Source organism: Pinus tabuliformis, chromosome 4_1, assembly GCF_031772625.1.
Source record: "Pinus tabuliformis cultivar Carrire ecotype Pingquan chromosome 4_1, CPIR1, whole genome shotgun sequence".
NCBI lineage: Eukaryota > Viridiplantae > Streptophyta > Pinopsida > Pinales > Pinaceae > Pinus > Pinus tabuliformis.
This window is the reverse complement of record NC_142303.1, coordinates 641,005,728-641,077,816: the sequence shown is the minus strand read 5'-3', so window position 1 is coordinate 641,077,816 and position 72,089 is coordinate 641,005,728. Positions and strand designations below refer to the sequence as shown.

Sequence of the window (72,089 nt, the reverse complement as noted above, 5' to 3'; positions counted from 1 at the left end):
TCCATCCCTATTAGTAGACCATAGGAGCCTAAATGGAATATATTAAGGTCCACATGGATTGGTTGTCCTAAAACTATTATAGGACAACATTCTATTTTCACATATACTCTCCTCTTCTTCCCTTTGCCTAGTTGGACTAACCAATGTTTCTTCAATTTGTTGCTTTGCAGCTGGCATTTCTCTACCAATTTAAGACTTACATAGCTTAAGCTAGCACCTAGATCAAACAAAATAGAAATAGGTTGATTAGCAATCCTACTCTCACATTCGATCATGGCAGACTGGTATTTTGCTTGATGATCATCCAGAGAAACGTTAATTTGGGGCATGCTTCTTGCTATGTCTCCAATTGTGGTGGCCTCTTGCATATTAGAAAGTTGTTCTGTTCTAGCACTGTATGGGTAATTTTTATAATGATGGGATTCTCCAGATCCCCAACACTATAGGGGCTATTTTGGTTGTTGCTCATTTACAGGTTTACTAAATCCCTCTAGATGTTTATTCTTAGAGTAAGTTGTAATGTCCCTCTAGTTGTCTATTCTTAGAGTAAGTTGTAACTTTTGGCTGGTTCTGTGGGAATTTGCTAAATGTTCTTTGTTGACTATTCTTGCCATTATCATTCTTTATTGGTCTTCTTGAGAGTAAATTCCTTCATTATTTGTTTAATACCCCTTTGGACCCTTCGTTCTTCTGCCTCATTTTCTGATAATAGATGCGGGCTTTTCAACCTCCCTCATTTATGTCACAAATGGCGAGCCCTTCGCTGGGAGGTGTAGATACTAGATCACAAATCCTGCCTATAGTGGTGAATTTTTAAAGCAATTTGAACCCTTCTTTAGACCAATCAAGGCACCTTTCTTTACACATTGGAGCCATGGACAACAATAAGTCTAGTTTCAACAGAGCTTCAAGCCCAAATGCATAGCTTTTCCAAAATCCACAATTTTATACACAACATATCAATCTTCATTGTGGGTATTGTGGGTACTCCATTAGTTCCTACACCACCACAATTCACCATTGGAAAAGAAGGGGCTAGGAAAAAATGGAAATAGTGGAACAAGAAGAGAGCCCTCCTCGGGCATGCCCTAGATATGGGAAAAATCAAAACCAGTGGAACAGGAAGAGAGCCCTCACTGGACAAGCCATAACTACGAATGAGATTATGATGGGGAGACTCACAATGCCTAACTAAGCTAGTGATGACATCCCTACCCAGCTTTTTACTTAGAATTACATAGGTAGTTACTGTAATGGATTTGTAGCACAACAATTGCATTCTCCACCACCAATGATGATCGAAGGGTGGAAATTTTTTTAATCATCTAACATATCAGATAAATGGCCCAAAATAGTACAAAGTGGCACATATCATTTGTTATATGGCCATGTATACATATTTTCTATGTTCATCACATAGGGAAAGAAGTCTCGATAGCCAAATATTACAGGTATGAAACACTTTATAATTATTGTTCGATCTTAATTACTTTAAATAGTAGTTCCACAAATAAAAAAAATTCTAAGTTATCAAATAATCTTTTAGTCATTAAATTCTAGTTTTAATGCATATTTATAACATAATCCATATTCGGATAACTCTCCAATTAGCTCAATCCCTGAATTTTGTCCAAATAGTCTTCTTATTTCAACTAAAGGTGGATGAAGAACTATTGACTTTTTATTTTTCTTTTTTAATTGATGGCCTATATTGATTCTCAAGGGAATATACTCAACATATTCTTAGTCTTAATTCTTATCAACAACGATGTCTATTACAAATTATGTGAGGCTTCATTGTCTTTTAATTAATTCAAAAGATTAGATTCGTGACATGTGGCTCTTCGAGCACCAATTTCCGAGGGATTTGAGATTATATCAATTTTAATAAGTTCCTCATTATTATTTATAATATTCATTTTTATATAAGCAAATTTCATTTAGCAAAATGATCCATTTTACAATAAAATGTGTAATTCCTTTTTTTTCCCAAGTTAAAGTTGACCCATAACCTTTTTATACATGGTAAATAAGGTAAATGTGTGCATTGGTAAGGAATTCTTTATGTTGCAATACTTTTTTTTGTTATATTTATGAAGCCTTTGCCTATATCAACCACATTAATATTTTTAATGTGGTTGTACTAGTTATGTGATTGTCGGCAAAAATTTCCTTACAGTCTAACATCAATTCTAAATCTATATCTATTAGCTTATTATATAATATGTGTTTTTATTATAAAGTTTAAGTTACTCTATTGCAACAATATTATTTTTCTTTGAGTTAGACATACATGGTCTTGTATTATTAACAAACTTTATAGTAACTATTTGGTGATGTAGGAATTGATTTGGCTATGTGGGCTTGGCACAATCACTAACCTAAGTCTTAGGGAGGGTTTGCCATAAAGTTTCGGTTACTATTTTTTTTTTCTTTCTTTCAACTATAAACCCTATGGAAACTAAATAACAATTTTGGTTCAATAAATATTCCATAATGGTGGGCTATAATTAACTAGTGGACCTCGAACTAACCTACTTAATTAGATTTTTAATACGGTAAGTTAGAGTAAGTTTTCTTATAAAAATTCATAGAAACCTTCACTCTACAGGAGACAAAATCATTTCCTTATATACATGAATCATAAATAATTATGAATCTTTCACTCTTCAATAAAATAGAAAAATATATTCCATGTAGTCAAACTACAAGTTAAGTTACTTATCATTTTTATAGTAAATCATTGTTTGGTACAATTACTATTCCATTCACTTCCATTTATGTCACTAGTAATTTATTTGAAGAATGTACACTTCCTTTTATTAGTTACATAAATACTAAGACTTCTGGAGAGTTAGATATATTTATATGAATAAGGTTAGATAGTAGGGATTCCTTAAGGAGAAAGACCACCCCTCCTGATCAATGAGAGTGGAAATCATGTCCATCAGTTTTTCAAAACAATTGCTTGACAATGACCTAACAAGGTATATTCAAAGACATCAAGACTACACAAGTCCATCCAATGAACTCACATACTTACAAGTCTCACAAGTTTGTCTTAGGAATTTAACTACCTCCAAAAAGTACAAGAATACCATAACTAGCAATGTATTTCCTTCAACAATGTCCTCATGTTCACAAAATTACAACTTTATTCTCCTCACTTGGACCTCATGTAACCGACTACCAAGTCTAACTAGTACCAATTCCTTCAACGTACCACTAACTAATGGTTTCTTTCTAAATCAATGGACTTGTAATTCCATTCCTATTTAAATAGAGTTGGCATATAACTTTTTTTTAAAGTATCAATAACAAAAGTTGTATATATATATATATATATATATATATATTATATAATATATAATATATATATATATATAATCGAGAGAGAGAGAGCACACAAATAATTTATAAATTGCACAAGACAAGTAAAAAAAATATCTAGTTAAAATATTTTACTAGTGTGTTCAAAATTAGCATGGATCCATCTTAATTGATCATGTTGCAATACTTTTTTTCTTATATTAATGAAGTCTTTGGTTATATCAAACACATTAATATTTTTAATGTGGTTGTACTAGTTATGTAATTGTTGGCAAAGATTTCCTTACTGTCCAAAATAAATTCGATATTTATATGCATTAGCTTATGATATAGGATGTCCAAAATAAATTCGATATTTATATGCATTAGCTTATGATATAGGATGTGTTTTCAGTATAAAGTTTAAGTTACTCTATTTCAACAATATTATTTTTCTTTGAGTTAGTGTGGTAAAGGTTGTATATTTGTGCACACTTTTGTAAAAAAATCTTGTAGAAAATTGTCTCATGTTATTAAGAGAATTTGTCTTTCTACGAAAGTTCTAGCAATTGTTTGGTGATGTAGGAAGTGATCTGGATATGTTGACTCAGCCCATGAACTAACCCAAGTTTTAGGAAAAAATTTCCATAACTTTATGTTATTATTTTTTCTTTCTTTCTTTCAACTATAAACCGTAGGGATACTAAATAACAATTTTGATTCAATAAATATTCCATAATAGTTCTGGAATTTCCTCAAAAAGACCTTCTAAAGAATTCTTGTTCCTTAACACTTAGAAGTCAAGATTGTTTTGGGAAATAATCCTTTCCTTATATATTTATATATATATATATATATATATATATATATATATATATATATATATATATATATATATATAGAAATTACCAATCTATTCACTTCTATTTATGTAGCTCTTAATTTCTTTTGAAGAAATTACACTTCTTTTAGTAATTACCTAAATACTAAGAGTTAAAGGGAGTTAGACTTTTGAATAAAGTACACTTCTTTTAGTAATTATTGAAATACTAAGATTTCGAGAGAGTTAGATATATTTATTTAAATAAGGTTAGATAGTGAGGGGAATCCTAAGTTTCGGAGAGTTAGATATACTTAATTGGTTAGATAGTCATGGGATTCGTAAAGGAGAAATACCACTCCTCTCAACTAATGAGAATGATAATGATGTATACTTCTCCCTCGAGTCAGTTTGCCACTCTGAGAATAATTGATTGACAATTGCTTGATAGTGACCTAACAAGCTCTAAAGGCACAAAGACTACACAGGTCCATCCAAAGAACCCACAAGTCTATCTTAGGGATTCCATTGGCTCGAACTAGTGCAAGAATACCCTAACTGGCAACATCTTTCCCCTATAGCAAAAGTAATTTATAAATTGTACAAGACAAGTGAAAAATAATATCTGGTTAAAATATTTTATTAGTGTGTTCAAAAATAGTATATATCCATCTTAACTCTAGATCTACCAAAAGGTAAGAGGAATAAAATCCATTGAGGTATAGACCTTTGCTCAAGTATTGCATTCAATGATAGGCTCTCATCTTGAAATATTTGATCCCTCTCACGAATTGATAATTCCAAAGTTAAAATAGACCTGAGTTTAAAAAAATTATCTCTATCGTAAAATAACTATTATCTTACCATATAAGATTTTACATTTTCAAAAAAAAAAAAAAAGTATAAAATTTAAATAAAACAAATTTTTAGTAATTTACTATATTATATATTAATTGAAAAAAAATCAAACTTTTAAAATATTAAATTTTCTTAACATTTCACAAATTGTTATTATCAAAATATCAAAAGAATGAAATATATAAATAAATAAATAACCAATAAGTACATTTATTTATATTATTTTAATTTTAAATAATTCTTGCACTATAATAGAAAATAATGTTCTAATAATACAACTTTTGGTGGGCGATCACGATGGCTAGGGCAAACGCTTTCCTCAGCGCCGCCGACACAAAGCACATCACCGAGGACGCAGCAAACGCAGGGAGTATCAGCACGATACCACGCTCCAGATCAGCCGAATCGTTTTCATCGCCATGGATCTGGCTCCCCTCCACGGCGGATCGGCCCTTGGCGGCAGCTCAATCATCCTCCAGGTTACGGACGAGCCCCCTTTGCCTGCACAAGGGTTTCTCATACAGTGCGCAGTCTGCTTTTCATTCAACAGGGCAGGGCATGGACGCTGCAGACTACCATCGCCCAGATCTGCTAACCAAAACACATAATCAATTTGGTTTTGAGCTATCAAGTGAGCATAAAGGCAAGGAAGCAGCGATCTGGCCGTTAGTGACCGCGGGTGCACCAGATCTATTACGGATGCATCTGGATCCACTACGGCTGCATCTGGAAAAAGAAAGAAAGCTCATTAGCGAGGAGGGTAGGCATTCAAACCCTAGAACCACCATCGATCCGCCAGATCCGGAGCTCAAACAGATAAATCAGGGTTTGGTTAAGGCTGATCTGGCAGATCTGAAACAAATATTTATCAGATCGGTAGAAGGCAAACACTATTGTATACAAATCAAGGAAGGGATGGGTGTTCTGGAATTAAAAAAGAAGATCCAGATAAAACTGGGCACTCCGACAACATACCAAAATCTTTTATTTTCAGGACTCTGCATGCAGGACCAACACACTGTCCAGCACTATGGAATAGCTAAAGATTCAACCATCATCCTTAATCTGAGACTTCGAGGCGGATGCCACGGAACTAGCTCAAAGAATACAGGCTCTTTCCGCGATGCAGTCAAAGGAAAGGAACCACTACAACACAGACCAGCACCCACATCAGAGATTCCAGGGCCCTACATTGTGGAACAGAGGCCAGAATCACCTGTGCTTACTGTAGCAATGCCGAAGGTAACATATCTATACACAGATTTAATTCACAATGTTGTTATATGCAGATTTAATGGTTATTGGCCCAAAGCTGATGCACTGCATCAATGGGTTTTCACTTCATGGACATCCAAATGTGAAATATATCTATGCCCTAAAGGGTTCTTCATAGTCAGATTTAGCACAAAACTGGAAAGAGACAATATCATCAATCAGGGGCCTTGGTTTTGGGGCAATGCTGGTCTCTTTATCACCCCCTGGTTCCCGGACTTTGATGCCAATACCATGGTAGTTTCGATGATGCCAGTTTGGGTAAGGCTACATAACCTCCCACTGCATTTCTGGCATCGAAAAGCATTAACAGCCATTGGGAACTCCTTAGGAAAACATCTTAAAATAGATGAGGACAGAGTTAACCAAGGCATCTTGACATATGCCAGAATATGTGTAGAGGTGGATCTAAGTCAAGGACTTCCAGATCACATCACATTGAATTTTAATAATTCACTGTGGTTGCAACAACTTGATTATGAGAACACGGCATTCAGATGTTGCAGCTGCTTGCAGACAGGGCACCTTCAAAATGCATGTCCATTGTCTAGTAGGGAGCCTAAAGGCAACAAGAAACAACAGAGAAAACCAAAAGGTTGGCAGCACACCGAACCACTGGAGGAGGAAGCCCTGAACACGGAACCCACAGACGCACAGAGAAGACAGGAAAAAACGATGGAGGAGAACATCGAAGAGCCCAATTTGGAGTCAAATAGCTTGGTACGGCAGCAAGAATTACAGCTGGAAATAAGCAGAGCCAAACAAGCACATAGCTCTGAAGGATCAGACTCGGATAAAGAACAACCAGTGTACACAGAGGAAAACCAACTTGCCTTAACCGTCCCCACTCCCAACGCTGGAGTCTGGCATAAAGTAGAGAAGAAAAAAGGAAGGAAAATATAGGCTTGTAGACAAAACTTATTCTATTATTCTTTGTTGTATTCCTGTCTTTACAGGAACAGTTTTGCCCCTATGTGTTTTATTTCTGTTTGCTGCCTGTCATTACAGGAACAGCCATATGCATATGCCTTCAAGCATCTACAAAATATAATTTTATCAATCATGAATAAAATTACGATTTTTCTTACGGAAAAAAAAAATCTTGCACTATAATATATCTTATAATGTTAGTTGCACTAATTATTCAATAATATTTTAAAAATTAATATTTTTTCAATTTAATTATTTAATAAATTTATTTAGTTATTATTATTAATTAAATAATTAATTTATATCACTATCAAACCTAATTAAACATTAAGATTCACATGGTCTAAATCCCTATACTCTTTATGTTTTAATAGATAAGAATGCATTAATTTTCATGCTTATCAATTATACCAACTAAATTACAGTATCATATTATTTGTTAATGGGCTTACTTCTTACTTTTTGGTTAAATAATTCAATACTGAACCTATATTATAGTAAAAATTAGCATTTTTAAGATTTAAAGATAAAGACTTTAGTGTATTCCCACTCTATATTGCATTTTATATATATTTCATGATAACAAAAGATATAAATATTTCTATCCATTTTACTTTATTATAAAACAAATTTACTATTATCTCATTCCATTGTTTTAATCATTAATAAATTTTCCAACATTTAATAATTAAATTAAAGAAATAATATTAATGAAACACCCCATCAGGTTCAGATGAGCTTGGAATATTACATCGTGAGCAATGGTGAGTTCTGATTTGGTTCATCGAACACCCTCCATCTAAAAAATAGCGTAAGATGTTGGAGCTTCATTAAAGAGTAGGGATTGTGTAAGGAAATTTCAGCTTCATTGAAGAGTGGCGATTGTGTAATAGCAGACGATGTTGGAGCTTCCTCACTCTCCAACATTCTCTTCTGCAACTCTTTCATCTCGCTGTCCAATGGAAGAGCATCCTGGCGGCCATCTTCCTCATCCTCCGACAAGCCAACTAGCAACTCAAAATCTTATTCTGGAAAAGTTGGAATTTCTGGCAGCTCTTCCATCTTGCTAGGATTATGTTTGGGAAGCTCTTTCATCTCACTCTCTGCGTCAAAATAATTCTCAGTTTCCTTAAACAAGGAGAAATTATCTCTGAGGTAGTTTGATAGATAATAATTTCTAAGATAATTTCAGAGACAATTATTTCAGAGATAGTTTCAGAGATAATTTCACCATTTTGGGGAATCCGATAATGGTTTGATGTGGAAAGAGATGAAAGAGTTTCTAGAAGGGAATGTTAGCGATATGGAAGAGCTACCAGAAACTCCCTCCTTGTCCGAAGAACATCTTGAAGAACATCTTGAATTCGTTAGATGATGAACAAGAAGATGGCGGTGAGGAAGGTCTTTCATCGAAGAGAGAGATGAAAGAGCTGCTGAAAATTTTCTCTTTGTCCTAACAAGAGCATGATTTCATGGCTGGCCTGTTCGAGGAAGAGACAGAAGATGGCAGCTACTTCAAGAGCCATGAAGATCCAACACCGTATGCTGTTCCATAATCCCCACTCTTCAATGAAGCAGAAATTTCCTTCCTACATGGAAGAGCAACATTATGTCTTCCAACATTATGTTTTTATGGTGGTTGTTCGATGAACCAGATCGGAACTCACCATGACTCATAATGTAATATTCAGTCGTGGGTGTTCGATGAACCAGATCAGAACTCACCATGCCTCATGATGTAATATTCTTGGCTTAATTGAACCTGTTGCAATATTATTCCCGTTGGAATATTATTACTGGAACCTCTGTTGAAGGGGAAAATGTTATATTTGGTGGTAACCCAATGATACAGTAGGGATCTAATCTAGTGTTTTCATGCGGCAACAACATCCCGACACATATTCCTCGCTATGAGGAATTGAGCCAAACATTTGAATGAGCTCAGAAGGTGGAGGGAGAGGCAATTTAAGACAATAAAATTACAATGGTAACCTAAATTGGGAAGACTAATTATGTTACAATGCATTTGATTTCATGCAGTTTGGTTTTAGAATGTTTCTATGATTAGTGAGGGACTGACAACAAAACCGTTATTAACTAGAATCTAATAGGTTTTTAACCTACATAAAATTGATTTACTGTAAGTTTGTGATTTTGTTTATTTTTTCTATTTACTAATATTTATATCAATCACATTTATTAATATAATTGTGCTAATTTTTAAATAATATAAAGTTAATATAGCTTAAACAATACTCTATATAAATTAAGCAATTATACTTGTTTGTAGGTTGAATTTTCAGTACTAGTGACATTGAATTCTTAGACATGCAGAATAGTTAATGAAAGTATCAAATTGAAAAACTTACAATTCTAGAAAGTATAAAGCCAAGGTAAGTCTATTGCCGAGGGTAAAACAACCTCAGCTGTGGAAACAAGGAGAAGGTATCAATTTCTGTCACACACTTAAAACTAAATGAAACCTTTCAATTCCAATGGCCTTGAATATTTGACAAAATAAATAATATTTAAATTTAATTTATTGATCTTTTAGTTTGAAACTGAAAATATTTGAAATGATTTTCATATTTGTTAGATAGTGTAGAAGATGAAGAACGTTCTCTTGAAATCGAATCTTCTTTATTTATTTATTAAAAACAAATTTCACAATAATTTAATTCTATTCAATAATTTAGGAGAAAAGAATTAGATTTTATCATAATAATTTTATAATATATATTAGTATTTGGTTTTCATTCATTTAATCTTATTATTTTTTTTAAATTATTAATGAATGAAAACCAAATACTAATATATATATTATAGTGCAATGAAGAAAATAACAAAGTGAATGGAGCACGAATGAGAAAATGAAACCTTAAAATGTAGACAGTTGTAATCTGTGATAACCCCAGTTTATGTAAATATGAAAATCTACTGTGGTAAAAGACAGTAAAACAGTTCTTGTTATGTGTTAAAATAACAAAACTGGATAAACTATTTTATTAAAGTAATTTAAATATTTTCTTGAATTGTTGGCAGCCTCTAGGAGGTGAATTTTAAAGAAAGTGATCATTTATAATAACTGAGGGGAACTACCTTCCCAGGAATCAGGAAAAGTCCTGGCTAGGGAAAAACTTGGTGCTGTGTGGACAGGCAGAGGAGACCTTTTCCAAGAGAAGGAAAAAGGAAAAGACAAGAAAGAAAAAGACTGGTTAAGGACCAGATAACCAAGCACAGAGAGTGCAAAAATCTTGCTGAGGGCTTGAGGTCTGCAAGATGGATCGGGGGGAGACTTCCATTTGAGGAATGGGTCTCATGGCTGGGTGGACGAGCAGAATTAAGTTCAGGTGACTTGCTTTGTTTGAGAACCATTCCTAGCTCTGGCGAACCAGGTACGGATTCAAACTGTGAAGTCTCTGACTAGAAATAAATGCATAGTGAATTTACAGTAGATGAACAAGAAAAACATGTCTTGCATTCTCCTAGACACTGTCGTAATGTTAATATAAATGTACATATGTAGTCCTGGAGTTAAGGGACAGACTGTCAATTAGCAGACAGGGTCTGAGCTAGCATTACCGTAAACAGAGCTACACCTAGATATTCAGCCAAGACTGAATATCGGTACAGGGAAAGGTTAATCGAAATCTGGTTATGGAATAACAGATTGACATACCTTTATTAGCAAAACCAGAACGATGTTTAATAGCCGTAAGGTTAACAGTGATACAAAACAATATTGAGTATTTGAAAGAACATTTTTTAATACTGTGATGTGTCGACGGAAATGAGGGTTAGGACCCCTGACTTCGAATAGAGGAGCACTGACCGTAGTCAGGTGCGACTATTGACAGGTAAATATTAAATCCTACTGCTATCTGGGTAATAGCTGAGGACAGAAACAGAATAGACAAATATTCTAAATAAACAGAGCTATTGGTAAACTATGTGACAGAGAACGATAATCATCTTGTATCTCATAACCCACATTTTAAGTCACAAGTGGACATGATAGCAAAAACCCAGTTCTTAGATCGATAACAGGAAAAGTAATATACTTTTATATTAAACAAAACTTGTGCATGTAGCTTCAAATGAGAGTTACAGTTATTTTTATAAAGTTCTGTGCATGTAAAATCGAATACAGGTTACAGATATATAAACACAAACTGATGCCTGTAATCTCGAATAAGGGTTATATTTATATATACCATTCTGTGCACACAACCTTGAACGAGACATGCATTCTTTAAAATATAGGAAATGCTGAGCATATAGCTGCAAGAGAAACCTCAGACAATGCGGTATTTCCGTAATAGAAGGAAAATATAACACAGGTTACAGCCATTCAAGGCATGCCGAGCAGACTAATAAAACGATGGACTCATAGTGAGAACAGAGTATAAGATTGAAGCAAATATCGTAACCTGGGTTTAGATATTCAAATGCAAACAGGTAAATAAGCAAAATAGTAATATTAAGATAAACCCCATGTTCTGCATCGGAATTAAAGTAAATGTGAGACAAAATTATATTAGATGCAAGCGTAAATCGCCCAGAGGCTTAAATAGTCTCACAGTACCATGAATATGTGTAAATCGATTGAGTCTTAAACAGTTCTGTGATACCAAAAATCTAAATACATAGCATTGAATGGTAAAAACCAGAGAAGAAGATCAAATGTACATATGGGTTGAGGATAAACCTCGGAAGGTTTGCTGACAGATCTGAGCACTGAAGCCAGACCCGCAACCATTAAATACAAACAGAGATAACCCTCTAATTCGGGTATGCCGCTATGGTAGTTACAGTATAACAGCGGAAAAGAACTAACTATAAACATCTGAAAAGAACTCAGGTTCCGATGAACCATGACTTAAACAACGATTTACTGCTAAGACCAGACAGCAATAAGGATGCAACCGTGAAGATCCTCTACGGGAAATACCTCAGCGTTTGGGAAGAGGAAACCCGCGTTGGAGTGGCGGTCTGCATCCACCATAAACCATGACCATAGCTTAAGATCTGAACTTTGAAACTCTGTTATGCAGGCTAGTAGTAAATTCATAACTCACCTGTGGTTGAGAAGGTTGAATCGCTGGGAGAAGCCACCCCTATTCCATCCGAAGGGTTGCAGGGCGCGGCTGCAAACCATAGCAGCAGAGAAATTAATCAGTGCGGAATTGTTACAAATAAACCAAACGATTAACCAACACTATGAAATTGGCAAACCAGAACCAGTACCTGAGATGACCGGATGACAAGCAGTTCTTAGCTTCTGATGTGTTTACCGAGTGAAGGAATGCTGCGGATGACATTAACCCTGAGGTGAAGCGCTGGACCGGAGCCGAGAGGATTAGCATGCAAATGAACCCCGAGACTGTAGGTGGGTGATTATATATCATCTCAAACCCTTGAAAGCATATTAACCCTCCGATCTCTGGATGAGATCCCAGCCGTTGAAGTAAGGCGGGAACCCAAAGCATCAGAACCGAGATTCTTGTTTCCAAAGTGTCACATGGTCATAAGAGCCAGATCATGCCACATGCCCTCGCAAGGACGAATGCCTTAAAGATATGGGTGAGTTGGCATCTGTATAAGCTGTGGCCGGACCATCAAAGGCCGCGCCAAGTTAATACACGTTACGGTTGTAGACTTATAGCTAGGTTTGTGTGATGTGAGAGTAGGGCTTACACACAACCCCGGTCGAAACACATAACAATGTTGTATGGTTCATGTAATTCCAAGGTTCCGTTTAACAAACATATGATGTGATAATCGATTGTATAAAGTATGTGGTTGCTCGTTAAAAACATGGGAATACATATAAACACATGGAAACCATAATGTATTGCTGGCTTATTATGTTAGGTGTACATTAAAAAAAAATTTGATTATGTATAAGTGAACAGAGGTGTGACAAATTGGTATCAAAGCCCAGTTTCAACACTGTGGCCTCAGGCAAACATGTTTCACTGTGAAAGCCTACACCATGCATATGGAAGTAAGTTAATAATTCATCTAACTGCTGTTCTGTTTATGAAGGGATAAAGTACATAATTGCAACAGTTAACAGTTAAAGCAGTGAGGAGACAAAATACAAGGACCCGGCACTAATCCTCAGGAGAACCCGGAGTTGTGGGTGCAGTTGGGTGAGGCAACACGAAGCACCAATCTGGCAATACTGGAAATGGTTCAAGAATTGAAGAATGAGATGGCACGGTTACGAGAGGACAACGCGCGTTTAACAGTTGAACAAGAAAGGATTCTGAAGAGCTTGTCGGACAGACAGAATCCACCTCTATCTAATCCCAGTGCGGAGCAGCAGAGGATGACAGAGGAACAAAATTATCAGATGGAACCTGAAATTTCCGAGGGCAAAGAGGATCATTCAGACAATGTACCAGAGCAGCAAACTTCAAAACGTCAGAGGATGGAACTGCAGGGAGAATTCCGGAAGATTAAACCTCCACATTTCGATGGCGAACAGGAGGAAGCTGCTGAAGCCTGGTTAATAAATATGAATAAATATTTTCAGTTGTATGAGTATGACCATAACTTGAAAGCAAGACTAGCAATCTTCCAGTTACAAGGTAAGGCAACCTTGTGGTGGGAGGAAATCAAGATTGTCAAGGGGGTCAGCGAACGGACCATTACATGGGAGAAGTTCCAGAAATACTTCAAGGAAAGGTACCTGACTGAGCGCTTCTATGATGAGAAGGCAAGGGAATTTCATGATTTAAGATTAGGACAGCAGACCATGGACGAGTTCATTAATCGTTTCACCTCTCTGCTACGTTATGTACCTTACATCAAGGAGGAGAAAGCTAAGGTCCAAAGGTTTGTGAGCAGCTTACCTGCGTATATAAGGGAGAGGATTGAGTTTGACAATCCTAGAACCATGGATGAGGCTATTCGTAAAGCAAGGATCTGCTATCAGCAGAGTAAGCAGAAGGGGGATACTTCGAACAAAAGATGGAATGAAAAAAGGAGCAGTCGGGTGGTTGGAAGCGGCAAGGGAGGTCGCAGCAATGGAAGTAAGGGAGCTGGTAAAGGATTAAACAGCAGATCTGTAACAAGAAGTGCGCCCCGAACTAGACCAGGAAGTGAAAACAGAGTTAGTGAGCAGCCTGCTAGACCAGAAGGTGAGGGGATGACCAGACCCCCAGTTCAATGCTGGGGTTGTGGAGGGCCTCACTATGTTAAAAACTGCCCACAGCGAAAGGGGACAGACCAGATATCCCATATTCATGAAGCATCAACTGTTGGGGACGTGGCACGCAGTGTACCCAGAATCAATGCAGCGCTGGAGGACCGTCAAGCGGAGTACCAGCCATCTATGGTTGAATTTGAAGGTAAAATTTCAAACCTCTCTATAGCTGTTCTTATTGACCCAGGGGCTACTTTAAGTTATGTTAGCCCAAAAATAGTAGAACAGTGTAAACTGCAAGCTGAAAAGTTCAGGAATCTGTGGCTGGTCCAATTAGCTACAGGAGCCAAGAGGCGAGACTTGGCCAAGGTAAATAATTGCTCATTAACTATAGCGGGACAGCCAATCGTAGCAGATCTAAATGTACTACCGTTGGGTTCATATGACATCCTGATTGGGATGGATTGGCTGGAGAGGCACTGGTCCTTAGTGAATTGCAAGACAAAAACTATTTACTATAAGGATGACTGTGGGGAGCAGCAGGAGTTGCAAGGAATCAAACATCCTGTACAGATTCGACCCATTACAGCAACTCAGTTAGCTAAATGCATCAGAAAGAAATGTCAAATCTATGCTATTCAGGTGGGTTACGCTAATCAGAAGGATAAAACTGCCACGTTGGGTAACATTCCGGTGGTGCAGGAATTTGCAGATGTTTTTCCCGAGGAGGTACCGGGATTACCACCTAAAAGAGATGTGGATTTCACCATTGAACTGATTCCGGGGGCAGCACCTGTATCACGGGCACCATACCGTATGAGTGTACCAGAACTAACAGAATTAAAAATGCAACTGCAGGAGCTGTTAGATAAAAATTACATCCGTCCCAGTGTATCACCCTGGGGAGCCCCAGTGCTGTTTGTCAAAAAGAAAGATGGCACCTTTCGGATGTGCATTGATTATCGTCAGCTGAATAAGCTCACGATCAAAAATAAATACCCTTTGCCTAGGATCGACGAACTTTTTGATCAGGTGAAGGGAGCGACGGTATTCTCTAAAATCGATCTGCGATCTGGTTATCATCAGATCAGAATTAAAGAGGAGGATATCGCTAAGACCGCTTTCAGAACGCGGTATGGGCATTATGAATTCGTGGTGCTACCTTTTGGTCTGACCAATGCACCTGCTACCTTCATGTGTTTGATGAACAGTGTGTTTCACCGATTTTTAGACAAGTTTGTACTGATATTCATAGATGACATTCTGATTTACAGCAGATCAAGAAAGGAGCATGAGGAACACCTTAGATTGGTGTTGCAAACTTTGCGAGAACATCAATTATATGCAAAGTTTAGTAAGTGTGATTTCTTCTAGGAGGAGATACAATACTTAGGCCATGTAATCACAAAGGAAGGAATCGCAGTAGATCCTGAGAAGATCAGAACTATAATGGAGTGGCCCATACCAAAGGACGTGGCAGATATTAGGTCCTTTATGGGGTTAGCGGGTTATTATAGAAGATTTGTTGAAGGCTTTTCGAGGGTAGCATACCCTATCACCTCCTTACAAAAGAAGGGAAAAGTATTTAAGTGGACCTCAGAATGCCAGAGGAGCTTTGAAAAACTCAATCACTTACTCACCACCGCACCTGTATTAAGTATAGCTGATCCTAATAAGGATTATGTGGTCTGCACGGACGCAAGTAAATAAGGTGTGGGAGGAGTGCTGATGCAAGAAGGAAGAGTCATTTCTTATGAATCTAGGAAGCTGAAAGAACATGAGCAGAAATACTCTGCTTACGACTTGGAGCTGGCAGCTGTCATTCATGCCCTGAAAATGTGGCGGCACTACCTATTGGGCAGAAAATTTTTGTTACTAACAGACCACCACAGCCTAACAAACTATTTCAGCCAACCCACTTTAAACACAAGGCAAGCTCGTTGGGCTGAATTCTTAAGTGGATTCGACTTTGAAATTAAGCATCTAAAAGGGAAGGAGAACCGAGTGGCTGATGCATTAAGTCGAAAAGTACAATGCTTGTGCAAGATTTCAGTTAGTAAATGGCAGAATACTCTATTGGAAAAGATAAAAACAGCAGCTGAACGTGATGTTGTTTACCAGCAAATACAGCAACTTTCTGGTAAGGAAACACAACAGGGGCATGAGCTGGATGATGCCGGAATGTTGTACTTCAACAAAAAGCTGTATGTACCCAATGAAGATAGTATTAAGAAGCTGATTCTGGATGAATTTCATATCAGCCATTATACCGGGCATCCGGGCTACCAGAAAATGGTTACCGCTCTTCGAAAAGAATATTACTGGCCAAAAATGAAGAAAGAGATAGCTGAGTATCTAGCACGATGTCTAGAATGTCAGCAGATTAAGGCGGAACATTTGCATCCAGCGGGGCTACTACAACCCTTACCCATTCCGGAATGGAAATGGGAGACTATCTCCATGGATTTTATAACTGGATTGCCTAGAACGAAGAAAAATAATGATTCCATTATGGTGGTAGTGGATAAGTTGAGTAAGGCAGCACACTTCATACCTGTGCAATCGACATATAAGGCTGTGCAAATCGCTCATATTTTCATGCAAAATGTGTTCAAATTGCATGGACTTCCGAAGGTAATTATCTCCGATCGTGATGTCAAGTTTACATCAACCTTTTGGAGGACATTGTTTGCTGAATTGGGAACACAGCTGAACTTTAGCACAGCTTATCATCCCCAAACAGATGGCCAAACAGAACGAGTGAATCAGGTTGTGGAGGACATGCTGAGAGCATGTGTTATGATGAAGCCAACCCAATGGGAAGATTATCTCCACCTGGTCGAATTCGCATATAACAATGGATATCACTCCTCAACACAGATGAGTCCTTTTGAGGTCATGTATGGGCGGAAGTGCCGCACACCCGCAAGCTGGGGTGGACCTGAGGACAGGTTACGAATTGGTCCTGATATGCTCAAGGAAATGGAAGACACGGTAAAGAGGGTGCGTACCAACTTAAAAGCCGCTCAGGACAGACAGAAAAGTTTTGCTGATCGAAAGAGAAGATTCAAAGAATTCCAAGTTGGGGATCATGTGTTTGTAAGAATCCAACCAAGAAGGAGTACCTTGCAGTGGAGCGGATGTGCCAAACTAGCACCTCGCTATTTTGGACCTTTCCAGATCTTGGCAAGAGTGGGGCCGGTAGCTTATCAACTTGCCCTACCAAGCCATATTAGGATCCACAATGTGTTTCACGTATCTGTATTAAAGCAATACGTTTACGATCCTAAACATGTGATTCAATGGCAGAATGTTCGGGTAAGAATTAATCTGGTCACTATAGATAAGCTTTGTTCCTAAACTGGAAAATAACTAAATCTGTTGTTGATTGCAGGTCGAGCCGGAAGGTGAGGTTCTGGTCGAACCACTGACCATTCTCGACCGGAGAGAAGTGCAGCTGTGGAAATGGGTTATTTTCCAAGCTAAAGTGCAGTGGCAGCACTATGGGCCGGAAGAGGCCACTTGGGAGGATGAGGAACTCCTTAGAGAAGCTTACCCGAATTTGTTTAAGGGAGACAGACATCGGGACGATGTCCAATCTCAGGAGGGGGAGATGTGATAACCCCAGTTTATGTAAATATGAAAATCTACTGTGGTAAAAGACAGTAAAATAGTTGTTGTTATGTGTTAAAAGAACAAAACTGGATAAACTATTTTATTAAAGTAATTTAAATATTTTCTTGAATTGCTGGCAGCCTCTAGGAGGTGAATTTTAAAGAAAGTGATCAGTTATAATAACTGAGGGGAACTACCTTCCCAGGAATCAGGAAAAGTCTTGGCTGGGGAAAAACTCGGTGCTGTGTGGACAGGCACAGGAGACCTTTTCCAAGAGAAGGAAAAAGGAAAAGACAAGAAAGAAAAAGACTGGTTAAGTTTGGTTAGGACCAGATAACCAAGCACAGAGAGTGCAAAAATCTTGTTGAGGGCTTGAGGTCTGCAAGATGGCTCGGGGGGAGACTTCCATTTGAGGAATGGGTCTCATGGCTGGGTGGACGAGCAGAATTAAGTTCAGGTGACTTGCTTTGTTTGAGAACCATTCCTAGCTCTGGCGAACCAGGTACGGATTCAAACTGTGAAGTCTCTGACTAGAAATAAATGCATAGTGAATTTACAGTAGATGAACAGGAAAAACATGTCTTGCATTCTCCTAGACACTGTTGTAATGTTAATATAAATGTAGAGATGTAGTCCTGGAGTTAAGGGACAGACTGTCAATTAGCAGACAGGGTCTGAGCTAGCATTACCGTAAACAGAGCTACACCTAGATATTCAGCCCAGACTGAATATCGGTACAGGGAAAGGTTAATCGAAATTTGGTTATGGAATAACAGATTGACATACCTTTATTAGCAAAACCAGAACGATGTTTAATAGCCGTAAGGTTAACAGTGATACAAAACAATATTGAGTATTTGAAAGAACATTTTTTAATACTGTGATGTGTCGACGGAAATGAGGGTTAGGACCCCTGACTTCGAATAGAGGAGCACTGACCGTAGTTAGGTGCGACTATTGACAGGTAAATATTAAATCCTACTGCTATCTGGGTAATAGCTGAGGACAGAAACAGAATAGACAAATATTCTAAATAAACAGAGCTATCGGTAAACTATGTGACAGAGAACGATAATCATCTTGTATCTCATAACCCACATTTTAAGTCACAAGTGGATATGATAGCAAAAACCCAGTTCTTAGATCGATAACAAGAAAAGTAATATACTTTTATATTAAACAAAACCTGTGCATGTAGCTTCAAATGAGAGTTACAGTTATTTTTATAAAGTTCTGTGCATGTAACATCGAATACGGGTTACAGATATATAAACACAAACTGATGCCTGTAATCTCGAATAAGGGTTATATTTATATATACCATTCTGTGCACACAACCTTGAACGAGACATGCATTCTTTAAAATATAGGAAATGCTGAGCATATAGCTGCAAGAGAAACCTCAGACAATGCGGTATTTCCGTAATAGAAGGAAAATATAACACAGGTTACAGCCATTCAAAGCATGCCGAGCAGACTAATAAAACGATGGACTCATAGTGAGAACAGAGTATAAGATTGAAGCAAATATCGTAACCTGGGTTTAGATATTCGAATGCAAACAGGTAAATAAGCAAAACAATAATATTAAGATAAACCCCATGTTCTGCATCGGAATTAAAGTAAATGTGAGACAAAATTATATTAGATGCAAGCGTAAATCGCCCAGAGGCTTAAATAGTCTCACAGTACCATGAATATGTGTAAATCGATTGAGTCTTAAACAGTTCTGTGATACCAAAAATCTAAATACATAGCATTGAACGGTAAAAACCTGAGAAGAAGATCAAATGTACATATGGGTTGAGGATAAACCTCGGAAGGTTTGCTGACAGATCTGAGCACTGAAGCCAGACCCGCAACTATTAAATACAAACAGAGATAACCCTCTAATTCGGGTATGCCGCTATGGTAGTTACAGTATAACAGCGGAAAAGAACTAACTATAAACATCTGAAAAGAACTCAGGTTCCGATGAACCATGACTTAAACAACGATTTACTACTAAGACCAGACAGCAATAAGGATGAAACCGCGAAGATCCTCTACGGGAAATACCTCAGCGTTTGGGAAGAGGAAACCCGCGTTGGAGTGGCGGTCTGCATCCACCATAAACCATGACCATAGCTTAAGATCTGAACTTTGAAACTCTGTTATGCAGGCTAGTAGTAAAGTCATAACTCACCTGTGGTTGAGAAGGTTGAATCGCTGGGAGAAGCCACCCCTGTTCCATCCGAAGGGTTGCAGGGCGCGGCTGCAAACCATAGCAACAGAAAAATTAATCAGTGCGGAATTGTTACAAATAAACCAAACGATTAACCAACACTATGAAATTGGCAAACCAGAACCAGTACCTGAGATGACCGGATGACAAGCAGTTCTTAGCTTCTGATGCGTTTGTCGAGTGAAGGAATGTTGCGGATGACATTAACCCTGAGGTGAAGTGTTGGACCGGAGCCGAGAGGATTAGCACGCAAATGAACCCCGAGACTGTAGGCGGGTGATTATATATCATCTCAAACCCTTGAAAGCATATTAACCCTCCGATCTCTGGATGAGATCCCAGCCGTTGAAGTAAGGCGGGAACCCAAAGCATCAGAACCGAGATTCCCGTTTCCAAAGTGTCACATGTCCATAAGAGCCAGATCATGCCACATGCCCCCGCAAGGACGAATGTCTTAAAGATATGGGTGAGTTGGCATCTGTATAAGCTGCGGCCGGACCATCAAAGGCCGCGCCAAGTTAATACACGTTGCGGTTGTAGACTTATAGCTAGGTTTGTGTGATGTGAGAGTAGGGCTTACACACAACCCCGGTCGAAACACATAAAATGTTGTATGGTTCATGTAATTCCAAGGTTCCGTTTAACAAACATATGATGTGATAATCGATTGTATAAAGTATGTGGTTGCTCGTTAAAAACATGGGAATACATATAAACACATGGAAACCATAATGTATTGCTGGCTTATTATGTTAGGTGTACATTAAAAAAAAAATTGATTATGTATAAGTGAACAGAGGTGTGACATAATCACAAACATAGAGAAGTAGTGGTATGTAAAGACATTATTGCTTATACCCCTTGATCATGAGGAGAACAATTTTCCATGAAATATAAAGAAACAGTAGTGTGTAAAGAAACCATTGCTCATATTTTGATCATAGGACCAACCTAGATCCGTCTTAGCTCCCGATCTACCAGAGATCAAATCTCTTCTCACTGTAAAAGAGGTTTGTGTGATTTGATCCCTCTAGGCACTTGGTAGATCCCAAGTTAAGATGAATCTAGGGTGGCTTACTCTCTCCCTTTAAATAGGCTGCATTGCGCACTAATACCATGGGTGAATACCATGGGTTCTAAATACCATGGGCCCTTTTTTTATTATTATTTTATATTTATAGGGTTATTTGTTTCATTTTGACGGAGTTAAAATATTTACGTTACAATAGTATTTTTATTTAATTTAATTTAATTTTTATGTCATTTGAATGAGTTAAAATGTTAAACATTACATTACAATATCACTACCATACTTGGATGAAGACGTCTATCGGCACAACCAATTTACCTTGGAATATTTTTTCTTTAAATTAGTTATATTCCACTTAAATACAATGGGAAAACTGTGGGTTCTTATATACCTAGAGCTTGACCCAGTCAAGTTTACCTCAAAACTTTATTTCCTTTTAAATTGTAAAGTTTGCAAAATTTCAATTAAGTTTATTTATAGTGATGTGGAGAACTAATTATTATTTTCCCTAGCCAAATTAATTAAGTGAAAAAATATGAGGAAATGTTTTCACCTAGAGAGATTTGACCATTCTTGGAACTTCATAAATCCATATTTAAAATGTATCGGGGCATGTTAATAATTATTAAATATAATTATTATTTATTTTAAATATTTTTTCAATTATTTATTTTTTATCTAATTTGATTGAGTCAAAATGTTTTAATTAATAATTAAAATTGTTATATTTAAATTTTATTTTTATGACATAATGGGACATTACAACATCTCTTCCATATTAGGCTCACATAAAAATATTATAAAAATAAATTATTTCTAAATGTAGGTTTATGTGCTTGGTATCGATTCAAGATTTTGACGGAGAGATTACATTCATAAATTTAATAGTAAGAAAAATAAATAAAATTTTCACCATGAAACGTTTAAATTATTTTAATATAATTTAGATATATGATGGTGATATTTTTTTTACCTTATCATTTGTTTCATCTTTACTCTATTTAATTGCTTGCTTGGATAAAACTCCACATCTTATATTGTAAGTTTATTGTAAGTATTATTTTTTAATATGCTTATTAATTAAATTTTGATATGGTTACATTAAAACAAATTTCAGTTTATAGATACTATTTATATGTTATATATTTTAGTGTGATAAATAGTTTAGACATAGCTAAAAATTAATTATAATATTTTTTTATTTTATATTGAATTAAAAATAATCTTGTAAAATAAAATTAAAATAAAATACTTATACAATATATTTATTCTGAAATTAGTTATGGTTTTTGGGTATGTGGTATTGATAATCCATGATATTGTTCTATGGTATTATAAGAATTACTATTTACAAGTTAATATTGAAAGTGGCAGTGAATATCCATGGTAAAAAATATTGTTATAATGTAAGTTTGTTGAGAAGCCTCCAAAATAGATATTATTTAAGGCCCTTCTCACCATCCTTTGGCATGTTTAGCCTTTCCTTTTGCACTTGATTATGTGTTTATAATTCATGATATTGTTCTATGGTATTATAAGAATTACTATTTACAAGTTAATATTGAAAGTGGCAGTGAATATCCATGGTAAAAAATATTGTTATAACGTAAGTTTGTTGAGAGGCCTCCAAAATAGATATTATTTAAGGCCCTTCTCACCATCCTTTGGAATGTTTAGCCTTTCCTTTTGCACTTGATTATGTGTTTTTCAATTTTAATGTGTTCTTAGGAGGGTTAAGAGATAATTATTATATCTTGTGTTCCTAATGTATTAAATGTGCATGATATTTACGATATCTTATTCAAATCATATAGGAGTCCAAAAGGAGAAGATTATGGGGCTTGTTTCCTTCTACATGCTAACCAAAAATTGGCTAGCTCAAGGACATTCACTACCTCAGTGTGGTTGTGAAGACTCCAAGGAGACATATCCACATTTCTAGGGATTTTGGAGGGAAGTACATTCACTACCTCAATGTGGTTGTGAAGACTCCAAGGAGGCATATCCACATTTCTAGGGATTTTGGAGGGAAGTAGTCCTCCCTTCGAGGAGGCTCCCCCTCAAGAATGCAGTCGTCCCTTCAAGGAGACTTCCCCTCAAGAACATTTTGTATAAATAAGGGGGCTTATCATCCCATGAGGGATTCAAAACTATAGATCAATATAGTCATCATCAAAGAAAGGCTCTTTCCCATCATTTCAATTTGTGATGTTTCATGTATGAACACTTTTCAAGATTAATTAAAAACACTCTTTTCTTTTCAATTTGATTTCTTATAGGTGACCTGAGTATCCTTGAGTTAGGGCCCAACCCAGGTTCTCAAGCCCACTTCTTCACTACTACATGTAGGGGGGTTTTAAGACAATATTTAAGATAATATTTGAGTCAATTGTCTTAACTTAAGACAAAAAGAAACTTGTCTATTATCTTAAATATTGTCTTCAAGCAGGTGTCTGAAAATATAATGTCTCAAAAATTTGTCTTTATAAAGACAATATAGAACACATATTATTATTGTCTCTATAAAGACAAGAATTATTGTCTATTAAGAGACAATTTCATTTGTCTCTCTAGAGACAATTTGATTTGTCTTTGTAGAGACAATTTCATTTTTGTATCTTTAGAGACAATTAAATTTTTGCCTTATTATTGACAATAGTTGATATTAAAAACATATTGTCTCCATAGAGACTATATGTCCGTAATTCAAACTATTGTCTCTCTAGAGACAATATAAAAACATATTTAAAAAAATAAATAAAATCATTTTGAATGTTCTTTCAAAGTAGTTTCAACATTCAAAGATCCCAAATAGTGATTTTAATTACCTTAAATCTTTGTTGTTTATGGATACCAACAGAATAATAAAAAAAAAAATCCATTATTTTTAAGGCTAACAGCAAAGTAATTTTAAATCTAAATGAAAAAACAATTCTCGAAAGCAACATTGAAAATAATAAGGCAACACACTTATATTTTCTAAAAATGCATTCACGTCATTTGAAAATGCAGGATCCTCAGTTAGAACTTCATTTTAAGACATATTATGAGTCAGAAAAGAAATGTTCTAGATTTCTCCATCCTAGAGGAGGGTTTACTCTCTAACATAGAAATTCAAAGCTTCAATCACATTAAATGGTGGAAATTAAATTCATATACAGTTGTTAAACCACAATTTCAATACCCTTTTATAATTGGAATTGGCTTCCTTGATAACAAAGAATTGTAATAATTTATATGAATCTGAATTTACAATTGATTCGAAATTTTGTCTTCATGAAGGTTTTGCAAAAGATGAAAAATTGACACAGGTCCTGGCAACACAATATAGGCCAATTCTAAATCAATTGGTGACCTACATAATTATCTTCTCCACTATTGGCTTTCACTATTCAAGTTGGCTCCATCTCCTATTTGCAGCCTGAGAATTACTACAATTGGTATCCAAATTGGTGGTGATATAGTTCTCGAGGAAGCTTCATATCCAATGAATCTAATTTGGGTAGTGAACTATTATGATCAACTTCATAGCAAGCTGAAGTTGTAGAGAAGTCTCTACCAGTAGCTTTTTTCTGGGTAATTAATCATTTCTTGGAGGCACACCAAACCACCCATCCTTCTTCTTGTTAATAATAAAATAATAAATTCCTGTTAGGCAAGTTTTATACCATTGCTCAAACATTTCCAAGAGAGCCACTTACTGAAATAAAATCAAATAAATGTAGTGTGTACCTGAAATAGAAATGTGTACACTCTTAGTATTTCTTCATTATCACGTGCCTTGCCTTGCCTGATTCCCCGGAGCACCTGCAAATGAAATAGTAGAGTCATTTTAATTTTTTTATAATAAAAACCTCTACCATCTTTATAATAATTAGTAATTGAAATAAATTAAAATTCTACAAACTTATTAAACTCTCAATATAAAAATGGCTCAAAAACAAAATCAATATACTCTTTAATATAAACATAATTTTAATGATGATACCATCTCTATTTTTGGTTGGTAGCACTATTTGTTCCCAATCAAAGCCCAAAAATGTTGTGAATACTAGTGAAAATACTAGGTAAGTTTCAAACCCTTTTAAAATGAAAGTACATCACCTATTTTTCTCTGCAATGGGATGGGAAGTATTTGAAAACTCTTATTAGAAGAGTGAGTAGAATCTCTTACTAAAACTTGCAAAATCTCAATCAACATTAATGCTCAACAATCATATGGGATTTTTGCTAAATGAGGTCATAGGGGAGAGAGAAGTGAAGTATTCCACCTAGCCAGATGACGTGAGATCAAGTGGTGATTGAGCTGGAAAACATCAAATAGAGAAGGGGCAAGTTGGTTCAAAACATAATAAATTTCCTCCTTCCCAGCAAACTACTCAACTGGATGGTACTTTGGCTATCGTAGTAAATCATAGAGAGAACTCTCCCACAAATTCCATTGCTTATTACAATAATGAGTTGGGAAGCATGAGAAAACGAATTCAATGAAGAGAGGTTGAGTAGAATGAATCTTCATTCAAAAGGGTTGGTGGTTTTCTTTCCCCTGGAGTGTTGGTAGTGTCGAGTATCACCAATCCGGTCTACTGGAAATTGCCCCAAAAGGTGCAAAGACAGGGCGACAGATTTTTTAAATTGCTAAAATAATATGAGGAATGCATTTGTAAATATGTATGCCATATATATTTACAAATTTAAATTTTAGTGGTGTATAACTATTCAGTCTTATGTACTGTGGTCTTATGCATACAAGTGATGGCTTCAAGGTGGTTGCCCTCGGGTAACTAGTTTAGCATTCTACATGCCTCTTCTCAATGCAAATGAAACATAATATAAATATACACATAAATATAAAATAGATGCTCCTATGACACTCTACTTATGAGGTCTTTTCGTAAATGACACTCCCACTATGTTGTGTGTTCTTGCAACGTATGTTGGAAAAAAATTCATGGAAGAGTGAATTAGAGATATATCATAAGATATATACCTTCAAGTAACATAAACGATATGGGTATGCTAAAGGATAAATCCTTTAACCACACTGAAGGAAAAACATGATGACAAATTTCCCAATCAAGAATTTTAAGGATCACTTTTCAGCAATTAATAAATCTATATAGGAAGATGCATCTTCAAAGCTACAAATATCCAAAAACAGCATATGGTGGGAACAACAGTAGTAGTTACAAACCCAAATGAAGTAGAAATGTTTTCAGGAAATTAAGGAGACTTTAATACAGAAGGGTGTATATGAAAGGACTCAGATTTTAGGCATCCTAAATTAATGTTATGGAGAAGAATGAGTCTTTCTTTGGAAGCAGCTATCCTTAGCAGCCAACTATTAAAATTTGAAATGGTTATTGAGGAATAATAGAGGCTGTTGTTAATATTTGAAATGGCTATTGAAGAATAATAGATGAAGAGTTTCTCACACTCTATGCCTGCCTCCGAACAGAAAAATTATGTGGAAAGGCATTGTGAAAGCAACCAAGGTGAGGAAATCTTGATGGTAGTAATTCATGCAACAACAAATAGATAGTTTATAAGTATGGGCAGTGAGCACCATGAATGTCTATGTCAATAACAGTTGGATAAAGAGAATGTCAGAGTGAATTAAAGCCATATATCATAGGAATATCCGACTTCGAGTTGCATAAAGAGTTGGTTTTGCTGCCAAAAAATATTGAGAAATTGTCGATCAAAAATTCAAGGAGCAATTTATAGCAATTAATTAATGTATCACAGATGAGGGATAAAGTAAAAAAAATAGACAAATTGCAGACTCGGATTTCAAGGAGCATTTGGGAGCAATTAATTAGTCTATCGCAGATGACAATACATCTTATAACATGCAAGTATCCCAAAGGAGTAACCAGTGAGAAAAACAGTAGCAAGTGCAAAAATGGACAGAGCAGATGCATTTTTAGCAAACTTGGGAGAAATTAATACACAACAGTTATATGAAAGGACTCAGTGGTTGGCCCTCCCCAATAAATGTTGTGTAGAAAAATCATTAGAGCCGAATTGCTCCATTTCTTGGTTGTTATATTGATCATGTTATAGTGATCTTACACACAATAATACTCTATCTGTAGATATGGAATCTGGAACCATATTTTGGTGTATGGATGCAGATTTCTGGGTTGGTTTATGGAGCAAAAAATAGTGCATAGATTTTTTGGGTTGTTTTCTAATTGATTTGTGACGTCATTTTCACTTCTGAAGTAATAGATCCATAATTCCAACATTAACTCATAGATTATGGAAAAATGTAACATTGAAAAGAGTTGAGAATACATACACAGTTTCCTTCTCAGGTGGGGTTGCTAAAGGTGGTTCCGGGTACTTTTCCTCTAATATTTGGGTTATAACATCAGAGTCCGGAATCCACTTATAATCAATCTTGATGACAGGAACTTTTCCTTTAGGATTCATATGCAAAAACCTATGCACCAATGTCTTCAAATTAGCTCCCCTTGATTTCCCACATAAACATAGGCACAGTCTCACAGTCATAATCGGTTTTAACCATAGCCATAAAGAAATGGCCTACATTGAAAACAAAAAATAATATATGGGCCTCAGAACTAGAAATTTACCAGTCATGTTTTTTACTAGTATCAATGAACTTCATGTTGCATGGGACCTGTTTTTCCTCGAGAGTGAGAAAAACCCTCTTGCTAAAGGAACCTACTCAAATATGTGTTCAATACATTAAGATTTACTTCATACATTAAAATGGTTGAAATGCATTGATAGACGACAAATTGTTTGACAGATAAAGATGAAATAAAAGCCAGGAAATGCAACATTGAATCATTCTGCTAAAAATGGGAAAAATGATAGCAAAATTAGTTATAGTCCAAAAAATGACCTGTGCAAATATGTGTTCAATACATTAAGCTTTACTCCATACATTAAAATGCCCAAAATGCATCAGTAGACCACAAATTGTTTGACAAATAAAGATGAAATAAAAACAGAAGAAAACAGGAAATGCAAGGTTGAATAGTTCTACTAAAACAAGGGAACATGACAGGAAAAATTATTTACAGTCCCCAAGCTTATCAGGTGCACTTGTGGCAACCTTAACACAGACTTCTAGTGCTTCAACCATGCACACAATTCGTGTACTACTAATCTTCCTCCTCTGAATCAAGACCTTGGATCTAACCCCTTTATCGCCAAATAAATGGGTACTAGAGACCACAATTAAAGGCTCTACGATATAACACCACTGATTCCAGAGAGTTGCAGCATATATGTTTTGCTACAGTGAGAGACAAAGTGGAAGCTACACTAAGCATGGATATCATAGCCATCTCTGAATTCTGTAAATAGACCTCACTCTCATAGGTTTCCATCCTCCCCATTTTTATGAAACTCATTAGTGGAAGATCACTCTGCACTGAAAATCCCCATATATGAAACGCAAATAACAAATGAATTCATTTTACAATCCAATCCCCGTCACATAAATGCTAAAATAAGAAACTCTAGGTTCCTTCCAGAGACTTGTCGACACGTTTTTCTCTGAGAGACCCTCATATCCACTGTAATGCAACTCACAATAATGTTGGCAAGAAATCAAATCGTGCACCATAAGTTTTATGTCCAGTGCCATAAATTCCACGAAACATTCAAACGGACTCTCTCAGAACCTCGACTTAAAAGGTGGGCACAGATGTCAAGTGGAGAGTGACTTAAAAAAATTTGCACAGATGTCAGATGGACATTAAAAGGGTAGATGATTGACTGATTCAAAAGAAGGCGTATCAGCCTAATTATGTTAGACACCATGGATTAGAGCATTACCAAAGCTTGTATCTTATTTCACAAAGCCCCAAACATGAGGATTAGACTGTATAGTGGCTAGTTGAGGATTAGACTGTATGGATTTAGTGTCACTACATTCATATATCTATTATATTAAACACCATGGATTACAACATTACCAAAGCTAGTAGCCTGGTTCAAAAAGCCCCAAACATGAGGATTAGATTATATAGTGGCTAGCTAAGGATTAGACTGTGTGGATTTAATGTTGCTACATTCATATATTTAGTTGACCATGGAGGGTAGAATAGAGTTGGAGTTATTGGTCTAACAATGCTAGTACAAGGAATTATTGAGGTAGGGGAGTCTGGATTTTCTTCTGGCCGAAAGCCTTTTTAGGTGGATTACTCTAGATTACTCTAACTATTATCACTCGGAAATTTCCTGGCTATGAAATAAAATTACCAAGGTAACATGAAACTAACATTTCTGATTAGTAGCTAACCCTTCCAACCTAGAGAGGCACTACAACAACTAGTTTTTAATAAATACAAGGGCTAGATCTTCTGGTTTAAAAAGATGGTGGTAGGGGAGCATGTGAATCCATTGGGAATGGAATCAATATTTAAGGATATCAATTAAAATTTTCAAAGACTCGTTGATATGAACAAGTGTTTTCAAAGGCAGGATAGTTAGTGATCTATCGAACATTAAATTGTTATAATATGATGATGGGAAGAGAAATACAACTCAAGTATAACAAAACATCTAACACAGGACGAATTTTGTCATAATATCATAAACACTGGTAAAAATATTTGAATCCAAAATATAGAGCATCGACTGTTGAGTTCCATATATGTAACTATGCATTCAAATATAGAAGATCAACACATTGTGATTAAGATAGAAAGGAATCTTTCACTAAGAAATAGATAATGCAATAATGTACCCTGAAATATGCTTGGAAAAAGAAAAGACATAAAATAATGAAGAGTGTTGGTGGCAGAGAGGGTATAAAAACCCAGAATTATGTTTAACCCTCCAATATAGTTAACCACCCATTGAATAAGTGAACTACAATGAATGCCAATGCAGTGAATGCCCATAAGATATGGTTTCATCAATTCATGAGTAAATGTTGGTATGGGATTAAATCAATCCACTCGTCAACCATGCCGAATTGTTTTACATAACATATGAAGGTTTCACAAACTCTATGGTAGGTTATGGTCATACATGGATGCATAGGTTACAAATTCATCTCATGACCTAACCCATAAAGCCAATTTCATGCCTCATACTTCTTAAAGACCCAAGCTACAAATATCATGGCTTGGTGTTATACCTATCAGCCGATTTGTGGAGATTTGAGATGTTTAGTGGAGAATCAATCATATTTCCATAACACTCCTCTAGAACCAAGGATTAAAATGACACAGTTTATATTGGGAAGTGTACCCATGAACCTGGGGATAATAAAGGGCACTAGATTAAGGAAACTTATATAGGCAATGCTAGAGTTAGGACCATTCCTGATATTGTCAAGAAATATAATTTCCATATTATATGTGATTTTATCCTGCTGGTAAAAACAAGTTGTGTTTCATATGGACCTATTTCATGCTAAAGAATTAGAGTCTATTGCCAAACACATGATCACATATCTAAGAAAAAGGTCATCCCAGTGCATCTCCTAGAATGGTAGATATCAGGTGACACAATGTAGCCATTTATTTCACAAAAGTTAAAATATATAACAATGAGCCAATGGGGCATGCATTTTCATAAAATGATGACCTCATTTCTCAAAACATACCCAAAGGAACTAGGATTGTTACAATATTGTATGTTGGGTTAGGGTGCAACACTATCATGTTATAAGACACAATTGCATATAAAAGGTTATACTCCATTATTAATTTTAGTTGTGATGCTAATTTACAACTAATGATTGAATTTTTTGCATTACAACACTAAAAATAAAATATAATTAAGTGAAAAAAGTGGAAGCAACATCACAAGAGAAACCCAATATGGTATGATGTACTCTTGAAGAAACCACCCATGTCAAATTTGAGGAATATCAAGAGAGGATGAATGTAGAAAAAACCCTAAATCTTGCAGAAATGGTGAGCACCCTAAAGTATGAACACTCCTAAATCTTACAGAAATAGTGAGGATCCTAAAAGAAATACTCTAAAGCTACATGATAGATAATGCAAGGATAATCTAAGAGAGAGAAAGACAGTTAGAATTGAATGCATTGTTGCTAGAAAATCTATCTGAAATTCAGAAGCAATTGCAACAAAGACCTAATTATACCAATGATTAATTTCAAAGATAAAGATTCATTGAGAGGTTAAAAAATGCATATTATATACAAATAAAATGAGGAAAATCACCTCTATAAAATACACCATGGTAAAAGGATAGATACCTCTAGTAAAAAATCATTATTTCATTCATCTAAGGTTCGGATAGCCAATTCATGTGAGCTTCTTGGAAATGGTTCCAAGAGTGAATTACATAAGAAAAATAAAAAATAAGCATTCTTGTACTATGTTGCATCTATATTTCAAAAAGGCCAAGCCACCCAACTTCTATGGTGAAAAAATAAATGCAAAAATACAAATGTTTGATTATTGAGATTAAAGAAATACTTTCTTGTTTTTGAACATTAGAGGAATATGAATGCCATAGTGAAAATATTCCACATAACTAGAAGGGCTTCCATACAATGGGAAGACACATCATAAAATGAATTTGTGAGAGGAATATCACTTGGAAGAAATTTCCTATTAGTTTTGGAATTACTATCACTATGTGCCATATATTAGGGATGAGAAAGTGAAAATTAAACAATTTCTCAATGAACTATCTCAGTCCTACCAAGATCAGATAAAATTTGATGAGTTCAAGGTTATAGATGATATGAAAAAAATTCCAACTACTATTATCAATAATATAGGAGTAAAAAATATTTGTAGAAGCCATGGAAGAAGAAATACAAAACTTCCTTGAAGGAGAAAGGATTCAAATCACAATAGACTTTAGGAAAGGGTACCAAGATGAGTTGCTTAGCCAAGATCAAACTATAATAGAATCTGAATTACCCTATGCAAGGTGAATCTACACTTATATCAAGCTCAAAGTAAAATGCATATTGGATTTTAATCACAATAGAAAGATATAAGTGTGAAAAAATACTAGATAGTTACTTGCAAAACAAGAAACAAGAGAGAATAAAACCACTAAGAAATTGACTAATGAACGAGAGAGACAATTGAAATTTCTAATAAAATCTAATAATATGTTATTGATGGACATGAATGCAATATATAGACTCTGCTAGAGACCAATTAATGCAAATTAGGTTGGGGTTCCATGTGCATGCACTTAGTATAATTCAAAATTACTTTCCCTAGTTGGAAAACACGTTAGATTATACTCACAAACCAAAAATTAGAAAAATATCCTAAAAATGGAGTGAATGAAAATTGGTGGAGTTACAGATCAACTGTAACTGAATAATAACTCTCACATGCACAATATTATCTAGTTAATTTTTTTTAAACTCCAAAATAGGACTAAAATTCAAATAACAAGGGGAGGAGAGATAAAAAAATGACCATTAACTAATACAAAGTAGCCACTAAGTGCATACTCAATCTAGGAATTGCATGAGGTAGCATGAATTTATGGATTGGAGTTACCCATTTCATCCTACAACTAGTTTTAAGTCATGGCCACATGTAATCAATACTCAGTAAAAAAAGAAAGCCCTACAAAATACAAAATTTTCGAAATGATATGGAATGTGTAGTATTTATTTAGAAGTGACAATATGTTTGCATAATGATATATGGAATAACGTATAATGATGACCAAATTATAGGTCCTAATGAACTAGTAAGTGCAATGTACCCCAACATCCCCTTGAATCTCAAGTAGGGAGTATGCTAGTGGATGAGTAGTAGGGAGTATGCTACGTAGTATATAAATTATTTAAATAAATTATCATCACTTTATATTAAACTACGAAATCAACATTTGAAAAGCATTGAATATTAAGCACGCATCGAAACTATGAATTGGAGTCCAATGAATTATTATGGTAGATGAAGCGATATGGTGTGCTCCCTTAGAAGAGCACCAATATGCAATAAAGAACCCTGAAATATGCTGGGAAAACGAAAAGACATAAAATAATGGAGAGTATTGGTGGCAGAGAGGGTAGAAAAACCTAGAATTATGTTTAACCCTCCAATATAGTTAACCACCCATGGAATAAGTGAATTCCAATGAATGCCAATGCAATGGATACCCATGACATCTGGTCTCATCAATTCATGAGTAAATGTTGGTGTGCGATTAAACCAATCCACTCGTTAAGCCCTTGTGAACCATGCCGAGTTGTTTTACATAACATATGAACATTTCAAAACCTCTATGGTAGGTTATGGTCATACATGGATGCATAGGTTACAAATTTATCTCATTACCTAACCCATAATGCCAATTTCATTCCTCATACTTCTCAAAGACCCATGCTACAAATATCATGGCTTGGTATTATACCTATGCACAGATTTGTGGAGATTTGAGATGTTCAGAGGAGAATCAATCATATTTCCATAACACACCTCTATAAACAAGGATTAAAATGCCACAATTTATATTGGGAAGTGTACCCATGAACTTGAGGATAATAAAGGGCACTAGGTTAAGGAAACTTATATAGGCAATGTTAGAGCTAGGACCATTCCCTATATTGTTGAGAAAGATAATTTCCATATTATATGTGATTTTATCTTGCTGGTAAAAGAACGTTGTGTGTGATATGGACCTATTTCATGCTAAAGAATTAGAGTCTAGTGCTAAACACATGATCACATATCCAAGCAAAAGATCATCCCAGTGCATCTCCTAGAATGGTAGATATCAAGTGACACAATGTGGCCATTTTCTTCACAAAAGTTGAAATATATAACAATGAGCCAATGGAGCATGAATTTTCATAAAAGGATGACCTCATTTCTCAAAACACACCCAAAGGAACTAGGATTGTTATAATGTTGTGTGTTGGGTTAGGGTGCAACACTATCATCTTATAAGACACGATTGCATATAAAAGGTTATACTCCATTATTAATTGTGATGCCAATTTACAACTAATGATTGAATTTTTTGCATTACAACACTAAAAAGGAAAATATAATTGGGTGAAAAAAGTGGAAGCAACATCACAAGAAAAACCCAATATGGTATCATGTCCTCTTGAAGAAACCTCCCGTGTAAAATGTGAGGAATATCAAGAGAGGATGAATGTAGAAAAACCCATAAATCTTGCAGAAATGGTGAGGAACCTAAAGTAGAAATGCTCCTATATCTTGCAAAAATAGTGAGGATCCTAAAAGAAATACTCTAAAGCCACATGATAGATAATGAAAGGATAATCCAAGAGAGAGAAAGATAGTTAGAATTGAATGCATTGTTGCTAGAAAATCTATCTGAAATTCAGAAGAAATTGCAACAAAGACCTAATGGTACCAATGATTTTCAAAGATAAAGATTCGTTGAGAGGTTAAAAAACACATATTATCTACAAATAAAATGAGGAAAATCTCCTCCATAAAAATACACCATGCTAAAAGGATAGATACATCTAGTAACAAATCATTACTTGATTCGTCTAAGGTTGGGATAGTCAATTCATATGAGCTTCTTGGAAATGGTTCCAAGAGTGAACTACATGAGAAAAATAAAAATAAGAATTCTTGAACAAAACTTCCTTGAAGGATATTAGATTCAAATCATAATAATGCAAGACTTTAGGAAAGGGTACCAAGATGAGTTGCCTAGCCAAGATAAAACTATAATAGAATCTGAATTACCCTATGCAAAGTGGATCTACGCTTATATAAAGCTCAAAGTAAAAGGCATATTGGATTTTAATCATAATAGAAAGATATTAGTGTGAAAAAAATACTAGATATTTACCTGCAAAACAAGAAACAAGAGAGAATAAAACTACTAAGAAATTGAATAATGAATGATAGAGACAATTCAAATTTCTAATAAAATATAATAATATGTTATTGATGAACATGAATGCAATATATAGACTCTACTAGAGACCAATTAATTCAAATTAGGTTGGGGTTCCACGTGCATGCACTTGGCATAATTCAAAAGTACTTTCCCTAGCTGGAAAACACGTTAAAATATACTCACAAAGCCAAATATACCATGAAAATAATCCCAATTCCTACAGCTATACCATGAAAATAATCCCAATGCCTACAGCTATACCAATTCCTACAGCTATGCAAGGAAATTACATCAAATTGAAAGGAGAATACCTATGGAAAAGAAACCCTTTTCTATCTTCCTTGAAAATTCTAGTTGATCAGCTTCTAGTTCCTTTGCAAAATAACAATGAAAGCCCCAACATATAAAAACTAAACAATTTGGTGCCAAAATGATCTTTGGACTCTACACCAGAAAAAATTTAGTGGTTTCATCTGGCTTGTTTCCATTTTAAGCCAGACAGTTTCCATTTTAAGATAGCCTAGCCCATTGTTTCCTATTGTTTCCCACTCAATCGGTGCCCATGTCTCCCACTTTTCCTAAGAATGAGGGTCCTAATATCTATCTCTTGCCACCCACGAATAAATGAGTATGTGATCTGCTACCTAAATGCTAGTAAGGGTTATAACTGTTGGGCCTCATGGCCTTAGTGATCATCACATAAACCCTAGTCTCGCAGCTCTCAAACCCTAAGCGACTCTCAAACACTCATCTCGTAGCTCTCAAACATTAGTGTTTGTCTCTCCATTTTCTCGACAAACCCTCCATTGTAATGGGGCAAACAAGGCCCTCCTTTCGTGCATAAATTATGATACTCCTGACACAGGCCACCACCATCCCCTGTGCATATTTATAGATCCCTAGAATATTGTAGAGAGGGAATTCATTCCGACACAAGCTTAGCATCACCACACTCCAGGAGAATATTATGCACAATAAACATGCCTAATGGCACTGTCACCATCTTCGTGAATCAAATACAGTTGTAAACATTTCTCAAGCTTTTCCGAGAGAAAATTCCTCTATTCCTTGAAACCCTCTCTGTTCCTTGTAATGTTCCATGTTGTTGTATATACTTATGAATACAAATTACAAATCTTCCAAAATTTGTTCAGGAGTCTAGCCGTGGGTGCTCTCACAGAAAAACCACAGGTTAAACTCTTCTCTCACAGGAATACCACACCTTCAACCTTCAATTGCTTTTCCAAGAGAAAATTCCTCTGCTTCTTGAAACCCTCTTTGTTGCTTGAAACCCTCTTTGTTCCTTGTAACGTTCCCTGTTCCTGTAGATACTTATGAATACAAATTACAAATCTGCCAAAATTTTTTCAAGAGTCCAGATGTGGGTGCTCTCACAATAAAACCACAGGATACCACACCTTCGACCTTCAATTTTGTATCATGCCCTATTCTATTACAAATTACAGATTCAATATATAGCAAATTACATATATATATATATATATATATATATATATATATATATATATATATATATATATATATATATATATGGGAGTCTAGACATGGGTGCTCTCACAGTAAAACCATAGGTTACCACACCTTCGACCTTCAATTTAACCGTAATTTCCGAAACACTTGATTTGTATATTTTCTATAATAACTGAACTAATTATGTTTTACTTAATTAAAAACATATATTTATCGAATATAATTCATTGAAAGTCGATATTATTAAATATCAAATTTATATTTATCAACACTATAAGTAGATGTCATTAAATATCAAATTTACATAATTTTTGAATTATTAAGTACATACTAAATTTAAATTGGGCTTATTTATGAATAATTTTATTGATATAAAATTTAAATCAAAGAAATAGTTAATTAAAAAAAAATTACAAGGTCAATGGAGGCAGCTGGTTGGTAAAGTTGGACTCATAAAGACAGTGAGGTCTTGTACTCAAACTTGAGCGAGGGTGTTGACTAGTCGCAAGGAGTGACTTGCCTGGGACAAGCCCACTGACCTTTTGCCTGTAGGGGTTTGGTCTCGTGGCCAGGGGATGGTCTGCTAAGTCGTTCGTGCTGTTGTGCAGGTCACGGATTCAAGTCTCGTCTTAACCTGAGGGTTGTTCTTGCGGCCTGGGCAGTTCCTCCTAGCGGTTATAGTGGCAATTGATGGGATTTGACCCTGTGTAATGCAAGTACAATACCACCATTGTTCCCGATTCCACTAGATATAAAATAAAATAAAAAAATTAAAAATTAAAAAAAAAAACAATTTTATATCCTACGATATGGTATTGATGGAGTATGAGTCAATTTTTATAATGTTGCCCTTAAAAAAATTATTGGTAAATAATTATGAATTTAATAATTTAATTTCATGAAAAATTATTGACAAATAATTATGAATTTAATACTTTAATATCATGAAACCTTTGGTTAGGACAATATGATTAAATCTTATTTTGTTTTATTTTCCTTATTTTCTCTATAAATATTGTAGGTATATATTTGAAAGTATAAATGTAAATTACGTAGTAATTAAAGTTAATAATTTGGAATTATATGAAAATGTTTATCAAACTTTTTAAATTCATAGATTCAATTACATACCATAATTTTTATTATTTTCAAGTAATTAAGGTATCAAAACCAATGAGTTATGTTCTTATCTATATGTATTGCAAAACTAAGTCAATACTACCTAATTTAACTAGCATTTATTTTCAAATAATCAAGGTATCAAAACCAATGAGTTATGATGATATCTATGTGAATTGTAAAAGTAAGTCAATGCTACCCAATTTACCTATCACTATAAATATTATTCAAAGACACAATTATAAGCATTAATTTTTTTTTGAATACATCTAGTTACTTTTCATGTCTTCACTGCTAAGTTTTGGGACAATTATAGAGTATCACATTGTGATGTAAATGTAGTCTAAAATAAAAATTTAAATTACACCATCTATTACTATATCCACTAAACATAATACAATGACCACAAGGTTCCACTACTCATACTAACATGACAAATATTTGAGCTATCATACTATTATGAAAAATAATTGAGCTACCACTATAACAAAGATATTTTCACTATCATGGACATAGATAAATTAGGGATTACCTTTTCACATGTTTAAGAAAATATATAGATATAGATTCACATTGTTAGTTCTATCACACTACTTATGACAACACTTTAAGACAATCTCCCCTTAACAAGATGGACATGATTATTGAAGCAACCTAATTTAATAATATAAAAGAGAAACACATTTATTATATTGGTGCAAATGTACTAACCTTGGATCTATCAAGGAGGAATGGGATCATATTTCTATAAGTGAAAACCTCTTTAACAATGTGAACTTTTGAAGAAAATTTTGCATCATGTTTATAATCTCAGCACTTATAGATCTATGTGAGTTCTCTTAAAAAAAATTATCTTAATTATTTTAAAACTAACATTGGCCATTAAGTCAAGCTGACTATTCACTTTCCAAGGCAGAGAATATGTCAAATTGGCAATTACCTGCATTATAACTTAATATTAAATATTATTCTTATTTTTTCAATTAATATGAATTCTTCTAATATTTAATATATTGTTAAGTACATTACCCATCAACTAATTAGTGAAGTATCTAATATTGGATGAGAGAGTTGTAAGGCTGAAATTTTGGCTACCACAGGTTAAATTTGGTGTTTGTATCATGTCAATGCAAAATTAGATTTTACACCTCTCCAGGAATCAATCAAAATAATTTACACATACCAATCAAAGGCATCCAATAGATGGTTAAAGTAGTGGTTGGGAGGAGTTCATTGTCAGATACATCCAAGGGTTTCCAAAGTAGAGAAACAAGGGCATGTGGTTGATTTATGGGCTAACATTTGAAAATTTTCTACAAGAAGAGGATTTGGTTGGAGTCCTTATGGAAAGGGCTTGCACCTCTTCCCTTATTTCTTAAATTAGGCTTGAAACAAGTGATTATAGATATATGATACATATAATATGGAAACCACTCACAACACAAAAATATTGAACATTTGCATGAGACTTCACTTAATTTATTTTCAATATATTTTTTCTTTGAAAAAGGCAATATATGCTACCATGATGCAATACAATGATTCACCAACATTGGGCACAAAACAAATGAATTGGACCATGGATGTTATGCATGATGACAATCATCCATGATAAACTATGATTATTAGCCACTTTGACAACCCTCATTTATGGTCACTCATTGAACATGCTCATGAAATTTGAGATCACTGGACATGGTTAACATAATCTGGTATGGTGTGAGGGTTTTGCCTACAATTCCAGCTTTCTAACACCCTTTACAACAACATTTCTTCACGAAAGGCATTTGACATTGCTTTATAATTTTTCCTTTGTATATGAGAAAGAAAATAAATGTTACTTCTCCCTTATCCAAGATAATTCTCCTAATTACAAATTGAACAATTTATCATGGCATTGCCTTTCTCTCTTCGTGTGAACTTGCTCTATTAGCATCTATATACCTTGTGAGATAAAACTCAATATACGTATTGTATTTGGTATTGTGTCAATTATTCATTTTTTATGTCATAATATTGTGTTAATGGCCTTCCAATGCATGGTCAATCTTGAATTAAAAATTTGACATGGAAAATCCCAATTTTTGCAATTTTGGCAACCAAAGGCACAATGCAAGGACAACATCTATCCATCTTGGAGAGCAGTGGGGAAACCCAAAATTTTATTGATGCATAGTTGGTGGAGTGTAGAGGCATCCATAGATTGATATATATCCTAAAAAACGTGGGTGAGAGAGGATTCCCATGCTTCACCTCAGTTGTCTTCTTGATTGTTGGTTTGATATGTTGAGGATATGGTTGATGGGACAAATGTTGAGGAGATGGTTGATGGTTCGATATTGAAGTCAAAATCCTCCCTTAACCCTTTAGCCAAAAAGATGTCTTCTCAAGTATCTCCAATAATATCCTATGAAGAGTCATAATATTTAACTTGGAATTATGGCCCACCATGATCATCTAATAATTAATTGAAATAGCAATAGACCCCAATTTAGGGATTGGGTGGATGATATGGTGGCACTATGCTAGTGGGAACCCTAAGTAAATGACTTGAAACCAAATTGATTTTCTACATTGATGGAATTCATCTCCCAAATTTCTTGTTGGATACACGTCCTAGAAAACACGGCAAGGAAGATGAGAGGAAGTTGACAAGGACATTAGGTTGTTCTAGAACATCATAAAGTGTGTCCACATGGATGAACATGGAATGGGAATTAAGGTCATAAAGTCATAAAGGTCACAAAGGTGCATCAAAATATTTTTGGAGTGTCCCAAAGGGAAATATACAATTCTTGTCTCCTCTAAAATAAAATATACATTTATTGTGGTGATAGTGTCCACAAGATTCTTAGAACTAGTGGTATAGTGTTTGGCAATGAATGAATAATCAAGAAACCACAAGAAAGAAAAGGGGGAAGTATCTAACAAATATGGTTAGATTACACATCAAAATCCCCTTCCTTGAATGAAATGGTGGTTTACACAAGGATCATGAGAAAATATGGGATGGAGGGTAGATTGGCATGGTCAAAAAATGAGAGAAGGGTTTTATCTACTAAAGGAATATGGGATGGAGGTTATGTCTAAGTTCAGGGAGGATTTTAGCCTTTTTGACAAGGATGGAGGTGGATGTATCACAACAAAGGAGCTCAAGACAATAATGAATTCTTTGGGTCGATACACCAATGTATATTGGAAGTGGTCCAAATGTTTTATATTCAATAATCTAGTCTCGAATACAATCAACCACAAAAGAGTAGTTATAATCTGCCTGTAATTGCAACATATTAAATACACCATTCCAAAATGATTTTTCTAAGGAGAATCAAAGAAATAGATGAGTCTGGCCATCCATCGCCTCCATACATAGTAAACAACAATCAGGCCCACTCTGTCCTTTACAACTAGAGTCAACTAATTTCCTCCTAGGCAGAGCCACCTCTGTGCCCATTGTTATCACTTAGATTTTCCCTTAGAAGTTATCAAAAGAAGGGACACTCTGAGGTAACCACAAACCAATCTTTTAAGTATAGAATCTAGCCAATCTGTACTCAGAGAGGGCTCTCTCTTTATTATTTAGCTTTGTTTTGTGAGATATTAGGCTAGTTATGAAAGCTTGGGGGGTTTTGATTTTGTTTGGTGATGGAATTCGAGAGCAGATGGATAGAACAAGGTATTTCAGGCCATTGGGCTATGGAGTCAACTGAATGATGGCTAAACTGGATCTGGTTGATTTAACAAAGGAGAAATTTCACAGGGCAAGATAGCCAAACAAAATGAAAATGATAGCTTCAAATGGGTGAAATGGTCTTGAACAGGGAGGAATGGCAAATAAGAATCCTTCAACAGGGTCCAAGACGAGGGAAAGTGAGTGCTCATTAACAAAAAGAAATTATGTATTTTTTGTTAAATGGTCACAGTGATAAATTATGAAAGCATGGAGAAATTAAGAATTCCCTACCTATAATAACCTGCATGAAAACATTAAGAATATAAACAATTTTCAAAATAGAATGCAGTAAAGATCTTTCTGAAATATAACTTTTCCTTTATCATTCAGATAGGAAACACATATGAATATTTATTAAACCAGAAAAACTATAAAAACAAAAGATATAGAATACTTATTTGTTTCTCATCTAACACAAGTATCCTGTAAAAGTCCTTTGCTTTATTACTTTGTTCCAGCCAGCCATACAAAATTTGTTCAAAAATACTTCAATTCCAAAAGTACATTGTCTACAGAAATGTTTAAGAATCCACCCCTAATACTTCGAATGAGGAAGTATTTATACAAATGTTTACATCAAAATATCTCCTAACTAAGAGAGATATATTCTAGGAAAACTGAATATCTTTTACATGAATATAGAGACATATGGTCTCAAATGTAGAAATAAAATGTGAACTGATTGTTGTTGTCCCTGTTTTTGTTGAAGGAGCTGGAGGCAGGTTCTATGAATGTGCACTTGTTGTCGTGATAGTAACTCTGTGCTGGACATCTAATTTTATATTTTCACTGATACTCTTTCACTTGTATCAGATGCTCTTTATCTGTTCACCATTTTTCACCCTTTTTACCAAAATTTACTGTGGTAATTATTCTTCTTTACCTCACTTAAGTCATGGTAATTTATAGGATGTCAATCATGTTGGTCCACCAGTCATCTTTTGGTATTCTGGTCCTTGTCAGCTTCCTGTAGATCTCATCTACTTCAGTATATTTCACAAAATTGGGTTTCACTGGGAATAGGTGTTTCATTTCATGTTCAATGTAAAAAAGGTTCTCCAAACCATCATAGAGAACTTTCCCTATGGGCAATGCCTTGACTGCAGATGAACTGGCGTGATGGTTAGCTTGTTGATGTAATTTGTTGATGTAGTCTATCTGAACCATTATCTTGTCATTGATGACTAAAGGACTTAGGAGTCCTTTACTTTGTAAGATGCCAAATTTCTCCATGAACTCATGTATATCTTCCTGCATACTTTGACATTTGCATTCCAGGCCTTGCATTAGATTCCTTTTGTTCAATACTTTCTTTATTTCGAGGATGGTAGCAGTCCTATCCTCAATGTTTAATTTCTCCAACTATGGCCTATTTCTACTGTTTAGAAAATTGATTAACTGGATTGCCTCTTTAGGCTTTCTACCCAATTCCTCTATGGTCCTTTGAACTTCTTCAAGAGCAGGTTTAACCAAATCAATTTGTTCAAAAATAATTTGAATGGATGACCAAATGTCATTGATGGAATCAATGATATTGGTCCACAATATCCTCCTAATCTTTGTCAAGGGCTTTCAAATGTAAGGTCTTTCTCTAGTGCTCTAATCTATTGGGTTAAGCCTTTGTTTTTCCTCATCTCTTCTACAAAATTGATTTTTGATACGTTATATTTCTGCTCCAATGTACTGAATTTCTCTTTCACTTTCTGTAGCTTTGTGACTTGGAGCTTCATCTCCTCCATGGAATTAATCAAGTATTTTGTACTTTGTGTTGGTTTACCTGTCTATGATGTACCTGTTACTTATATGGGTGCAATTGTTTCCAAAGGAATATTTGGTGCTAAAGATGATGTAAATGTAGAAGGGACTACTGTTGAAACTATAGGCACTATAGTCTGGGGCTACGTGGTCGACTCACTCTGCCTTGACAATACTACTTTCTCTAATTCATGCCATGTCTGTTTTAATTGGTCATTTAGCTTAAGGACCAAGTCCATAAGCTCTTCTTCATTTTTCTTCTCAATCACTTCAACAGTTTGAGGGTGAATGAGTGGTGGAAATTTCAACTGTTTCATAAGTGCAGCTATATCTTCATTCTTCTTTTTTATTACACCCTTTTCTACCTTGACATCCTTTGGGTCATGGCCCAACTCAATAATCAATTCCTCCAATGATTTGATTCTAGTGTCTTTTGCCTGTGAGGATGCCTTTTCAAGTTGCAATTAGGTAGTAGTGTTTCTCAGTGAATTTTGCAACCTATGTGCCATCATTGCCTTGATAGTCAGTGTAGAATAGACCATCTCCCCTATTTGCTTGTGCAGTTCTATCTGTTCTATGGGGTGGATGTCTTTAGCAATGAATTTAAAGTCAGTTTTGAGGTAATCTGCCATGGACTTGGGTTGTAGCACTGTGGGCTTTAGAAAGCTCATTTTCATTTTGCCTCCCTTGATGTCAAAAGTTGACATCAGTCTGGTTTGATTTGTAGCGGCCATATTCAAGTATTGAGCGTAGGCTTGGGCCTTCAGCTACTCATTCTTGGTATTTATCTCCTTGAATTTTCCTTTTATGTCTATGATCTTCTCAAATGAAGATCTAAAAGATGAAACTTCTACACTCTGTTTTCTTTCAAGTTCTTGTCTTTGTGAGCTAGAAGGTGTCCCACCTGTCGGAAATGTACATAAACTATCTCCACATTCTTTTCTCGTGCTTTCTGTGGTTTCTTCATTGTATTCTTCCACTGAATTTTGATTTAGCTTGTGCCTCTTAGCACCAGGCTGGTCTGGAGGACCATCGGCAGGGGTAGCTGCCTCCCTGTCTCTTTTCAAGTTTGTTTCCTCATTCAGAGGAGTCTGCACAACTGGGAGATTTCCCATATTGATTGAGTCTGCAGTAATCTTGAATAGAACAATTTGATTGGGGGACATTATTGCTCTAAGGGTGGGATTATAATTGGCTTGACATTGATGGATAATGTCAGGGAAAATGTGCACAGCACGGAGCATATACCATGGGAGATTTGATTCCCATAGTCCTATGGTATCAAAGACATTCATGTAATTGTCTCGGCATTGACAAAATACTTTCAAGAAGTTTTTATCAGATTGAAGGTCTTTTATTTCAAAATCTTTATCTACTAAGGGCAGATAATCCAAATTTCTATGAGTAGTGATAGGAGGTACATTAAGGGCTATGGGGGTTTCCATTTCTAGTTCTTGTGGATTCAAAGATGAAAATTAGGTTTATTGAGTGAGATAGGTGAAACAGGGACCTTGGGAATCTTTAATTTTAAGTTTAGCAACTGAACTATACTGAATTTTCGAGTTTTCAATGTAATCACAGAGGAAATTAAGTATTTATAGGTTTTCTGGAAGGAAACTAGTAAATATCTATTTATGGAGTGATTGGTAATGGAGTGCAGGTTCACTAGGTGCAAATGGTGGACTTGAACAACGTTGGACTGCAAATTTCAAGGTGGCTGATGGTTGGAGTACGAGCTAGTCGAATTCACGTTTTGGTTGCATGCATGAGTTTTCATAATAAGGACGGAAATTAGTTTAACTTTGTTTTTTATGAAAAGTCAAAGTTTTTGGCTTGTTTCATGATATGGATAGGTGGCATCAGTGGGGAAGTGACTTGATGTTTTATCATTAGCGGGAGCAGGTAAGCAGTTTTCATCTCACCGCTATTGGAGGGTAAGTAGTATTGGGGAGGGGCCGTGCGATTCCATACGCTGCTTGACACGTAGCATCGGTACTATTCATGAAACTGCTCACCATTGCATGTTACAAGTCGACCATAGAGGCTTGTGTGATATGTGTGATGATCATCGGATCTGTGGCATCCGATTGAATAGTGGTCGGGGAAATGAAGTGACTAGCGGATACGGAGGGTGGGCCCAATCTAAATTAAAAAAAAATTAATCATATCGGGGGTGATTTAATTGTTTATCAAGTCATTAATTAGTTCAAATGACGTAATTAATCCTCTTTAAATGGTGGAGGGGTCGAGTTCTTAATTAACTACAAATTAGTTAATTAATCCCATTTATTTATTTGTCTTATGATTATATTTAACCAAGGGGCAGGATATATAGTAATTTGGGGTTTTGTATAATATAATACGGGTGTGGGTAATTTTGTTTTATTCGGGAATTATATAATAAAACATGAGTGGTTAATATGACCAAATGAATGGAAAAGCACTAAGCCCAATGTTTTCCGAAAATATTTCATCATATAACATATTGACTTAGGCTAAAAGTGTATAAAAAGGGTTTTTATGAAGATTTATTTCAATTTCCTAAAGTAAAATAGTATTTTACTTATGAAGAGTTTTATCAAAGGAATGAGTGATCTTATGGGGGGGTAATGCTGATGAAAGCGGCTTAAGTACTTTAGGAATTTCCAATTATTGGGCTGATGGTCTGGTCCCTCCAAAAGTTAAAGAAATGCTCTGAGCCCCTCTAACTCTGGCAGTTACCTTTAGCACTTAGAGAATTAGTGAAAATTTAGCGAAAATGAGTGGGGAAGTTAATTATTGTTACTTTGAATGTTGACTTTCCTTCCATGTGATACATGCCTTTGCTAAGTGATGAAAGTAAAATATTTAAGCATTTAAACTTGTCATTCACCACACATTTATTCTGCAACCATCATCTACTTACCATACTTACTTTATCCTAACATTTCCACTTTTGTATTAGGGTGCACTTAGACTAGCAAACCCTTGTCAAACTTTCTTTTCTTTTACATAGTGGTGCCCATCTAAGTCTACACTTATTACATCCAAGGGCTCAGGTTAAACTGTTAAGCTCCTTTTTCACTCTACTTATCTACTTATTTGCCAAGTTTACACTGTTTGGTCAGATCTTTATTCTCTATTTCTAAAACATGAAATTGAAAACATGAAATAACCAAGTTTAAACTATTTGGTTACCATGGATTGTGGCATAGGTAACAAGTTGCACACAATCATTATTGTACAAAGTAAAATAGTAGTGGCATTTGGTCTTGCACACTTTCCTGGTCTTTTATTTTTGTTGGCATTCATTTTTTTTCATTTTTTGACCTCTTTTTATTCTATTTACCCTTTTATTCTTTTTCTAGGGTATACCCTCTTTTCATTTTTTTATTTTTAATTTTTGATATTTTACAAATGTGGAAAACCTTTGCAACAAGTAATGGTATGAACATATTTCAAAGCTAAACCAAGTCAATCATGATATATGACACCTATTGTTATAGGGGCATAATAGTGGCTCCACTTGGGGATGGATTTCCCTGGTGGAAAGTCAAGAACAGTAGATCAATGGCCTTCTGAACAACTTTGATTGCACTCTGGAATCTTCCTTTTCCTACTGCATTATTGTATTTATGACAATAATGCTTCTAAGCTTAGGGCCTTCTCTTCGGGCTTCAACTTTACAAGTTTACCATCCAATCAACACTAACATTATAAAGGATATATTATGTATAGTTAGAAATCTAATTAGAGTTAAAAACTGGGATCAAAGTAATGCTTCAACATCCAACCATTAACTGGTACTCCAAGTTCTACACCATCTAACTCTTTAAGAAAATATGCATTGTTTCCTCTAAAAGCATGTATTATAATTGGCCCTTTCCATAAGAAGTCAAACTTTCCATGTTTTCCTTTGTCCTCCCTTCTAGAATCCCATCTTAACACTTTATCTCCAAGGTAGAAATCTTCTACCTTGTTCCTTCTATCAAAGATCTTCTTAAGTTTTTGTTGTAGTACTTGAGATCTCTGGTACACATCCTCCCTGGTTTGCTGCAAATGGATGGTTTGGTTTATCCTTCTTTGTATATCATTTGGTTCCACTTGAGCTTCTTGTAGTAATTTCATGACAGGAACCCCTAAAGATGATGGAAAAACAGCCTCCATGCCATATACTAGCTCATAAGGACTAGTTCCAATGGATTTTTTAGTTGTAAGCCTGTTTGCCCACTAAGCATTGATCAATTTTTTGTTCCATGTTTTCTTATTTTCTTCCAACATTTTTTTGATGATATTAATTAGAATCTTGTTAGTAGATTCTACAAATCCATTCCCTTAAGGATAGTAGGCTATGGAATGGCCCAGTGTGATGTGATACTTGTTACAAAAAGTAATCATTTTCTTTGACTTGAAAGCTGCAGCATTATCAATAATGATTTTATCTGGGCAATAAAACCTAGACAGAATATTGGCCTCTAGAAATCCTATGACAACAGTTTTTGTGGCTTGTCTTGGCTTCTATCCATTTTGTAAAATAGTCAGTTGCAGTGAGTATCCATTTATGTTGACCAGAAGAGGGTGGATGACTTTCTCCAATGAAGTGAAGACCCCAATAATTTTCCTTTTCCTTCAAATATTTGGCATTTGTGGGAGGAAGTTACAAATTTCTTTACATCTGCAAAGAAGATTGGGCAATAAAATCCTGATCTTAGAATTTTGTTAGTAGTTGACTTCCAATAAAGGTGTCCACCACAATCCCCTACATGAAATTCTTGGAGAACCTTGTCAACTTCTTCTTTCAATAAACAATTTAACAAAATACCTTCATGATTTTTCCAAAATAAAGAATTATCTAAGATGCAAAACTTTGAAGACTTCATTTTCAAAAATCTATTCTTGGTTTTGGACAACCCTGGAGGAGCCTACTGGTTTTGTAACACATAAATAATATCAAAATACCATGGTGAATCTTAAAAGGCCTGGCTGATCTGTGGAGTCGCCATCTCCTACTCGTTATCTAGCTCTGCAATGAGATTTATGTCTAGGGCTTGGCAATTAGTTTCTGCCATGAGTTTAGCCAAGCCCTGACCTTTAATTAGCTTAGTGGGTTTTATCTCTAAATCATATTCTAAGATAGTAGCTATCCATTTTCCTCTTTTGCCATCAATTCCATCCTGAGTCTATTGCATTAGGAACATAAGCTATTATATGAGAATATAAACTATAGACCTTGAAATCTTTAAGAGCTTTTACCAATGCAAAAGCTCATTTCTCCATTATTTTATATCTTAACGATGCATCTCTAAGAGCTTTACTAAAAAAAGTTATCGGTTTTTCACATCCTTGATCATCTTTTTGTAGTAAAATTGTAGCTATGGTGTGTTCTGATGAAAAAGAAGAAATGATGAAGTCTCTATCAAAGTGTGGGCTTGTGAGGACTGGTGTTTTTTTAAGGCTATTTTGATTTCTTCAAATGATTGTTTAGTTTCAATTGTCCAACTAATGGTTGAATCCTTCTTTAACATGTTATTTAATGATCTAATGAGTTCAGCTATGTTATAAATAAACGTCCTTAAAACATTAATCTTTCCTAAAAATGCCTGCAACTCTTTAATGTTTCTGGGATAGGGAATTTGTAAAATAGATTCGATCTTGGAAGGGTCAACTCGAATGCCATCCTTAGAAATGATGTGACCTAGTAGTTTTCCTTCCTCCAAACCAAACAAACACTTCTTTGGATTCAAAGGAATTCCATATTTTCTGCACTTTAAAAAGACTTGCCTGAGATGCTCTAAGTGTTGTTGATTTGATTTAGAAAAACAGTGGGACCATCAAGATATATAACAAGAAAATCATGAATTTCTTTTGCAAAGGCAATGTCCATTGCTCTTTGGAAGGTTGCTCCTACATTTTTTATTCCAAATGGCATTTTGATGTACATGAAGGTACCCCATGGTGTTGTAAATGTTATTTTCTCTTGGTCATCAGGATGAACTAAGATTTGGTTATACCCTGAAAACCCATCTAAAAGTGAGATTCTAGAAGAACCAACTACCCTTTGCAATATATGGTCCATTTTGAGTAACGAATAGTTATCTTTCAGAGACACCTTGTTCACATTTCTTAGGTCAACACATAATCTTATTTCACATGTTTTCTTTCTAGCAGGTACCAGATTAGATAACCATTCTGAGAACCTAATAGGGTCAATAATCTCTGCTTCATACATCCGTTTGATTTCTTTCTCAATTGATGGTAATAACACAGAATTAATTCTTCTGAGTTTTTGTTAATAGGCTTTTGATTTTCTTTTAGCGGTATAGTGTGCTGAATAATAGAGGTGTCATAGGATTTCAAATCTTTGTAACTCCAGGAAAAGACATCCTGTAACTCCCTCATAAGTTCAACATAATTTAGCTTCTGATCAGGAGGTAAAGATTTTGAAAACTTTATCAATTTGGGATTATCCTCTGTTCCAAAGTTATACTCTTCGATGTCTGCCTTTAAAGGCTCCATTTTAGGTTTCTTTGGAATGTAATTAGAGTCAAACAAATCTTCCAAAGGAGTCAATCCTTTGGGTAAATGATTGTCCTTTAGGTTGATAACCTCTGTTTCTTCTTCCCCGGATGCGGGTGCTTGAGGCTATAATCAAGGATATGGGACGGGCCACCTGCCTGCCATGCGCAGAAGCGTTGTATTCACATGGGCGAAGGGACATTCTCAGCAATGCGGGATCTAGAATAAAGGCATGCAGCAGAGGAGCATTAATGCTCCGTTCACCTCCGCACGCGAAGCTGGGCTCGGCTCCTTGGCTCCCATGAATTCCACAGTAATGGCGGGAGCGCCTTGAGGCAAAGGTGGGTGCATTATATATGGTTGCAGCATTGGATTCACAATGCTGATTCAGGCTCTATTCGGGTTTTTTCTGTCGCCTCTGGCACTGTTGGTCGCTCCTAGAATTTGTCTTTCTGCCTTCTTGTAGGATCCTCGCCCGTCTGTTTGGTCTATTCCCCCACCTGTGTTTGGTCTTTCCTTGGTTGTTATGGGCTCCAATTTTGCTTTGAGCTCCAATTCGGCTTTGGGCAAAGAGGCTCTATTCAGCCCTGCAGTCATGCCCAGGCCTCGACAGTGAATGCTCAACCGTCGAGGCACCTCCCGAGGTGGGTCCTCGCGCCCTTCAGTCGACGAAGACACTTCCCATCACTGCCATTGCCATTGCCCTCACACTGAAGGAGCAAGCTTCCTTCGGTCCAGCCAATTTCTGGATGCCAGCGCTCCTGGGTCCTCTTCCTTGCCCTCCTTTGGCTCAACAATATTCACTTCCAACAGTTCGTTGAACCGTCCCCGGATCAGCGCACATGTTTCGGTGTTTTTCATTGAGGAGGCCCAAGAAGAGGGCGAATCCAGTGCTCAACGGAGACGATGCCAATTGTTGGCTCCATGAGAGCCATGGAGACACCCTCTGCAAATCCCGTGAATGTAACGGAAAGGCCAATTACTGGTTCCACGAGCGCTAGGGAGACGCTGATTAGCCAGAACGAGGACATCAAGATGGAGCCTGTACCGACTGCTACGGAGGAGGTCCAAGCTCAGGACTTGGCGGAATTCGGGTGGTGCAAGATTGTGGAGGAGGCTACTGAAGACTAACTACGGCTTCTTCTCAGGTTTTGCGGCCCGATAGTGAGGGATTTTGGTCACTTCTAATGTTTTTGGCTATGTAATTGTGTCAAAGTTGTTGTGTAATTGTCTGTGTCAATGTTGTTGAGTAATTGTCTGTGTTCAGGTTCTGGGACTTTTTCTATGTGGTTGGCGAATTATTTTTGCTCCCCTGCGCGGGATTGGATTTTTGACTCCTCTGGCACCCCTGCGTGGGATAGCCTAATGGATTGGTTCGTCCTCTCAGACTGCAAACTCTGTTGTTCCATGCTGCCATTACCTCCAGGCAGCTGGTTCTTTTTGTCAAGTAATGTTGTAATTATTCTCTGTTAATGTAAATAATAGAATAGTCTTACCGAGAAAAAAAAACCTCTGTTTCTTCTTCAATTATTTCATCTAGGTCCATTTGTTTCAGGTCTTGAAATTATGTTTGTGTGAATTTGGTTGTGTGAAGCATATTTATTAGATTCTCTTTTGAAATGTTAATATCTACCTCATTTATTTGATTAGCATTAGTAGCTATGTCAACATCTATTTTGAGGTTAGAAAATTCCTCAGCTAATTTGAAAAATTATTAATCTGCTTATCACTATCAAAAACCTACCAGTTCTTAAGATTATCAGGGATGGCTGTTCTGTGCCTAATATCAGTAGTATACTTATGATTAGGTTGAAAAGGTAATTTGGAGGTGCTAGCAAACATGGCCAGGCTGGGGGCTTGCATGTTATGTTTTCTAGGAATAGTTGCAAATTGGGTTTCCAAAAAAGTGTTGAGAATTTCTATGGTTGTTCCTCTATAATATCCTAGTCTAGCATCCCTGGTTGAGTAAGTCCCTTTAATCTGTTTAACTATTAATTTTGAATCTCCCATGATGGACACCCTTATAGCTTCTAATCTTTTAACAAGTTTAAGACCTAATAAGAGAGCTTCATACTTTGCCATGTTATTAGTGCATCTAAAATTTAATTTGTAGGCATGGCCTTCAGCATGATCATTTTCTAAATTGTACACCCAAACTCCTGCTCCTGCTCATAGTTTATTCACTGAGCCATCAAAATCTAAATGCCAAAGGATTTCATGTTCATAATTTGTGTCTGGGGTAATAGGAACTTGTTTAACCATGGCATTTGGGTTTTCATTGTCATCTTATTTTTCTTTGTTATTTGATATTTCTTGAATATGAACAGTTGATTTTTATTTTTCAATTTCTTTTGGTTCTGCTACTAAAACCTCTAAGGTATTTGAAGGACTAGTTTCTACATTGTAAAGAATGAAAGAATCCATATTAGAATGTACTCAGTAGATGGGGGATTTTTAGGGTTTTTCCTAACTACTTATTACATATTTCATCAATGTTTCTCTGTATAGTTTCTTGGGTTGTCCAAAAACTGATATAGTTGCACGTGACATATCGAGTTGAAGAGATCCCCGAAGCTTATCTCCCCAGGATCTTGAAAGCAGCAAGCCATATTTGGGTGGTATATCAGCTACCACTATGTCCATTAATATTGTTTTTGCAGGATACTGAACCAATGAAATGCATAAGTCTTTTATCAATCCTAAACATCTCACTTGGCTGGAATCAAAAGAAAATAAATATTTGTATGGTCTAGTGATGTCTAGGTATAGCTTTTCCATGACAGATTTGAGCATAAGGTTGTGAGATGCACCAGAGTCAAACATGGCATTGTGAAGAATCTTATCATGTATGTTTAGGCTAAAATGGAAGGGAGGAATTCCTCTTTCCAATGGTTTCCCATTCACTTCTAGGCCAATGACTAACTCGGGTTGGTCATCATAAAGATTAATTGAATCTTCAGTTCCAATAATTTTCAATGATCTATTGATTTGAGTCTAGTAAACATCATGTTTATCCAGTTCAGATAATGGAATAGAAATTTTTAGCTTGCCAACTTTTGCTTCCAGATTAAAGGATTTTTCTATGTCTTTCTCCTTTTCAGTATTAGAGTCATGATTCATTGGTTCTCCTAAACCAACCTTTGAAGCTTCTTCCATAGTTTCCTTGAGAGGAGGAGAAGTGGATAGCTATTTATTTTCTGGTTGATTATCAGAGACATCTTCAATTATGGGGTCAGGAGGATTAGCGTTTTCTCTAGAAAGAATTTGCAATGGTCTATTTATTGTCTTACCTTTTTTGGGTTGATTTGGGATTGTTTTCTTGTTTGTTTTAGGGACATCAATTTTCCTACTTCTTAGGTTTTATTTCTTGTGCACCTCAAAGACAGCTGAGTCACATCCCTGCCTAAAGTTGAAAGAGTCACCTGATTGGGTTTTAAACTGTTTAAGTATGTGAGCCTCCTGATCATCTTTAGATTAGAAAACTTCTTCTTCATCATCAAGCCCCATCAAATTGATTTGAGTGTCTTCTTTTGGGCCTTCAGAGTGAGAAGCTTCTGCATAGTTTTCCTCGAAAGGGGGTCTAATGTTTTGGTCAGGACCATTCTTTCTAGTGTTCTGGTTTTGATTTTTCCTAAAATTAGGATTTCTCCCTAGGTTAGTTTGCTCGCTATCCCAAGGAGATTTCCTTTCAATGATCTCCACTCTATCTCGTAGTCTATCCATTCCTTTAATGATGGCATCTAGTTTTTGTTCGAAGGGTGAGCTTTCTTCTTTTAATGGTATCCTTCTTTCACTCCTATCTTTGAATCTCTTAGAGAGCAGGTTGGCTTCAACGCTTACTGCTATGCTTTGCATATCTTACAATGTAGGAGGGTTTCACTCTCTCAGCTGGAAGGCCATATTAGAATCAAATCCATCTGGAAATTTGATTAAGGCTAAGCTAGGGGGAGGCCTTATGTCAAGGGGAATAGCACTATACACACTATTAAATCTAGTGCAATAGTCTTGCACAGTTTCTTGTGGTCCTCTTTTGAGATTCTCGTATTTAGATAAGATTTGAAGAGGGTCTTTTCTTTTCTCCCATCTTTTCAGGAACTTTTGGTAGAGGGTTCTTAGACTATCTATGCTATTGGCTGTTAAAGTTCTGAACTAGGTTCTAACATCTCCAATAAGGATTTACACAAAAAATCCTTATTTTCACATCAGCAGTGTCTATTTCATACATTTTGAAGTAATCAGCCATTTTCCTGGTATGTTGTTGAGCTGTGTAGGTTCCAGTGCCATCAGAGGATGTGATCTTACTTTGATATTCTAGGGGAATGGCACGTAAATTAGCGGGCAGCACAAGAGGAGTATATGTATTGGCCATTGCTGCAGGTAGAGTTGAAACAAAGGCTGGAGTTTGGGTAACAATGGGTGTTTGAGGTGTGGATGGAGGACTAGGGGTTGAAGTCAACTGTGGTTTGTTTTGAGGTTGGGAAATATGAGGGACAGATGAGGAGCTCGCAGAAAAAGAAGTGACTACAGAAAGGTTAGGAATTCCTTCAGTGGTAAGATCAAAGTGAGGTGAGTTTTGCAAATGTTGGTCAATTAAAAAATTAGCTCTTTGGATCTCAAGTTCTCTGATAAACTCTGGGTCTTGGACTAGGTCTATTAATTCAGAGTCAGATGAAGTCCAGAATAGAGAGGTTTCAAAGTACTCATCAAAGGGTAGGTCTTCTAGGTAAAGCCACTTAGTAGGACAAGATTGAGATCTAAATATGGGTTGAGGGCTAACAAAGCATTCTTGTCTTCTAAGTATTCGGGGATCAAATTGTGGTTCTCAAACAATGGGGGTGGATTAGGGTCAGGATTAGCCCTAGTGTATCGAATCCTTTCTGAAGCCAGGTTTTAGGTTTTTCGTTTTGCAATTTCTTATAAAGACATGAAAATAACTTCTATGAACTCCTCAAGATGCATATAATCAAACTTTGTGTTTCTTAAAGTTGTGTTTTGATTGAGGAATTGGTTTCCCCAACGGAGTCGCCACTATGTTGTCACTCATATTTTCCCTTCGAAGTTATCAAAAGAAGGGACACTCTGAGGTAACCATAAACCAATATTTTAAGTATAGAATCTAGCCGATATGTACTTAATGAGGGCTTTCTCTTTATGATTTAGCTTTGTTTTGTGAGATATTAGACTAGTTATGAAAGCTTGGGGGGTTTTGATTTTGTTTGGTGGTAGAATTTGAAACCAGATGGATAGAACAAGATATTATAGGCCATTGGGCTATGGAGTCAACTAAATGATGGCTAAACTGGATCAGGTTGATTTAACAAAGGAGAAATTTCACAGGGCAAGATAGCTAAACAAAAGGAAAATGATAGCTCCAAATGGGTGAAATGGTCTTGAACAGGGAGGAAGGGCAACTAAGAATCCTTCAACAGGGTCCAAGATGAGGGAAAGTGAGTGTTCATTAACAAAAATAAATTAAGTATTCTTTGTTAAATGGTCACAGTGATAAACTGTGAAGGCAGGGAGCAATTAAGAATTCCCTACCTATAATAGCCTGGAAGAAAACATTAAGAATATAAACGATTTTAAAAACAAAATGTAGTAAATCTCTTTCTGAAATATAACTTTTCGTTTATCATTTAGATATGAAACACATATGAATATTTATTAAACCAGAAAAACTGTAAAAACACAAGATATAGAATACTTATTTGTTTCTCGTTTGACACAGGTATCTTGTAAAAGTCCTTTTCTTTATTACTTTGTTCCAGCCAGCCATACAAAAGTTGTTCAACAACACTTCAATTCCAAAAGTACATTGTCTACAGAAATGTTTAAGAATCCACCCCTAATACCTCGAATGAGGAAGTATTTATACAAATGTCTACATCAAAATATCTCCTAACTAAGAGAGATAATTCTAGGAAAACTAAATATCTTTTACATGAATATAGAGACAAATTCTCTCGAATGTAGAAACAAAGTGTGAACTGATTGTTGTTGTCGCTATTTTTTTTGAAGGAGCTGGAGGCAAGTCCTATGAATGTGCACTTGTTGTTGTACTAGTAACTCTGTGTTGGACATCTGATTTTATCTTTTCACTGATACTCTTCACATGTATCAGATACTCTTTACTTGTTCACCATTGTTCACCCTTTTTACCAAAATTTACTATGGTAATTATTACTGTTTACCTCACTTAAGTCATGAAAATTTACAGGATGTCAGTAATGCTAGTCCACCAATCATCTTTTGGTATACTGGTCCTTGTCAGCTTCCTGTAGATTTCATCTTCTTCAGTACATCTCACAAAATTGGTTTGCACTGAGAAAAGGTGTTTCACTTCATGTTCAATGTAAAATAGGTTCTCCAAACCATCATAGAGAACTTTGGCTGTGGGCAATGCCATGGCTGCAGATGAACTGGCCTGATGGTCATCTTGCTGATGTAATTTGTTGATGTAGTCTATCTAAACCATTAGCTTTTCATTGATGACTAAAGGACTTGGGAGTCCTTTACTTTGTAAGATGCCATATTTCTCCATGAACTCATTGATATCTTCCTACATACTTTGACATCTACGTTCCAGGCCTTGTATTAAATTCCTTTTGGTCAATACTTTCTTTATTTCAAGGATGGGAGTAGTCCTATCCTCAATGTTTAATTTCTCCAACTGTGGCCTATTTCTACTATTTAGAAAATTGATTAACTGGATTGCCTCTTCAGGCTTTCTACCCAACTCCTCTCTGGTCCTTTGAACTTCTTCGAGAGTAGGCTTAACCAAATCAATTTGTTCAAAAATAATTTGAATGGATGACCAAATATCATTGATGGAATCAATGATATTGGTCCACAATATCCTCCTCATCTCTGTCAAGGGCTTTTCAAATGTAAGGTCTTCTTCCAGTGCTCTAATTTGTTGGGTTAAACCTTTGTTTTTCCTCATCTCTTCTGCAAAATTTATTTTTGATACATCATATTTCTGCTCCAATGTAGTGAATTTCTCTTTCACTTTCTATAGCTTTGTGACTTGGAGCTTCATCTCCTCCATGGACTTAATCAAGTCTTTTATACTCTGTGTTGGTGTGCTTGTTTGTGATGTACCTGTTACTTCTATGGGTGCAGTTGTTTCCAAAGGAATATTTGGTGGTAAAGCTTATGCCAATGTAGAAGGGACTATTGTGAAACTATAGGCACTATAGTCTAGGTTTGTGTGGTCGAATCACTTCGCCTTTACTATACTTCTTTCTCTAATTCATGCTCTATCTCTTTTAATTGCTCATTTAGCTTAGGGACCAAGTCCATAAGCTCTTCTTCATTTTCTTCTCAATCACTTTAGTATTCTGAGGATGAATGAGTGGTGGCAATTTCAATTGTTTTCTAAGTGCGGCTATATCTTCATTTTTCTTTTTTATTAGGCTCTCTACTGCCTTGTCATACTTTGGGTCATGGCTCAACTCAATAATCAATTCCTCCAATGATTTGATTTTGTTTCCTTTTGCCTGTGAAGAGGCTTTTTCAAGTTTCAATTGGGCAGTAGTGTTGCTCAGTGAATTTTGCAACATATGTGCCATCATTTCTTTTCTAGTCAGTGTAGAATAGACCATCTCCCCTTTTTGCTTGTGCAATTCTATCTGGTCTATGGGGTGGATGTCTTTAGCCATGACTTCAAAGTTAGGGTTGAGGTAATCTGCCATGGACTTGGGTTGTAACATTGTGGGCTTTAAAAATCTCATTTGTATTTTGCCTTGATGTCAAGAGCTGACATCAGTCTCATTTGATTTGTAGGGGCCATCTTCAAGTATTGAGCGTAGGCTTGGGCCTTCAGTTGCTCATTCTTGGTCTTTATCTCCTTGAATTTTCCTTTTATGTCTATGATCTTCTCAGATGAAGATTTGAAAGATGAAACTTCTACACTCTGTTTTCTTTCAAGTTCTTGTCTTTGTGAGATGGAAGGTGTCCCACATGTCAGAAATGTATGTAAACTATCTCCACCTTCTTTTCTCGTGCTTTCTGTGGTTTTTTCATTGTATTCTTCCTCTGAATTTGGATTTAGCCTGTGCCTCTTAGCACCAGGCTAGTCTGGAGGACCACTAGTAGGGGTAGCTACTTGCCTGTCTCTTTTCAAGTTTGTTTCCTCATTCAAAGGAGTCTGCACAACTAGGAGATTTCCCATATTAACCTGAGCTGGATGAGTTTGTGGTGGAGCTTGTTCTTCAGTGATCTTCAGCTGCTTTGATACCTCTGTTTTTCATGATGTTTGTGGCTATCCTGATGCTGGAATACTTGTTTCTTGAGATTGTCTTTGGGATGGCTCTGTTGTGGAGGAACCAAGTTCTTGTGTTTTCTTTTGAGAAGTTTCTGCTATAGAAGTACTGGGTTTCTGTGCTATTCTTTGGGAAGACTCTGCATGTACCTACTCAAAAGAGTCTAGGTCAAGTCTCTTTTCTAAGTCTTTCATCACATTCTCTACCTCAATTTGATCACTATTCATTTCAACTAGAGTTTGTTCCCTCCATCCATCCATATTTCCATATTGTTCTATCTCAGGGATTCTGTGATGGATATAGGGTGACAACTTATGTTTCATTATCCTATCACAAATGAAACCTTGTGGGTCATATCTCCAAGTAAATATTTTCTTGAGTTTCTTTGTTGTTTCTATGATGTCTTCTGCTCTTTTCCCTGCTTCTCTATTGTTGCATATAAATGGGCCTAAGTGGTCTTTGATCCTTAATTGGGATTTCTTCTTTGCCTTGGTCAAATGAATTTGGTCAGAGTTTAGCATTTGTCTGTAATATTCTAGGCCAAACAATCTCATAGGGACATACTAAGGCATCTTGAAAGGAGGGAGCTCACAACCATAGATTCGGATCTCAGTGTGATTCTGGTATAAGTACCAGTCTCCTATCTTGTATTGCTTTGATAGTTGCAAAATTTTCTTGATCTCATCACTAATCCTAGGAGGAGGATTTCCTGTCAACATGGTGGTCACAGGTGGACAAATTGGTCAATGAATTCATTGTATGAATAGCGACAAGTATACAAGTAGTGAAAGATGGAAACCCAGAAACTGACTGATCTGGGATTACCTCTGGTATCAAGCTTACTCACAGAGAAAGGAAACTTGTCAGACTGATAGTAAAGGAAAAGGTGATATATGACTATAGAATACTTGAATACCTTTTCATTTTCTAGTCTCATGAACAGGTCATGGATTTTCTCAGCAATGAAAGCAGCATAATTATATTTGACCACAGGGGGCTGACCAGGGGTAAAAATGGATATGAAAACTAGAGTCAATTCATCCACATACTCACTAGTATTGAAACCCATTACAACAACAATCATATCAATAATGTTTCAGCCTATATCAGTGAAAAAACATGTTAGATAAGGAGGAGGATCTTTGGGTATGTGATCCCTATCTATGAAAGTGTGGAAAAGGCAGTTGAGTTCAGAACTAGACATTTTGGTGGACTTTTCAAGCAATTCCCCAAGGGAAATGGGGGTGAGGTTTTGACCAGGCTGAAACTGTAGCATTTCATTGATTGAGTCTGTAGTAATTGTGAAGAGAACAGTTTGAATGGGGGACATTATTGCTATGAGGGTGGAACGATAATTGGCTTGACATTGATGGATAATGTTAGGGAAAATATACATAGAAGGGAGCATATACCATGGGAGATTTGATTCCCATAGTCCTATGGTATCAGATCCATTCATGTAATTGTCCCGGCATTGACAAAATACTTTCAATAATTATCATATTGAAGGTCTTTTATTTGAAAATATTTATCTACTAAGTGCAGATAATCCAAATCTCTATCAGGAGTAGTGATAGGAGGTACATTAAGGGCCACGGGTGTTTCCATTTTTGGTTCTTCTGGATGGGGTTTATTGAGTGAGATAGGTGAAACAAGGGCCCTGGGAATCTTTAATTTTAAGTTCAGCAACTGAACTATACTGAATTTTCAGGTTTTCAATGTAATCACAAAGGAAAGTAAGTATTTACAGGTTTTCTGGAAGGAAACTGGTAAATACATGTTTATGGAGTGATTTTCAATGGGGTGCAGGTTCACTAGGTGCAAATGGTGGACTACAACGGTGTCCGACTGCAAATTTCAGGGTGGTCGATGGTTGGAGTACGAGCTGTTCGAATTCACGTTCTAGTAGCATGCATGATTTTTCAGAATAAGGATGGAAAATAGTTTAACTTTTTTTATGCAAAGTCAAAGTTTTTGGAAGGTTTCATGATACGAACAGGTGGCGTTAGCAGGGAAGCGACTTGACGTTTTGTCATTAGCGGAAGGTGGTAAGAGGGTTTCATCGCACCGCTATTGGAGGGTAAGTGGTATTTGGGAGGGACCGCACGATTCCATATGCTGCTTGACATGTAGCATGATACTATTCATGAAACCACTCACCATCACACACTAAAAGTCGACCACAGAGGCCAGTGGCATATGTGTGATGATTGCCAGATCTACGGGATCTGATCGGATGGTGGTTGAGGAAATGAAGTGACTGACGGATACGAAGGGTGGGCCCAATCTAAATTAAAAAAATAATCATATCAAGGGTGATTTAATTGGTTATCGAGTTATTAATTAGTCCGAGTAACTTAATTAATCCTCTTTAAATGGTGGATGGGTGGGCTTCTTAATTAACTACGGATTAGTTAATTAATCCTGTTTATTTATTTGTTTTATGGTTATATTTAACCTAGGGGTGGGATATATAATAATTTGGGGTTTTGTATAATATAATACGGGCATGGGTAATTTTGTTTTATTCAAGAATTATATAATAAAACATTAGTGATTAATATGACCAAATGAATGGAAAAGCGCTAAGCCCAATGTTTTCTGAAAGTATTTCATCATATAACATATTGACTTAGGCTAAAAGTGTATAAAAAGGGTTTTTATGAAGATTTATTTCAATTTCCCTAAGTAAAATAGGATTCTACTTAGGAAAAGTTTTATTAAAGGAATGAGTCACCTTATGGGAGGGTAATGCTGATGAAAGGGGCTTAAGTACTTTAGGCATTTTCAATTATTGGGTCGAGGGTCCCATCCCTCCAAAAGTCAGACAAATGCTCTGAGCCCCACTAACTCTGGCAATTACCTTTAACACTTAGGGAATTAGTGAAAATTTAGGGAAAATGAGTGGGGAAGTTAACTATTGTGATTTTGAATGTTGATGTTCCTTCCATGTGATACATGCCTTTTCCAAGTGATGAAAGTAAAATATTTAAACATTTAAACTTGTCATTCACCACACATTTATTCTGTAACCATTATGTACTTACCCTACCTACTTTATCCTAGCATTTTCACTTCTTTATTAGGGTGCACTTAGACTGGCAAACCCTTGTCAAACTTTCTTTTCTTTTACATAGTGATGCCTATCTATGTCTACACTTATTACATACAAGGGCTCAAGTTAAACTATTGAGCTCCTTTTTCACTCTACCTATCTACTTATCTACCAAGTTTACATTGTTTGGTTAGATCTTTATTCTCTATTTCTAAAACATGAAATTGAAAACATGAAATAACCAAGTTTAAACTGTTTGGTTACCATGGATTGTGGCATGGGTAACAGGTTGCACACAATTATTATTGTACAAAGTAAAATAGTAGTGGCATTTGGTCTTGGACACTTTCTTGGTCTTTTATTTTTGTTGGGGTTCATTTTCTTTCATTTTTTGACCTCTTTTTATTCTTTTTACCCTTTTATTCTTTTTCTAGGGTATACCCTCTTTTCATTTTTTAATATTTTATTTTTTGAATTTTACAAATGTGGAAAACATTTGCAACAAGTAAAGGTATGAACATATTTCAAAGCTAAACCAAGTGAATCATGATATATGACACCTATTAGTATAGGGGCATAACACCCATGATAAAAGTTTACAATGGATTTTCTCTATAAGTCAACTCTAATCCTTAATTCCATAACAATTAGGTTAGAGCATAAATCTAAGATATTTAAAATCTGCATCCAATGCAATGGAGATAACACCAAAAATATGATAAATCTCTGGTACCAATGCATCATCTAGGTAAGTAGAAATCATATGAGATTTATTATTATTTATAATGATTCTAGAGAGCGATCAAAATAGGTCAATCTACCACATAGTAACACATCATCAACAAATATCAAAGGAGTAATTGTGACTTGTCTACCTACACAATTACATTTAATCCATCTACCTCCACACCTACAACCAAAATTACTACCCTTGTGAATTTTGTGACTAATTCTTACAATCCAATATTTTATCCTCAACGTCTTCTTCTCGCAAAAGTTGTCATAGATACTTTGAAGTAGGGATATTGTCTACTAACAAATATTTTGTAATTTGCCTCCACCATTCTTGTAGAAATTATGGTGTAGAGTTGCAACTACTTATGAAGTTTTAATCGAAACCAAAAGACACAAACCTACTCTATTGCTCTCTTGAAGTTAATTCACAATTTAGAATAAAAATTTCATACATGCAATAAGAAATAACACACATGCACACATAATTTTTCTTGGGGAAAGAAATATGCTAAAAAACCAAATCTCTGCTTGCATTAATATGATGAATAGAAATGTATTGCAATTTATTTCTCAACTAAGCACAACCTACAAGTGAATAACATATCTCTCGTCTCATTGTGAAGCTATAACCTAGACTTAGTAAATTTCTACCTCTATTTCAGCCCATATTTACTTGTGCAATTCATTGAGAAATTACACCCCTATTATTTAGGAACTTTTACAAAATGGATTGTGAAATTCCCAATGTTGATCATGTGACTGCATGCAACACCAGTACACTCAAGGCTAGTCTACAATTGATGTTATATTGCCTTGGAATCTCCACCATAGTTGGGTAACTCGAATTCTGCATGCACTAGCTATTTTGGGTTGATTAATAAATTAACTGGATGATCACTAAGTTTGACTAAAGTCCCATTGCATAATTGGCCTTCCACTAGTATGGGCTCTGAAATGTTCCATGATAATTGCTTGTTCTTGGGGCTTTTTTTTCAAGACAAAGTCCAACGTTCACTCTAAACTAACTATGATCATCAATAACCACTTAGTGAATGCTAGTAGTCAACTATTAAACCAACCGCACTAAAATTTGAAACTGAATAGGTCAAAATGAAAATTAAGTATGTTAAAACAAGATTTCAATAAGAACGTGAATTTGGTTACTCGTGCCTACTAGGGAGATATTTCCATTAAAGGAAATCATAACACAAGAAACAACACAACAAGGTATAAGTGATCTGAATGATGATGTTACCAAATATGTAAGTGAAGGACACGGAAATTTATGGTGATCATGGGAATGATATATCTCGAACACAACATGATGATGTTGTTGGGGAGGGACATATCATTGTGGAGGGATGGATTTAGTTTCTAAAAGGGTCTCAACTCAATCTACCCAGTTGGATGGGTTATTTATCTCAGATATATTGAGATTGGTTAAATTCAGCTTATCAAGTTCATGAGGGTAGGAGAGGGAGGCGAAATAGAGATGGGAAACTTAATAGTCCTCCACAAGGAAAATATATGCCAGCATGTAAAGCTAAAGGGAATGCTAGGGGGGTAATTTGATTCAAAGAAAGGGTGAATTATGCTTCCCTGAATAGACATTGATGCAGGAGCATCGGCATTAGCCAGCAATGTGGAGGATTGTCCACATGTTGTGGCTAATCACAGTAAAATTCATTAACTGTTTGGTCGAATTCGGGATTACTGAGAAGGATAAAACTTCTCAAGTTGTTTGTTATTGAAATAAGTATGAGATTGCCTTATTTTAAATTAGAGATAAGATATGTTAAATATGTGTGCATGAGAACTAGTAAATAGGGAATTCTGTTAGAGTTTTAAAAATAGAAGATTATGTATCAATTTGTTAGCAGAATTACTGGAAGGATTAATGAGAGGAAATTGTAATAAGCGAGGAGATCTTTGCAGTGTTGGGGGTGTTATTATGTGGAGCGAAAGCTCAAATTTGCAAAGAGTGAGTGTGGGGTTTTTTTGTATGGATCGAAAGCTCAGAAGTTGTTGTGTGTGAACTGTGTTTTATTTGACAGAGGATTTTTCTTATGTAATTGAGACAATGCAAGACTCTATTTTTTATGTTCGTTAAGAATATTAAAAAAAATTATTGTGTCTCTTTATATAGTGCGCCGTGGAGTTCGAATACTGGTCTTCTATTTAAAATCGCTTGAATTGTTGATGGTCTGTGTATCTGTATATTATATTGTAGAAATTCCAGTGTTTAAAGTGATCCTGGCATCGTTGAATCTGCGAGCAGGAAGAAATTTGTTAACACAGAGAATGGGCGCAAGAAAATCATTTAGTGTAACTTTTGAGCAGATTTAAATTACATTCAGTTGATTGGTATGATATATCGGGTCCAATAATCCATGGGAACGGATTGACTGTGTTTAAAAAAAATCGCATTATATGACAATGGAATGGATGTGGAAGATTTATTAAGTTTATGGGAAATCGGATCCAATAGATATCGCATTTCTCACAAAGAAATGACACCGAACCCAGCGATTAGCGATTTCCAATTATATCACATCTGAACTGTGGGTGTTATTTACAGTTTTGGCTTCCAAAACGTGGTGACTTGAGAGTGTTGATTGTAATTGCATCAGAGTATAGAGATTTGGATCGGATCGCAAGCTTGGAGCGTGTAGAATAGTGATTGATATTATATCAGTGTTTGACGGAGTTGGAGTACCTTAAAAACAGCGATTGATATCTCATCAAATCGTGGGGAAAATACCAAATTCCTGTGGTTTATTACAATTCAGCGAATTGTGAATTGATTCAAGCATTGGTTGAATAGATCTGGGTTGCATTGAATGTTTTGATATAACAATATTTATGAAACTGTTATGAACAGTATTTAGCACTGTTTTAAATGGTTATATATGAATTCGTTAGCTGGAGATTTAAATGCGTGGAAACTTCGGGACCGATGTGATCTGGGTTTATTTGAAGGGCATAAACAAGTGTCACAGCTTGAGATGAATGTATGTTGTAGGAGCGTTGGAATTAAAACAAGCGAGTTCGAGGTTGAAGCAGATTTCAATTCCAAAAACTGGAGAGAGCAGTATTAATTGAAATAGAATTCCAAAGGACCAGAGGCCTAACTCTAGAAATCGATTGAAGATGGAGATTCTGTATGAGTGAAGGCGCAGTGCACAAATGGGAGAAAAAGTGTATTTCTGGTGATCGATTTGGTAAGTTCTAATTAGCAACAGAGGTTTTGCAATCAACTTCAGTTAATGTCAATTTCTGAAGTCTGTATATGTATCGATCCTTTAAAGAGAAAGGATTGAATCGAAAGTTCGATTAGAATCAGTGTTAGAACATTAGCATGATGAGTCGATCTTATGGAGGGCGTGATTGTTTTAAGGAGAATCTGACTGAACTAGTGTGTAAAAGTGTTTGTGAAATTGCCAGGATTTGAAATTTTAAGAGCTAATTTTTGAGATGCATTTTATATGCATCAATTGAAATATGATTCTAGGTTTGCAGGGTCAGCCCTGTGTCAATTTTGGTATCAGAGCTTGGCTCTGTTGAAATTGAATATCTTTGTTTTCTGAATGAATTTTAGTACCAGATTACAGCAGAGAGGAAATTCGTTCAAAATACAGGTGACAGCTTAAGAAAGAATGAAGACTGCAGCAATCTAGACTAAGAGAAGTTGTGAGAGAAGAACCAGATGTGTTCTTAAAAGCAGAATAAGGAAAGTCCTTAGAAGTGGCAGTGAACCTGTAGAATTCAACAAGAGATTGGACAGAGGACAATTGAAGTGTTCTCGAAAGAGAAAGTGAGAGATTGCAGAAGCCTAGAGGGAGCAAAGGTGTTGCTCAAGAGAAGATTCCAGATAGGGGATCGTGCTTACCAAAAGACTGAGTGAGGAGAGCTTAGTGAGGTAAGATTGCAGTAAGGAGGACTTACTGTTGCAGAGGTGCGAGGAGCTCATGGAAAGAGAGGAGCAGAAAATGACTACAGATAGTCATAGCGGAAGTTCACAAAGAAGCCATAGCAGAAGGGAAGATGCCAAAGCAAATGGCATGAGGATGAGTCAAGAAGAGTTTGACCGAGAGAAAGCTAAGATAGATTCCCAGATTAGAATATTGATGAAGATGTTGCAGAAAAGTGTTTGGACCATGAGGAAAAGAGTAAAATGGCAAAGACTACGGGAAAGGAGGAATCAGCAAGTGAAGTTAGAGATAGTAGAAGAATGGAAAAAGATTGAGCAGATATTGAGTGCTCAAGAGGAATCAGAGAAACTCATAGAAGCAAAGGTAGAATTGGAAGTCTCCATTTGCAAACCAGAACAAGGTGAAATGTTGGGGGAAGAAGATAATGAGAGGTTAGTTGAAGATCTTCTGGACTACTGGCAGAATTCAGAACAATTCAAAGATATGTTGACAAAGGAAGCAGATGAGGCAATGAAGCCTTGTGATTTTGATTCTTATAGTTTGTCTATGTTTGCAAGATATGTAGAGGGTGATGGATAGCCTGATGAAATTATCACAACCAGGAATGAAGATCTTGAGGTAAAGTATGATGGTGAATCCCTTTTAGAGGAAGAAGGCATTGATCTATTGAAACAGAAGGAGTTCATAGATGAAATCCTGTTTGGTGTAAAACAGTTAGATGAGGTTGATATAGGCCAGAATTCTAATGAAAATTCCATAGTGGGACTACAAAAAGGTAAACCAATGAGTTTGTTTAATGGAATTGATGAAAGATGCTTGCAATATGATGATGTAGAAAACAGGTCAACTCAAGAGGATTGTCACGAAAAGAATGAAACTGAGAATGGAAATTGTGATGAACTCCTGGAGAGATTTCACAAGGAAATAAAATTCTTGGAAAGATTACTCAAGGAACCCAAAGGAGAAACGAAGCTTACAGAACCTGATGGAGGAAAAAGTGTCGAAGACAGCATTAATAAATATGATGTTGAAATCAAAGAAATCGAGCAGCGATTATTTGAAGGTGAGATGAAAGATCAGGAGCAACAAAGGAGTTATGTCCTCAAACGCAGGAAGGAGACAGAAATATTAACTCAACAAGATGAATATGGAAGTAACCAGAAATTTGGAAAGAATGATCAGCTACATGAGAATGACTTTGAGGGAAGCATTAAATTGCAGAAGCATAGAAGCTGGCAGCAGAATGAAAAACCAGAAATATGTCTGGTAGTACAAAGAAAGATAAGTGAAGACCAAAGATACATATGGATACTGAAGAAAAATGTGAAATGGAAGCTATTGCAATGGATGTTGAATGGCAAACTGATGAACGAGTTCAGGAAACTAGAACAAATTCATATTGATTTGAAGTCACCGCAAGAAGGATCCGCTGAAATCCAAAAGATATATGATGGAGGATTGGTGCTTGAAGCATCAAAAGAAAATGGAAGGTATTGTATTTTGAAAACTGAAGGTTGTTGTGTGTTTGCAGGCCGCATTGACTTGAGGAAAGACAAACAGTTATTGAAGACCGTTGAAGAAATGACTACTCATAGTCACATGTAGAACAAGGAGGATGGTAAAAGAATTTTTGAATTCAAAGGATACACTGAGTCATTGAAGATCCTTGATCTTGAAGAAAGCCAGAGTGAAGGAGGATTAAAGACAGATATTGTGGACAATGCAGTTAGTAAAGATGGGGCAGAGCTTTTGAGAGAACTTCCAGATGAGATGGCGGATTTGTACAAATCGAATATTTTGATGAGGAATCCAGGTAAAGCATTTGTGTTTATTGATTTGATTAATTTTGATGAAGATTTATATGCAGGAAAAGGGAAGTGTGAATTCGATCTGAACCAAGAAGAACAGATCGGATTAATGGAAGGTATGCTGGAATTTGAAGCAAGGAATGATGAAGTCATGAATGAGAAACCAGAAGAAGAACCTGGGAAAAGGCATTTGTACATTTCAGAAATGTATTGGCACAAAGATTATGATGTTCTAATTCAAGAACACAATCAGTTGTAGCAAAAAAGTATTCAGCACACGAGGAGTGAAATGGGCAATGAATTGGATAAGTTGTGGAAACTCATACTACAGCATTCCAGTAAAACAAATGCGCGTCAAAAGAAGAAAGGAATATTGGCTGGAAGAAATGGTACAGGTGAAGGGAATGGAAAATTGCAAATTGAAGTGAGCAAAGTAGCAGCAAAATATGTGAAAAGGACAGCAGCAAATAGTGAGGAATTACAGCACAAAGGCGGAAGACTTGAGGGACAAACAACAACAGCAGTAACTAAGAACAGACTATCAAACCAAGTATGGGATCCAGGAGGACATAGAACAGAATTGCATGATCAGGAGATCATGGTTAGTTTAAACTTCGGGAGCCTGATGCAGGAGCATCGGCATTAGCTAGCAATGTGGAGGATTGTCCACATGTTGTGGCTAATCACAGTAAAATTCATTAACTGTTTGGTCGAATTCGGGATTACTGAGAAGGATAAAACTTCTCAAACTGTTTGTTATTGAAATAAGTATGAGATTGCCTTATTTTAAATTAGAGATAAGATTTGTTAAATATGTGCACGAAAACTAGTAAATAGGGAATTATGTTAGAGTTTTAAAAACAGAAGATTATGTATCAATTTGTTAGCAGAATTACTAGAAGGATTAATGAGAGGAAATTGTAATAAGCGAGGAGATCTTTGCAGTGTTGGGGGTGTTATTGTGTGGAGCGAAAGCTCAAATTTGCAGAGAGTGAGTGTGGGGTTTTTTTGTATGGATCGAAAGCTTAGAAGTTATTATGTGTGAATTGTGTTTTATTTGACAGAGGATTTTTCTTATGTAATTGAGACAATGCGAGACTTTGTTTTTTTCTGTTCGTTAAGAATATATATATATAAAGAAAAAAAAAAAAAAAAAAAAAAAAAATTGTGTCTCTTTATATAGTGCGCCGTGGAGTTCGAATATTGGTCTTCTGTTTAAAATCGCTTGAATTGTTGATAGTCTGTGTATTTGTATATTATATTGTAGAAATTCTTGTGTTTAAAGTGATCCTGGCATCGTTGAATATGTGAGCAGGAAGAAATCTGTTAACACAGAGAATGGGCGCAAGAAAATCATTTAGTGTAACTTTTGAGCAGATTTAAATTACATTCAGTTGATTGGTATGATATATCGGGTCCAATAATCCATGGGAATGGATTGACTGTGTTTAAAACAAAATTGCATTATATGACAATGGAATGGATGTGGAAGGTTTATTAAGTTTATGGGAAATCGGATCCAATAGATATTGCATTTCTCACAAAGAAATGACATCGAACCCAGCGATTGGCGATTTCCAATTATATCACATCTGAACTGTGGGTGTTATTTACAGTTTTGGCTTCCAAAACGTGGTGACTTGCGAGTACCGATTGTAATTGCATCGGAGTATAGAGATTTGGATCAGATCGCAAGCTTGGAGCGTGTAGAACAGTGATTTATATTATATCAGTGTTTGACGGAGTTGGAGTACCTTAAAAACAGCGATTGATATCTCATCAAATCGTGGGGAAAATACCAAATTCCTATGGTTTATTACAATTCAGCTAATTGTGAATTGATTCGAGCATTGGATGAATAGATCTGGGTTGCATTGAATGTTTTGATATAACAATATTTATGAAACTGTTATGAACAGTATTTAGCACTGTTTTAAATGGTTATATATGAATTCGTTAGCTGGAGATTTAAATGCGTGGCAACTTCAAGACCGATGAGATCTGGGTTTATTTGAAGGGCATAAACAAGTGTCACAGCTTAAGAGGAATGTATGTTGTAGGAGCGTTGGAATTAAAACAAGCGAGTTCGAGGTTGAAGCAGATTTCAATTCCAAAAACTGGAGAGAGCAGTATTAATTGAAATAGAATGCTGAAGGACCAGAGGCCTAACTCTAGAAATCGATTGAAGATGGAGATTTTGTATGAGTGAAGGCGCAGTGCACAAATGGGAGAAAAAGTGTATTTCTGGTGATCGATTTGGTAAGTTCTAATTAGCAACAGAGGTTTTGCAATCGACTTCAGTTAATGTCAATTTCTGAAGTCTGTATATGTATCGATCCTTTAAAGAGAAAGGATTGAATCGAAAGTTTGATTAGAATCAGTGTTACAACATTAGCATGATGAGTCGATCTTATGGAGGGTGCGATTGTTTTAAGGAGAATCTGACTGAAATAGTGTGTAAAAGTGTTTGTGAAATTGCCAGGATTTGAGATTTTAAGAGCTAATTTTTGAGATGCATTTTATATGCATCAATTGAAGTATGATTCTGGGTTTACAGGGTCAGCCCTGCGTCAATTTTGGTATCAGAGCTTGGCTCTGTTGAATTTGAATATGTTTTTTTTCTGAATGAAGTTTAGTACCAGATTACAGCAGATAGGAAATTCTTTCAAAATACAGGTGACAGCTTAAGAAAGAATGAATACTGCAGCAATCTAGAATACGAGAAGTTGTGAGAGAAGAACCAAATGTGTTTTTAAAAGCAGAATAATGAAAGTCCTTAGAAGTGGCAGTGAACCTGTAGAATTCAACAAGAGATTGGATAAAGGACAATTGAAGTGTTCTCGAAATAGAAAGTGAGAGATTACAGAAGCCTAGAGGGAGCAAAGGTGTTGCTCAAGAGAAGATTCCAGATAGGGGATCGTTCTTACCAAAAGACTAAGTGAGGAGAGCTTAGTGAGGTAAGATTGTAGTAAGGAGGACTTAATGTTGCAGAGGTTTGCAGAGGTGCGAGGAGCTCATAGAAAGAGAGGAGCAGAAAATGACTACAGATAGTCATAGCGGAAGTTCACAAAGAAGCCACAGCAGAAGGGAAGATGCCAAAGCAAATGGCATGAGGATGAGTCAAGAAGAGTTTGACCGAGAGAAAGCTGAGATATATTTCCATATTGGAATATTGATGAAGATGCTGCAGAAAAGTGTTTGGACCATGAGGAAAAGAGTAAAATGGAAAAGACTACGGGAAAGGAGGAATCAGCAAGTGAAGTTAGAGATAGTAGAAGAATGGGAAAAGATTGAGCAGATATTGAGTGCTCAAGAGGAATCAGAGAAACTCAGAGAAGCAAAGGTAGAGTTGGAAGTCTCCATTTGCAAACCAAAACAAGGTGAAATGTTGGGGGAAGAAGATAATGAGAGGTAAGTTGAAGATCTTCTGGACTACTGGTAGAATTCAGAACAATTCAAAGATAGGTTGAAAAAGGAAGCAGATGAGGCAATGAAGCCTTGTGATTTTGATTCTTATAGTTTTTGTATGTTTGCAGGATATGCAGAGGATGATGGACAGCCTGATGAAATTGTCACAACCAAGAATGAAGATCTTGAGGTAAAGTATGATGGTGAATCCCTTTTAGAGGAAGAAGGTGTTGATCTATTGAAATAGAAGGAGTTCATAGATGAAATCTTGTTTTGGTGTAAAACAGTTAGATGAGGTTGATATAGGCCAGAAGTCTAGTGACAATTCCATAGTGGGACTACAAAAAGGTAAACCAATGAATTTGTTTAATGGAATTGATGAAAGATGCTTGCAATATGATGATGTAGAAAACAGGCCAACTCAAGAGGATTGTCAGGAAAAGAATGAAGCTGAGAATGGAAATTGTGATGAACTGCTGGAGAGATTTCACAAGGAAATAAAATTCTTGGAAAGATTACTCAAGGAACCCAAAGGAGAGACGAAACTTACAGAACCTGATGGAGGAAAAAGTGTCGAAGACAACATTAATAAATATGATGGTGAAATCAGAGAAATCGAGCAGCGATTATTTGAAGGTGAGATGAAAGATCAGGAGCAACAAAGGAGTTATGTCCTAAAATGCATGAAGGAGACAGAAATATTAACTCAACAAGATGAATATGGAAGTAACCAGAAATTTGGAAAGAATGATCAGCTACATGAGAATAAATTTGAGGGAAGCATTAAATTGCAGAAGCATAGAAGTTGGCAGCAGAATGAAAAACCAGAAATATGTCTGGCAGTACAAAGAAAGATAAGTGAAGACCAAAGATACAGATGGAGACTGAAGAAAAGGGTGAAATGGAAGCTATTGCAATGGAGGTTGAATGGAAAACTGATGAACGAGTTCAGGAAACTAGAACAAATTCATATTGATTTGAAGTCACCGCAAGAAGGATCCGCTGAAATCCAAAAGATCTATGATGGAGGATTGGTGCTTGAAGCATCAAAAGAAAATGGAAGGTATTGTATTTTGAAAACTGAAGGTTGTTGTGTGTTTGCAGGCCACATTGACTTGAGGAAAGACAAACAGTTATTGAAGACTGTTGAAGAAATGACTACTCATAGTCACATGCACAACAAGGAGGATGGTAAAAGAATTTTTGAATTCATAGGATACACTAAGTCATTGAAGATCCTTGATCTTGAA

General features: G+C 35.9%; 1 pseudogene; it reads right to left on the bottom strand.

The window, feature by feature from the left end:
- Window positions 1-19,961: 19,961 nt before the first annotated feature.
- LOC149177684 (uncharacterized) lies at window positions 19,962-28,536 on the bottom strand (annotated as a pseudogene).
- Window positions 28,537-72,089: the final 43,553 nt, after the last annotated feature.